Below are 70800 nucleotides of genomic sequence, written 5' to 3'. Positions count from 1 at the left end.
CATATAAAACACCAGAACACGGGTTGTGTATTATTAACACCCTAAATCAGGCAACAGTCATCTAGTCCAACCCCCTGCTCAAAGCAGGACCAATCTCCAACTAAATCATCCCAGCCAGGGCTTTGTCAAGCCTGACCTTAAAAACTTCTAAGGAAGGGGATTCCACCACCTCCCTAGGTAACGCATTCCAGTGCTTCACCACCCTCTTAGTGAAAAAGTTTTTCCTAATATCCAATCTAAACCTCCCCCACTGCAACTTGAGACCATTACTCCTTGTTCTGTCATCTGCCACCACTGAGAACAGTTTAGATTCATCCTCTTTGGAACCCACTTTCAGGTAGTTGAAAGCAGCTATCAAATCCCCCCTCATTCTTCTCTTCCGCAGACTAAATAATCCCAGTTCCCTCAGCCTCACCTCATAAATCACGTGCTCCAGCCCCCTAATCATTTTTGTTGCCCTCTGTTGGACTCTTTCCAATTTTTCCACATCCTTCTTGTAGTGTGGGGCCCAAAACTGGACACAGTACTCCAGATGAAGCCTCCCCAATGCCGAATAGAGGGGAACGATTACATCCCTCGATCTGCTGGCAATGCTCCTACTTACACAGCCAAAATGCCATTAGCCTTCTTGGCAACAAGGGCACACTGTTGACTCATATCCATCTTCTCGTCCACTGTAACCCCTAGGTCCTTTTCTGCAGAACTGCTGCCTAGCCACTCGGTCCCTCGTCTGTAGCAGTGCATGGGATCTTCCGTCCTAAGTGCAGGACTCTGCTCTTGTCCTTGTTGAACCTCATCAGCTTTCTTTTGGCCCAATCCTCTAATTTGTCTAGGTCCCTCTGTATCCTATCCCTACCCTCCAGTGTATCTACAACTCCTCCCAGTTTAGTGTCATCTGCAAACGCCATCCTCCAGATCAATAATGAAGATATTGAACAAAACCGGCCCCAGGACCGACCCTTGGGGCACTCCGCTTGATACCGGCTGCCAATTAGACATGGAGCCATTGATCACTACCTGTTGAACCCGATTATCTAGCCAGCTTTCTATCCACCTTCTAGTCCATTCATCCAGCCCACACTTCTTTAACTTTCTGGCAAGAATACTGTGGGAGACTGTATCAAAAGCTTTGCTAAAGTAAAGGAATAACACATCCTTACACGGCTTATATCAGCTGTGTTCCAACCAACACTGACATTTTTCTCTGGGAGCGGATTCTCAGTTCTATTCCAGCTGCTTTATCTACTTATGACAGCTTCGCAGCAAGATTTCTGCTGCCAAACTGCTAACCTGGAATTTACCTAGCAGCTTTGGAGGGAGTGCAGATGCAGTAATGGTTCTGTGCCTCTCTCCTACCAATTTTGGCTCCTTGTGTAGAAGGTATGGCCAAGAGAGAAGAGTCTTTGGAACAGGCCTCATGGGTCTTTGGGATTTTTTTGCGGGTGGGAGGAGCTACTGACAAGGTTACATGGCGATGTCATTACTAGAAGAAATGTCTTCCAGAGTAAAACAGTAAAAGCCCTTAATTTTTTCAATGATCTAACACATGGTGGGACAGATCCTGATTTTGGTTATGCCCATGTAAATGAGATCAAGATCCAGCTCAGTTATTTGTTATCACAGATGCCTCCTCCTCTTCAAGGAGCAGGGAAGAAGTATAGGACTCTCAGGTACTGCTGCTTCCACGGACTCAGGGTGAGTTCACTGAGCTGTAGGAGTGGAGAGTATCTTTGGCCGGTTCTGGTGCAGTTAAAGTCTTCGTGAGCCCCAGGCTGCTCAAAGACTAAGCAGAGCCCAGCAGGTTTGTCAGGCTTCTCTAAAGACTCTGGGCCAAATCTAGACCCAAGTTCAAATTCTGCTGCCAGCCACAGATATCCAACGCCATTGACTGCAGAAGGGCAGCCTGGGTGTAAGGGAGCAGAATTTGGCTCTGAGGCGCTATTTCACTGATTCACACCTTGTCTGCATGAAAATGTTGTCCTGGCTTAATTTAGCCAGTGATTTTTAAACCCAAGTGGTGAAGTCAGTGCAGAAGGCTACGTAGACACGTGTAGTTTGTTTAAAGCAGGCCTCGTGCAGTTTAGCTTATGGCAATGGGCAAGGCCTTGGAGCAAACAGGCGCGCTCTGGGGAAGTCGGCGAGGTAGAGAGGGAGGGAATCCCTTCCCCGCTGACCTGCGGCTGTGGAACGGCATCATTGCTGCTCCGACTCCTGCCACTGCAACCAGCCACCCAGCCAGCAGAGTCCCTGTGCCCGGCCCTAGCAGCCATAGTCCAGCGTCTTCCAGACTCTTGAGAGCTGAGCCCCTCTTCTGACAAATGCAACCTGCTGATGCTCCTTTTAACCCTGTCACATGCTATTGAAGGACCATCTTAATGCATACACCTTCCAGGCCCCTCTATGTCAGGAAAGGCGGTACTAGTGGATCCCCCAGCCATTCCCCTGCTCTGCTGGGCCTCCAACCTTTCTGTGTGACCACCAACCCCATGCCCGGGCCCAGCTGAATAAGAACCATTCTGATCCAAGAGGACTCTCTGCACCTGCGGAGGCGGGCTAAGTTATACCCCAAACCTGGCAATGGAGTTGTAAATTGGAGTCTCTAGCTGTTTACTCTCACCGGGCTTTAGAATACAGCTGCTTCACCCAGGCCCAAGCATCTAGAAGTGAATAGTTCTAGTCATACATCCAATACAATGCTGCAAAATCATTTCTTTCTTCTTTGCCAGCTGTAAAGAAATACACAAGCACAATGAGCCATGCTTCATCTTTACCGACAGCCGGGTGGCAACGTATTCACATAGTGGCGTCTGTAACAAAGAAGCATGGGAAAGCTACATCGATTTACAGAGTTTATCACATTGCATAAATCTGTCCTTTTCAAACACAAACTATTCAGTAGATCAATAGGCCTGGCATTGTATTCTAAAAATCGATGGCATGTGGCAATTTACAGCACAGGTAAGCAAACAAACTGAATTGCCCTGGCTTTCCCATGTGATTTTGCACGGCATTGCAAGGGGTTCAGAAGAGACACTTTGCTCACAGCACTTCTCCAGAATTAGATCAAGCAGCGAGATAGTCCATTGATCATTTCCAATGTTGGCCTATGATGATTTACATGCGTATGTATTTAGCCAGTGACTATACACAGACAGCAGAAAAAGCAGACATGTCAGACAGTGCTTTATTATCAGCGAGTAGCAGTTTCCTAGGCATGTCTGTTGAGCCCAGGGAGCATTTCTGACCCTGGCAGAGCTGTGCAGTTTGTCCTGATAAGTCCACAGGCCGTTCCAGCTCACACATCTGATGAAGTGAGCTGTAGCTCACGAAAGCTCATGCTCAAATAAATTGGTTAGTCTCTAAGGTGCCACAAGTACTCCTTTTCTTTTTGCGAATACAGACTAACACGGCTGTTACTCTGAAACCTTCCACCTTAAAGAGCCATCTCAAAGGCATGCATGGAGAGGGTTTTGAACCAGCCTGGCTAATGCTGGCAGGGGGGGCGTGTGAAATTGCTCGCACTGACAGGGTAGGGGCTGAGCTGAGATCGGGTAGCGCTGGAGGAGCCAAGAAGTAAATAGCCACGAAGATCCTTTTAGCACTTAATATTTACCTGGAGATTTCCCCCTAGGTCCCCACCTCTAACTTGCCCTGATGTTACCCAGGCCTGGCTCAGACATCTAAGACAGGAAGAGGAGCTTCTGCAACCTGCGACAAGACTCTCTCCTTCCCAGGGGCACCCGTGTGTGTGTGTGTAGCTGTCCTGAGCCAGTCTAGTCTGAATACGAACATGGCAGCCAAGCCTGGTACGTAAATTAATGGGAAAGATTATGACTGACAGCACATCACTGAGTATTTCCATTGTCACGCTTTGTGCTGAAGTTGGTTCCTGGGGCTGCAGCCCGCCCCATCTCCTCTCTCTAATGGATTCTACCCTCTAATCTTATCATCCTGATTAGAGGCCACTGAAGTCAACAGAGTGAGCCTGCCTTGCACTTGCTAGGGATCTGACCCTACTTTCTTTAATTACATCTTCTTCCATAAACTCACTAAGCGTCAAGAAAACATATCCTTTGTCCATTAGCCCGCCTCCAAGACAGGCTGCGTACTGCATGGCTCCAGGCACAATTATGCTGACCAGGGTCAATGCTGGCACTTTTAAATTCGGGGGTAAAAGTGCAGTGTGCCTGGCACATAAATGTGGAGTGTTTGACGCTTACTTCCAATTAGCATATTCAGTTCTAATTTATTACAGCGTGATCTAATCTATCCTTGTCAGAGCAATAAAGGGATAATTGAGCAATTTCGTCTTAATGGCAGACTTTCTCAAAGGAAACCTGTTTCCAGCCACCTGTTCAAAAAACATTTTGATTTCGGCGCAGGGCTGTTTCTTCTTTGGGAGCAAGAGTGGGAGGGTTTAAAAATATAGTCTAACATGGGAGCCAGCGTGAGTGGGGGTAGGGAAGGTATTGCAAAATCAGAAGTCTAGAGCTGTTCCAATAAGGATACCCCCCTCCCCAAGGGAGAGGGGATGGTCCCAAGCATTCAGTGATGTAGGAGCAGGGCACTATGGCATCTCCCCATGTTTCTCCGTTAGCCAAACAGTAATTCCACGTGCTATATATGCTCTCTGGAGCAGGCACCGTATGTTTGTTCTGCATTTATACAGCAGTTAACACAGTGGGGACCTGGTCAGTGAATGGGTCTTATCGATGCTATGTAATACACATCATTTATAACAATCAATGGAGCAAGTCCAGCCTGTTCCAGCTGAGCACCTGGCCCCTGATTTTCAGTCATAAACTTCATTAGATTCAATCATCTTTTTAAAAAAAATTGATCTGCAGCCTCACAGAGTCCGATTCACCACTAGCTGCCATTGTGCAGCTGAGTAACTCGTCTAAAACGGGTGTAAATGTGCTCAGAATCAGGCTCAGGGAGCTTAGCAACAAAGAAAGGGGCTGGCTTTCAAATTCAAAGCTGGAAATGTGATTTTCTTTTACAGATGTTTAGGCTCTTCTGCTTCCCATTCCAACTGAGCTCTTCCACTGTAATTCTCAAATGTTCTTGATGTCTGAGAGGGAAGCTAGTTGCAGGCTAGGATAATAGATAAATGCCATAGAATATAGTGGAATATACCAGATCCTCAAAGGTATTTAGGCATCACTATATTCAGGTGTACGTGAATTCTTGCTATGGGTAAATCCAGAGGGGAAAACAGTTCAGGGACAAACAAACTAATCTTAGCACTATATAGTTGAGTGATCCATAAGTTACTTGGTCTGTTATACACTAGAATTATTGCTTTTTTCCTTCATGTCAAGTGAAGGTTTCTAGACTCCAATAAAAAGAATACAGCTTTTCATCTGGGAAAAAATGAGTCTGTACATTAGTGCCCCTAAATCATAAAACATCAGCTGAACAGATCCATTTAGAGAAAAACCTCTGAGGCTGAGAAAATGCAAGAATTAAGAGGGTCACTCCTGAAAACAGAAGTCCCCCACCCAGGGGACTGTCATGGTAATCGGGGCTTTGGCATCCTACCCCAGTTGTGAACCTAACTATGGGGAAATAGATAAAAGTTTTAGAGGCCACAATAATCTGAAACAATAAATATTGGTTGGAAAAGGAGACAGAAAAGCTGCATTCGACCAAACCAAAAGGCTGACTGATATGACTCAAGGTCTGTGTTAAGATCAGGCCTGGGAAACAAGAGAAGTGTAGGACTGGGAATCAGTGAACCAAAACTGGTGTCTCAGAAATTAGGCCTAATTGGTGGATAGAATAATGAGAGTTCGGGCAATTCTATCCAGCACTCCCTTTTGGGGTCCTTTGGGGAGATGCTGGCTGAGTGAAAGATGGGAGAAAGGAAGGGATAAGCTTCACCATCCTGGCTGCCACCCCTACTATCTTCTGGGACCCCCAGTATCCACTGGGACCCCATTGTCCTTCACTGTCCTGATCCTGAGAGATGTCCTGACCAGACCAAAAGAGGGACCCAGCTGACATTGTCACCAAACCCAGCCCCACCTAAGTCGCCCAAACCATCTGGGCTGTGAGACTTTGTCACTCCCACCCCTGTTGTGTGTCCTTTTCTTCCCCATTTCTCTCTTTTTGCCATCTGTTTAATAAGAGCCTGGCTTAGCCAGTCAAGACTGGATATTTTGCAACATACATATAGCCTGATGCGAATACAGGGCTCAAAGTGGCTGATTAGACCATTGGCTGTGCCGGTATTTCTCCAGCAGTGATCCTTCAAGGGAGAGTCAATACCAGAGACAGAAGCTGCATTTTCCATTTTGGCTGTTTCAGTTCTCCCTGCCCTCCCACCCCACACCTTTTGTGTGTGTGTTTTGTTTTGTCTTCAAGGAAGCCGGCTCAATCTTAGTAGCTATAACAACGGCTCCAGCCCATTTCAACTAAATTCTCTTCCCCCCCAAATTGGACAGTTGTTCCCATCTTTAATACTAGTGAAAAGACTGTCAAAGGCGGGGGGGGAGGGAGGGGAGAGGGGAGAGACAGAAGTCCTTCTAAAGACTCTCTCCAGCTAATGGGAAAAGGAACAAGGGATGTTGCAACACTGAATGCCACACGTAATACTTTATATTTCAAATGCTTTCACTGTTTTCCCTTCTCTTCTGTGTCTTTAATACAAGGTTCAAAAGGATGGTGTGTTTCCCAGGGTGCTAAGCAGGCTGAGGGCTCTGTATACACACCTTGAATGCTTCACATGATTGTAGACAGCGACAGGGTCATGTTAACATCTTTGACTCTTTGGGCCCATTTGTTCTGTTGAAATTCATCCCACAGGCCTTGGCTTCCAGTTGGTTCCAACAAGTGGAATGGGAACCCTTGCCAACCCCTGTTACTCACTGTCACCAGCGGGGCACCACGACAAGGGTTTGTTACATCACATGGGGCTGCACTAAGACTGACAGGTAGAGCCCTGTGGTATAGTAATGCTCCGAGCACACGCATGCCTGGCGGCATTAAGCCAAATTCCTCTCTGGTGTAACTCAGCTGGCTTGAATAGAACATACACTAGTGATGCAGTTGGCCCAGGGAGTCTGCATAGAGCGGGGGTCAGTATAACACCTGCTGGGACCCTGAGGACAGTGTGCTCACTGATGGCCCCGTTACACCTTTTAGCGAGGTGTAGAATGCACTCCCCTCCTCCGTAGCCACTCAGGCAGTCCCCCCAGCCCCGAAACACCCCCTCGGAGCTATTCTGTGCTGCCAGAAGTGCAAATACCCTCTGGCTTCCCCTCCCTTTTGCACGCAGGCCGCACATGCCGCCCAGTTACAGTCACCAGCTGTGTGGAAGGGCGATGAGGAGGTGGGACATGGCTCCTGTCACCTAACTGGAGCAGCCATAATACAACTGTGTGAATGAACATTAGAGTAATAAGGACCAGGTTCTCTATACCTTTGAGGAGCTGGGCCTAAGACACTATGGCTGGGTGTCTGTGGATATCTTTATAGTTTCCAGCATCCTCCAGTTTGGTGTTAGACAGCCACTAGGGTAGCATTTACTACAGTGAAGCTAGAAACCCCACCCCAGGATTGCACATAAGTGGCTGGACTCAGTGCCTCCTAGTGCCAGAGCTTCTCATTGCAAGGGCTAACATCCAAAGTTTCTCAACAACTCAGCCCATCCTCTGTGCTCTGTCCTCATTCCCCTTCATAGGTGCTGACTCCGTGGGTGCTCCAGCCCTGGAGCACCCATGGTAAAAAATTAGTGGGTGCTTAGCACCCACAGGCAGCCAGCTCCTTCCCTCTCCCCCAGCGCCTCCTGTCGGCTGGCAGCCCGGCCGATGAACTCCTCCCAGTGCCTTCCGCCCGCCGTGATCACCAGTTCAGCAGCGTGCAGGAGGCACGGGGGGAGGGGGAGAGGGATAGGGAGAAGGAGGAGCAGGGGCAGGGCACGTGCGGAGGAGGAGGTGGAACTGAGCGGGAGGAGGTGGGGTGGGGGCTTGAGGGAAGGGGTCAAATGAGGGCGGGCGTGGGGTGGAATGGGGGCTTGAGCACGCCAGGGGCCCGGAAGAAGCCAGTGCCTGTGTTTCCCTTTCTGGGCTACTCTCTCTGCCTTTTTTGAGGCCCAGCTTTCCAGTAAGTTATCACCCGACATCTGAGTCTCACCCCTGCTGGCTGAGAAGCAACTAATTTATTCCAGCACATCTGTGGTAACTGTGACGAATGTGCTTTTAACTCTTTTAGACCGGTTTCACCCCACCACACTGCATCCTGCCATTCTTCCTCCCTGTGGCATGACAGGCTGCGAACACACTCATGCTGGAGTCTGGAGACTCAGCTAATCCACACATCATACAACGCACAACAACCGACCATCTCTCCCCACTGCTCCGCAAAGAGTTCACCACAGAAGGCTGGCGCAAGCTCGCATCCAACGCTCACTAGCTACACAGCTGTGCATTTACTTGTAACTTGTGAAGCATTATAAATAATTCAAACTAAATGACAGTGGTGGAAATAAATGAGCCAAGTCCATTATGTGATGCACTAACCTGGCTTGTTAAAACTGGGTTTATTCATTTACAGTGAGATTCACCCCTGCACAGAAGAGTAGCACGTGGCCTGCGTATCACTTATATCCCACTAAAGGCTAGTTTCAAGGACATAAATGGTGGATAAGCCTTGAGCTGTCTGTCTGTACAGGGCTGAATTTCACCCTTAATGATCTGAAATAGTTCTCTCTGCTCAGCCAAATTATGTTCAAGTAATATTGGCACAAATAACCATATTAGCAACAGAATTCTCTTTGAGATGTTAGTTTTGTACCCCTGGAATGCTGTCTGGAGACAATCTGTGGTTATCTCCCCGCCTAAAGGGTTGTTTACACAGAAACTCAGGAAAACCAGTACAAATTAGCTCAAGGTGTGAATTTAAAGTGGATCAATTAAATTGCATTAAAACACTGTATGGATGCTCTCATTAAGTGGCTTTAGTTTTGTTTAATTTAATTCATTCCCAAAATGCAAATTGAATGCAGTTTTGCTAATCCACTTCAAAAATTAATTCCAATTAATTTTCCCGAGAGATTCCATGTGTAGACAAGACCTAATGGTCAAATCCATCATCCTTCTGGGCTACTATTAATAAAAGCAATTTGGATTTCAATTGTCAACACCTCTGTGCCATATTCATGTTGCACCAGACCCTGATTTTAATGTGGGTGCACCATTCCAAGGAAGATGGGTTGGGGTTGGTAACACAAGTTCTTTCTCTTGGCCTTGTCTTTTAATCTCGTTTGCTTTTATGGACTTTTTACCTCAAGATGTTCAAGGATAAAGGGACTATGCAAAAGCAGGTGATGAATGATTTAGTAACTGTTTCAGAGTCCTGTGCACTCAGTCCCCGGGGAGGGATCTGCTAGAACACTCACAGTTATTTGTATGTCACATCGTTCGTTGAAAGAGGTATTTGTAAGGGGTTCATTCACTAGAGGAGCACCTCCTCCTGGCCAGGTGTGGGGCAGTGGCTCTCTGCCCATAGGACACCCCCTGACAACAGTTGCTCCATCACTGTGGTGGTCTCTCTTTCTGCAACTGGGCCCTCCGGCCAGGTCATGCTTTAGTCCATCCCTTCTGAGGTAACATAGTCCAATGACTTTACAGCAGGTCTTCCATTGGTTTCTGGAGTCTGTGGTCCGTGCACCCTTTACCTCAGGGGTTTCATCCCACCTTCCTTGGTGGCTGATAGGGGAAGCCTGGGTCTCCCTCTACTCTGGGCTCCAGCTCAGAGACCCTGTAGGCAGTAGCCAAGGTCTAAACTCTCAGACTCCTTATGGTCTCTCTGTACTGTTTCCTATCTTTTTTGTTCCCCAGAGAATGACTACAGACTCTCTCCCTGCAGCCCCCTTTCTTCTTTTTCCTCTTCTTGGGTTTTGTGGCATAGCAGACTTGATTCCGGAGTCAGGAAAGACGCATTGACTCATGTATTTGCTATATTTGCCAAATAGGATTATCTGATTTCTGTGCATGTACCATTTTTTGAATCTGAAGTTATGAATATTGACTATGGATCTGTATTTGAAATGTGCTTACTCTGGGTTACACCCACAACCAGCCTTTCAGGAACAACAAGGAAGAAGCAAAGGCAATGGACCATGGAAGAGCTTAGCCTGCCTGTGAACATTTCAGCCAGCCTATGAGTAATGGCTGCTAGGGCTCAACAAGGGCATGTGACCAGACTACATGAAACTGAACTCCATTTTGGTACCTGTATTTTTCCACAAGCTGGGCTGGGGACTTAGCTGGAAACAAAGGGCTCCCACCCTGCTTATCTAAAGTGGGAAGTGACATCATGATTGGTCTTCACTCCCCCACAGCTCAACACCTGAAAGAAGCAGTGAAAGACAAAGGACTCGGGATGGGAGAGGTGAGCCCAAGCTGCAAAGCAAGTGCAGCTTGTGCCTTAAGAATCTGCAAGCCTGCTTGCAATATCAGTCAGGGTAAGAGATTACGGATTCAAATCCTATCTAGTACTTTAGGCTTAGTTTGCGGTTTTGTTTATTTATTAGGTAATCTGCGTTGATTTGTTTGCTATCACTTAAAAAAAAAATCTATCTTTCTGTAGATAGCAAACTTGTTTTATGCTTTCTCTTAACCAGTGTGTTTTGAGTGAAGTGTCTAGGGAAAAAAATCTCAGCTCTGTGAACAAAGGCTGTTGCATATCTTTCCCACCTTGAGAGGGAAGCAAATATATAAATGATCTGACATTATACAGATCCCTGTGCAGTGCAAGACAGTATCATTCTGGGTTTATACTCCAGCAAGGGGGCAAGGCTGGGGAGCTGGGAATTTGGCTGTTGTACCCTGTCTGTCCTTGAGAGGCTTAGGCAATGCACTCAGGTAACTCCGTTGATGTGGCACCACCTACTGTCATGTTGGGTGATAACAGGGTCTGGAGAGTGGCTGAATCTCCTGCAAAGCAGTGTGAGAGAGGCCTGCCCAGCTGGGTTAGAGGGCACAGCGGTTCCCCCGGCTCCCAGACCGCGCCCCGGCGGTGACAACCCGTCACAATTCCCTTGCCCACCTTGTGTCTCTAACATCCTGGGACCGAGACAGCTAAAACTCTGCCCTGAATTTGGCAGTCACGGTCATGAGCCACTCCAGACAGCGTGACAGTTTTACCTCTACATGCTGGGAGGGCAATTGGTCTGTACGCTTCAAGTCTTGAGCACGATTTACCCATTTTCCCCACTGGGACAATCATTGAATGTTTCCATTCCTTGGGCATTTCACCTTTTCTCCTATTATATGATTTCAGTATCGCCCTGTGATGGGGTCCCCTCACTTCATGGGAGTGCCCCTACCAACCAGGCGTACCTGCACCTGTGCTCCCTCTGCTTGCAGTGACCCCTGCTGGCCATTAAATGTCTCTGGTGGCTCTCCAGTGACTCAGCCCTCCAGCCAAGTCACACACAGTCCACGTGTGAAACGCACACGCAAAACAGACCCCTTCCAGGGTAAACAGTCCAACAAGGCCTGTCACAGTACCCTGGTTATTGCCCCTCCTGGCCTAGCTTTCAAAGTGTCTCAGCCCCTTCTGGTTCACTCAAGTATCATCCCCTGCTCTGATATGCAGCAGTGCCCAGTGATGTTGGAGTGATTTTTATATTGGGGGTGCTGAGAACCATTGAACCAAACTGCAAACCCTGTATATGACAGAAGCCACATCAAGTCAGGGGGTGCTGCGACACCCCCAGCACCCCTGGCAGTGCCCCCAGGGCTTCTTCCCTGGAGACTCTTCACCTGGCGTCCCCGCTCTCCAGCTGAGTCACTGTTTATAGTTCAGCCCCCTTCTGGTGAGGTGGGGAGGGGGTGGTAATTAAGTTCCATAATTACTCACCCTCTTTCGCTTCTTCAGCCCCCTCTCTGAGCTACTCCCCCCCTCAGAGTTTTAGCCACCCCAACTGTGGCTGGTGGGGGAAGACCCAGGCCTACCCACTACTCCATTTTGCTCCTTTATCACTTTGGGGAGTTCTCTCATACTAACTTTTTCATTTAAAATAGCCACATCCTCATCCCACCTCTTCATCATCTCAATTATCCTGAATGCATCTTCTTTTCCTCTCCCTAATTTCTATCCTCCGAGTTCATCATTACTGACTTTCACAAGTCTTGGTATTATATGGCTCTTATTCTTCATTCCATTCATTTCCCTAATTTGTTCATATACCTCTGCTGTATTGGTATCTTTATTTACTTTACCACAGTATGGTCTCCAGCTTTCTCTTCTTGTCCTTTGTCCAACTGCCTTTTCTTTTTTACATTATTTTTTCATATTTCCTCTATTTAATGAATTCTTTGCTGTCACATATGCCTTCTTCTTTCCCCTAATTGCCATTTCACATGCCTTGTTCCACCACGGTACACTGTTCCTATCTTTATGTAGCCTTGGTATCCTAGAAATAGCTAGGCTAGCCATCTTTAGGATTCCCCTAGTAACATTGCAAGAGAATTCCTCAATATCTTCATTTATACATTGCTCATTCACATGTTCCTGACTTTTGTTTAAACAAAGCAAATTGAAAACTCGTTAGAAATTTCAAGTGGGGATATTTTGACTTATGAGGAGAGGCTGAGGGAGCTGGGATTGTTTAGCCTGCAGAAGAGAAGAATGAGGGGGGATTTGATAGCTGCTTTCAACTACCTGAAAGGGGGTTCCAAAGAGGATGGCTCTAGACTGTTCTCAATGGTAGCAGATGACAGAACGAGGAGTAATGGTCTCAAGTTGCAGTGGGGGAGGTTTAGATTGGATATTAGCAAAAACTTTTTCACTAAGAGGGTGATGAAACACTGGAATGCGTTGCCTAGGGAGGTGGTGGAATCTCCTTCCTTGGAAGTTTTTAAGGTCAGGCTTGACAAAGCCCTGGCTGGGATGATTTAACTGGGAATTGGTCCTGCTTCGAGCAGGGGGTTGGACTAGATGACCTTCAGGGATCCCTTCCAACCCTGATATTCTATGATTCTATGATTTTCCTTGTCTTCAGTATTTCCTTTTCCTTGCTATGTAATTGAGGTTGGGAAATGGTCGCTACCCATTCCCTCCTCTCTCTACATTTCCCAGCTGTATTTCCTAGCGATGGTGCCAGAGGCTGTTCCCAGATCAAGTATGAGACGCTTCTGCCAGATGTATTGGCCCTGGCAGATGCACCATCATTTAATATTGCTAACTTATTCTCTTCAAAGAATTGTTCTTAACATTTCCCCTTTTTATCATTTTCCTCACTTCCCCACCTTACCTCAGATCACCACAGATAATGAACGGGCATGTGATCTCTGTAGTTCATTCTTTTAGGTCCATCACCTTTAGTTTCCTGCCTGTATTATAAACATTATAAAAATCAGAGAAGCAGAGTTGTTTTGTATCATATCTCAGTAGCATTATGTTTAGCTTTTTAACCTCTACTTCAAGTTGGTTCCGGTCCCCTTAATGAAGGTTCAGACACCCCCACCCTTTTCTATTTTGCAGTCATGTCTATATAAGCCATATCCCAGGAACGTATAGTCCAATTTTTCTTGTCATGCCAAGTCATAGAATCATAGACTATCAGGGTTGGAATGATAGTCCAGGAGGTCATCTAGTCCAAGTCTCTTGTATACATCTTATATCAGGCTGTGGTTTCATGTCATTGGGTATTTTTCTTTAATTCCTGCCCCTGGCTATAGGCATTCCAGGTGAAAATAGCCAGCAGTTTTCATTATAATTCTCAGATTCTGTTTTCTTTCCTCTTTGAAACGTACAATTTATTACTTCGGTCATGAACGTAATGAATCTCTGTTTTTATAAGTAGTCTCATCTCCTTTTACCCCGATGTCACCCATTACTTCCTTCCCATTCATTTGTTGCTGGTGGTTTCCTTTCCTCATATCAGGTGTCACTTAAAGCCCTTGTAATAAGGCTTAAGTGGGATGTAGGAGGGGCTAATGCTCTTCACACCCTAACACTGCAAAATACAAGCTGAGGGTAAAATTCAAAATGCAAACTATCCTCAAAAAGCAGACCCCATTCTTAGGATGGCCAGGTGTCCAGTTTTCAACTGGAACGCCTGGTCAAAAAGGGACCGGGCAGTGCGGGGCGAGGGTACTCTGAACCCCTTGGTCCAGCCCAGAGCACCTTCCTGCACTCCAAACCCCTCATCTTCAGCCCCACCCTGGAGCCCTCATCCCCTGTGCCCCAACCTCCTGCCCCAGGCCTGATCCCCCTCCTGCCCTCTAAACCCCTCAGTCCCAGCCCGGAGCACCCTCCTACACCCCAATCCTCCTATCTCCAGCCCCACCCCAGAGCCTGCACCCCCAGCTGGAGCCCTCACCCCCTCCTGCACCCCAACTCCCTGAGCCAGCCCAGTGAAAATGAGCAAGTGAGTGAGGGTGGGCAGAGCAAGCGGGGATGGTGTGAGCTGGGGTGGGGCCTCAGAGAATGGCTGGGGCAAGAGTGTTAGATTTTGTGCGAGTAGAAAGTTGGCAACCCTACCCATGCTTGATCACACAAATACTCCTTTCAAGAAATAAATTTAATCAAGTAGGATTGCAACATTTGTCAGAAATAGCTGGTTTTGGTGGTCACACATTAATCACCCATCCTGCATGATGAGTGAATAATGACATTCTTTATGTAACCCTTCTGCCTGTCAGAGTTGGCAGCAACAAGGGCCGGGTTCAGTATCTAGGGGTTCCATTCCAATAACACAATGCAAAACCGGCTCGAGCCCCCACCCAGTGACAAATATATACCACCCCCGCTGGGCGCCTCCAAGAGGCAATACTTCCCCTCTCGCAAGCACATAGTCTGAGTGTAGCAAAAAGCCTTTTAATAACAGAGAGAAACAATGTGGCATTATGTTGGGGAACCACCACCAAGAGGATTCATAACACAACCCATGAGCAAAAACCCACCCCAAGCAAATTGAGGCATGTCCTTTCCCTTTGGTTCTTGAGTCCAACAACCCAAAATTACCCAAAGTCCCAAAAGTCCAACGACCCAAAAGTCTCTGTCCCTGGTCAGGGCAGCCCCAGAGTTTGAAAGTTCATCTGCAGAGTTTTACCTCCCAACCTGGGTGGAGATTTTTTTTGGGGGGGGGGGTTAAGGGGCAACTTATGTGGTCCAAAGCTGATGGCCCCACCTCTCCATGGGGCTCCGCTCTGCCAGCCGCTCTAGGTATCCAACAAACTGCTCTGCTCCACCAGCCCCTCTGCTCCACAAGCTGCTCTGCTTGCTGCCCCGCAAACTGCAATGCTCTGCCAGCTGTCCCACAAATTGCTCCACCATATATCTTCAGGCTCCCCCACTACTTAACACAACACTCACTGATTTCAGCTCTTAGTCAGTTTTTAAGCTGTTTTGTGATTTCAGCTTGTAGTAGGGGAGCCTCAGTGCTGGTGCACCATTAGCCCAAAGTGAATTCAGCTCAGCAGCCTGTAACTAGACTCCTAATGGAATCAAAATTAGCTCTGATATTCCACAGTGGAGAGAGAGGGGAAGTGCAATTAGCATGGAAGACCCTCACCAGGGGGCCAATGCCAGCAAGTATTAATACCTGTCCCCAGCCTCTCTCAATTCACAGAGTTTTGGAACCCATGTCCCTTGCCTAGTGAGTGCTACTTAGTTGATGGCGAGTCCCTCCATTATAACAAAGGCCAAGTACAGTTCCACTGTCCCCAATTCCCCATAATCAGGGTAATAATTTATTCTTCCTGCCCCAATAACAGAGACATTGGGGATCCCACAGCAGCCAAAGTGACCATTTGGGCAGCTATGGCCTCATTCTAGGCGGGGTGGGTGTGCCCATGCAAATGAGATCAGCCCCTAAAGTTCTTTTCCACAACTTGCCACACCTCACCACCAGATGTCAGGGTGGAGCTCATCCTGACTCTGCTTACATTGAAACGAAATACTCACCTGGCTTTAAAAATAGGCACCTAACATTTCAAATAGATGTGACTAAGATATCTACTATATAGCAGGTACTGGCTTAATGAATTTTACAGCCATATGTAGGTAGTAAAATTTTGTCCACATAAACCTCATATAATTAGTGTGTAATTTCTATATCTAACGTGGTTTACAGCCACAGATCAGAGCTTCAAAACATCCATATATATTTTATATACTATAAAAAGAGGATTTTACAATATATTTTAAATGGTGAAAATATATTATTCACATATGTACATTTTTATCTATATAAAATAAAGACACTGGGCCAGATCCTCAGCTGGTATAAACTGGCATAATCCTTTAGCCACTTTCTGCTCAGGATGAGGATAGAGGGGGGCTGATGCAACAACACTGATGTACACCACCTGAGGATTTGGCCCTTATGTTTCCTCCACAGGGATGTAAAAGTTCAGTCCAGTGGCCAGTTTGCTCAGTCATTATTTCCATTCTGGTACCTTTCCTTTGGCTTTCACTCTGTGGGTTAGTGTGGGATACTTGTGGCCTGAGAAGTAACAAAACAATACCGCTCCCCAAATCTTGGGTCTTCCCCAGCTGGGAGCATTATTGCTTTTCTCTGTCATGCACGCTTACCTTGGCATTTCTAAAGGGTGACCGTTTAAAAGGGTTCTGTTCCGTGACTGTTTGTTTTCAGACTGGGCACCCTGGAAACGGGATGTTATCAGCTCCAGGGGCGATTACTCCGCTCCACGCCTTTCACTGGCTATAGCGGTCTCGGGATTTTATGCAAAGCACTTTTTTCAGCTTGTAGCAGCATTTCTGCTCTTCGTGAATCGGGGAAGTCAAAGCACATTGGGATTTATCACTTTGCATTAGTCAGAGAGGAGCGCTTAATTGTTTTCTGCTCCATCATCACCAAAGCCCCTCTTTAACTGAGGCACATGCTTGCTTTAAACAGAGGAGCAATCCCCTTCTGAAACAACGCGGGATCACCCCTGCGGCACCTACTGCTGGCTGTCTGGGAAGTAGCTCGTTTGCCAGCGCCGGAGCACCCTCTGCAGGCCAGTGGCATTGCCATCACCAGACCCTCGTGCCCCTTTGCCTGGGGGTTCTGCCCCAGCAGTATCCCCTCAGTCTCTGGGTCTCCCCGCCCCAGGGAGCCCACAACCCCTAATCCCACCTTGCTTCAGTGCCTACTGCCAGTCATCATTTAGCCACCGCTCACTGGGGCCGACTGCGGCCTGTAATGGCCACTCATCATTGGCAAGGGGGGTGGGGTAGGACCTGCTGCCTCTACCTAGCCCCAGGCTGCCCCTTTGCAGCCCCAGCACCTGGTTTAGGCCCCACAGAAGACCCTGCAGCCTGGGGGGTTGTCAGTCTGGCACTCCCCAGCCCCTCTTGCCCTTCCCCCAGCACTGACCTACCTCAGGTCCCTGCTCAGCTCCCAGGCAGCCAGGTCCTTCCCTCTTAAAAGCTAGAGAGAGAATCTTAAACTCCTGGGTCACTGGCCTTTTATAGAGCCAGCTGCAACCTGATTGGGGCATGGCCCCAGCTGTGGCTGCCTTCTCCATCAGCCTAGCTGCTTCCCGCAGCCCTCTCCCAGGGCTAGCTTTAACCCTTTCCAGGGCTGGAGTGGGTGACCCCCCCCACTACAGGAGAGAGAGGTCAGTGTGCTTGGGATACCCTGCTGGCTGGAGCTCCCTCCCTCCCTGGGTTGCTGCTGCTGGCTGGAGCTCTCTGCCTCCTGGAGGGCCGCTGCTGGCTCCTTCTGGGAGCCACTGCTGTGCTGCTCTGGAGGGAGGAGGAGCGAGGACCCCACCACCATTGTCACCCCTTCTGCCTGGGTCCTCACCTGGCTGGCCGCCGTCCGCTTGCTGCTGCTCCATCGAGGAGGAGGAAGGCCGCTGCGAGGAATTGTGGAGGGGGTCAGTTATTGGACTGAGTGACTTAAACAGCTGTGGTTCTGGGGTGGTGGTAGCCTTTTGCTGCTGTGGGGGGCCGGGGGAGAGGTGTGGAGCCCTCCCCCAGTCCTGCTGCCCCCCTGCCACATCCTCCTTCACCACCCCACCCCTTTTTGCCACCGCCTCCTCCACCGATCCGGCTGACCATCAACACCTGCTGCTCGCCCCTCGACAGGGCTGCTTGCTTCTTCGCCCACCACCATCTGGGACTGTTTCCAGCAGTGAGCAAGGACTGGAGTGAGCCCCACAAGCACTCGTGGGTGCACTCCCCCCCTCTTTTTTGGACTTGGCCCCCCTCCCTCAGTTGCATTTGGGTGGGGGCCCTCCCTGTTACCCCCCAGCCCAGTTTTTTCCTCCCTTCCCCCTGTAGCTCCCCGGAAGATTTTTCCCTGGTTGTTTGCCTGGCCCTATCCTAGGTTCCTGGGTCTGTTAGTGTGCTTGCCCCGCCCCAACCCTTCTAAGTTTACTTTGCCTGCCCCACCCTTCCCCAGGAGTTTGGTTCCCCCCCCCCACACACACACTTGTGCTCTACTTGCCCTGCCCTCAGTTGTTTGCTGTTCCCCGTGACTCCTGCTGACCCCTGCCCCGCCCAACCCACAGTCTGGTGTGCCCATGTCCCCTTTCAGAGCGCTTGTGCCCCCCCCCCTTTTAAGTTGTTTACCCTGATCACTGCACCTCCCCTGATGCAATCGTAGTCCTTCCCTGCCCGAGTGCAGCCGGAGGAGCCGGCGCCCCGCCCTGCGCCCGTGATTGTCCCCCTCTCCTTTATTGTCCCCATGTCCTCCTGCTGTTAGCACCCTCCTCCCCTGCCTGCAGCCTAGCGGGGAGGAGTGGTTGCTTCTTCCCTTCCCTCAGTGCCCCCCTACAGTTTCCCCCCCCCCCGCCCATGCTGGTACCCTCCTTCCTGCATACAGTCTAGCAGGGAGGAGTGGTTGGCCCTGTCCCACCTTCCCTAGTCCCAATACCCTGTTTGCTGGACCCTCCTCCCCTGCCTGCCGTCTAGTGGGGAGGAGCAGTTGCCCATTGTCCCACCGCTGATTTAGGGCCTCCTCCTGCCTCTTTCCACTATGGAGGAGGACCCTGCCTCTGCCCCTGGCCCCATCCCTGCCCCTGTCCCTACTGCTCCTGAAGTTCCTCCCTTGCCACCACCCTTGCCCACCACAGCGGCTACCCTCTCGGCCACCACGAGCCTCGACTCCGCCGCTGCCATGGCTGCCCCTTCCACCGCCAAAAAGGGCCACGGGAATAAGAAAGGCAAAGGCCCCGCCCAGAAAACAAACCCTCCCGTTGGCGGGGCTGCCCTCCCTGCCGCGGCCCCAACAACTGCCGCGGCCTCTTCCTCCCTAGCCATTCCCTCCACCAGCTCTGGGGGCGCTCCACCTTTTGTCCCCAGAGCATACGCCCAGGTGGCCGCCGCCCCCCGACTGCCGCCTCCGGTACCATTCCTGGTGGCCGGGGCCCCTTCCCCTTGCTGACCAGGAGGCACGGCGTCCACTGCCTCCTGGTGCCCACCTCACCCCACGTTGAAACGTACGTGCGGGCGTTGGCGAGGGTGGTAGGGCCCACAGCCATCATGGCGGCCTCCAAGATGTATGGCAAGGTTGTGTTCTTCCTAGCGTTGGAGGCCGCCGCTCGGGAGGCGGTAGAGAAGGGCATGGCGGTGGGGGGCGTGTTCGTCCCCCTAGAACCCCTGGAGGACTTGGGCGTACAGGTGGTATTGACCTCCGTCCTGCCCTTCCTGCCCAACGCTGCCCTGTTGCCTGCCCTCTCCACCCTGGGGAAACCCATCTCCAGAGGAGCGTCCGGGACCCCTGAGACCCGGGAAGGCGCCGGCCCTGTCACCGCGGGCGATCCTGGCAGCCCAGCTGCCACTGCCCCTCCTCCCGTGGAGGAGAGGGTGGCAAGACCTCTGCCGGCTGAGGGAGAGGGCCTGCCCCAGGGGGAGGTTTCCCTTCCTCCTGTTGTCCCACCCTTGCTGCCCCGAGCCCCAAAATGATCGCCCTTGCCCCCTGGCCCTACCCCTGCTGACTGGCCCTCCATCTCCACTTCGGAGGGCTGGGTGCCTGTCCGGGGGAAGCGCAGCGCCCGTAAATTGCGGGCTTGATCCCTCCCCACCGACAAAGAGGGAGAGGAGGCCCCCCAAAAGATGCTGCGGGGGGCTGATGCTGTTACATCTTCTGCCGCGCCCCCAGATGGAGCCCAGCAGGAGACACCGGCCATGGCAGCCATGGCAGCAGACGGAGACGTCACTGCCTCCCTTGTTCAGTCCCCTCCTGAGGAGGCCTCTGTAGGAGTTCCCCCGGCCCCTCTGCCATCTGTGCCCCCCGCCGCTGTTGATAGGGGGGCTACCAGTGCCCAGGTACTTGGCGGGGAGGACTCTGGGGCCGCGTGGACTGCATTTACTTCCATATTCAAGGAGATCGAGGCCCTGGGTCTGACCCCGGTCACCCAGGAGAAGGATGACGCCCTCCCACCAGCGGGCCTCGATCTGAGCGGCGGCTCAGTTCCACCACCCCTTCCTCCTTCTCCCTGCCCCTCGCTCCCAAATGTAGCCCCCACTCTGGTTCTGGGGGTGCCCCTGGCTCTCCCTATTTGCCCGGCCGCGGATGGCACCTCATCTGAGGCCGCTGAGCCCCCAGAGGCGATGGCCGACGCCGAGCGGTCAGGTCCCGAGCCTGTGGGTGTGCCCTCTACTACCCGGATGGAGTGGTTGGCTTCCCCTCCGGAGGGGAGCCCCACTGAAGTTTCCGTAGTGCCTGATGCCGTGGCTACGGGTGATGTGTTTCTCACAGCTCCCATGCCCGGCGTCAGTGAAGGCCCCTCTCTAACCCCTGTCCCGTTGTCCCTCAATCCCAGCCGAGAGGAGCCACACCCCAGTAGCCCGGCTTCCGGGGACCGTGAATCCATCAGAGTCCCCACTCCGGTTCCTGCCCCTGCTCCCAGCCCCTTTCCTGCCCTGGTCCCAATATTAGCCCTTGTCCCTGCTCCCGCCCCTTCTTCTGTCCTCGTCCCTGGCCCCGGCCCCGCCCCGCCCCGATCCTATTTCCATCCTCAATGAGTCGCTCGCCCCCTTCCCTGCCACCACCCATACTATTGCTGCCCCCGAGGTTGTCTCGTTTCCTCTGTCTATGGATGATTCTCATGGGGCGGTTTTCATGTCCCCTCTTCCCAACATCATGGGGGCTGCACTATTCCCTCCTATTCCTATTCCTCACTATTCCCTCCACCACCCCCTCCTGGGCTGCCCGGCGCAACTGCACCGGGGTTCCGCTCCATGCTTGCCCATCTCTGCAGGCTGCGAAGATCTTTTGGGGCCTCACCGGAGGACGGCTGCGGGTTGGCTGCCACGTCCCCCTTTGTGCTGAGGGAAGAGCTGTGCCGTTTCCTGCTGGACATCCGTGGCTCAAAGGGCAAGGTGCAGCTCGCCCTCCAGCACTGGGGGGACTGACACTGCGTCCTCCGGGCCGTGAAGGGCCTTTTGGGGGAGGGAACAGGAGGCAGGGCCTCATGGTCTACTGGCGGGCCTGCAAGTTCTGCGACTCCCTGATGACCTTTGGTGTTGAACATGGGTTGTTGCGGGCCCGTTGGAGGCCGTCGATCCCTCTGCCCGTGAGGATTCACCCCAGCTCTCCCTATGAAGGACACCATCTTTGCTACGCTGAACACCAGGGGCTGTAGCGTGGGTCTCTGCAGGAGCCAGGTGCTCTCCTTCCTTCGGGACGGTGCTCTGTGATCTTCCCGCAGGAGACCCAGCTGTTGAGGCTAGCTGGTGGCTGGAGTGGGGGGATGAGGTTTACTTTAGCCACCTCGGCGCCCGTTCGGCTGGGGTGGCCACCCTGTTCTCCCCTGAGCTACGGCTCAAGGTGCTGGGGGTAGCCGAGGTTGTGCTGGGCCGCCAGTTGCATGTCCGGGCCTGCGTGGAGGCACTGATATTAAACCTGGTCCACATTTATGCCCGAACACGGGCCCAGAATGAGGGTGTTTCTATCGGCAGGCGTCAGCCTTCCTCAGCACTCTGGATCCTCACGAGCCCCTGGTCCTGGGCAGGGACTTCAATACCACCCTCGAGGACCGGGACCGCTCATGCGTCGAGACATCCCAGGCAGCCATGGGTGTCCTCAGGGAGATTGTGGACCATCATTCCCTGGTGGACGTCTGGCATGACCACCGCCAGGACGACGATGTTACCTTTACTTATGTCTGGGTGGAGGAGGATTGGTCGTGCCACTCCCGGTTGGACCGCATTTATATTTCGCGTTCCCATCTGGATGAACCCACGCCTCTGGCGTCTGACCGGCCCCGTTCTCGGATCACCAGTTGGTGACCGTGACAGCCTCTCTCAGTTCGGAGAGGCCGGGGCCGGCCTATTGGCATATTAATAACAGCTTGCTAGAGGACATGGGCTTCATGGCGTCCTTCCGGGAGTTCTGGCTGGCCTGGTGGGGGCAACGGCGTGCCTTTCCCTCGGGGAGGCGGTGGTGGGATGTGGGGAAGGTGTGTGCATGGCTCTTCTGCTGCGACTACACCCAGGGCGCCACCTGGCAGAGGGACGCGGTGAGAGGGCAGTTGGAGGGGGATGTTTTAGAGCTAGAGAGGCGTCTCGCCTCCAGCCCCGAGGATCCACCCCTCTGCACAACGTACCGGGAGAAGCGGGAGGAGCTCTGGGCCCTGGAGGACCATTGAGCCCGGGGCGCTTTTGTTCGATCCCGCATCCACCTCCTTTGGGAGACGGATCACGGCTCCTGCTTCTTCTACGCCCTGGAAAAAAGGAAGGGGGCCAAAAAGCACGTCACCTGCCTCCTGGCGGAGGATGGGACCCCCCTCACGGATCCGGAGGAGATGTGTGGAAGTGCCAGGGCCTTCTACGCTAACCTTTTCTCCCCGGATCTGACCGACGCCGATGCCCGCAGGGTGCTCTGGACCGAACTCCCGACAGTCAGCGCGGGCAACCGAGACCGGCTGGAGCTGCCTCTCTCTCTGGCCGACCTCTCGGAAGCCCTCCGCCGCATGCCCACTAATAAATCTCCGGGCATGGACGGGCTGACCATGGAGTTCTACCGCATGTTCTGGGATGTCCTTGGCCTGGACCTTGTCATCGTCTGGGCCAAGTCCTTGCAAAGAGAGATCCTCCCTCTCTCATGCAGGCAAGCTGTGCTGGCCTTATTACCAAAGAAGGGGGACCTCTGCGACCTATGGAATTGGCGTCCCGTCTCGCTCCTTAGCATGGACTACAAGGTCGTAGCGAAGGCCATCTCGCTGCAGCTGGGGTCCGTGCTGGCGGACGTGGTCCATCCCGACCAGACCTACACCATCCCGGGCTGGACCATCTTTGACAACTTGTATTTGGTCCGGGACCTCTTGGAGCTGGGGCGTAGGGATGGTCTGTCATTTGCCTTCCTGTCCCTGGACCAGGAGAAGGCATTCGACAGGGTGGACCACGGGGTTGGTGCTTCGGGAGCCGGAGCTGCGGCTGGTCCTGTCGGCGTATGCCAACGACATGCTCCTCGTGGTCCAGGACCCGGATGACCTGGTGCGGGTGGAGGCCTGCCAGGCCGTTTACTTGGTGGCCTCCTCCACCTGGGTCAACTGGGTCAAGAGCTCTGGCCTTGTGGTCAGGGATGGGTGGCAGGCGAACTCCCTCCCACCCACACTTCAAGCCATCCGGTGGAGCCCGGGTCCACTGCTCTATCTTGGCATTTATCTATCCGCCACTCATCCTTCTCTGCTGGAGAACTGGCAGGATTTGGAGGCCAGGGTGGGTGAGCAGCTGCGGAGATGGACAGGACTGTTCTGGTGTCTCTCCCTGCGAGGGAGGGCACTGGTGCTGAACCAACTGGTCCTGTCCATGCTCTGGCACTGACTCAACACCCTGAGCCCGGCCCCGAGGATCTTGGCCAGGCTTCAGAGGATGGCTCTGGAGTTCTTCTGGCCAGGGCTGCACTGGGTCTCTGCGGGGGTTCTGAGTCTTCCCCTGGAGGAGGGAGGACAGGGCCTGGTTTGCTTGTGCAGCCAGGTGCATGTCTTCCACCTCCAGGCCCTGCAGAGGCTCCTTTACGGTGCAGGTAGTCCGGCGTGGAGCACGTTGGTGCACACCTTCCTCCGCCGCCTCTGAGGGCTCCGATATGACCGGCAGCTCGTTTTACTCCATCCGAGAGGAGCTTCTGGAGCCCCTGCTACACAACCTCAATCTCCATGTGCAGTGGCGGAGTCTCCCTCGGTGTGTCGGAAGTTGATCCTGGCAGAAACCACCAGAGTCGGAGACCTCCTGGACTACGACGGGGTGATTGGGTGGAGCCCCGCGCGCTCAGACAATGCATGGGGCTTTCCACCCTTCCGACCCCTAGGCACGTACTCCAGGAGGTGAAGGCTGCCTTGTCACCTGATTCTCTCAATTTCCTGCGGCGAGCCCTGCGAGAGGGCGTTCCCCGCCCACCCGTCACCCCTGGCCCGCCGGACATTTTTCTTGGGCCCCTGTTCCGTGAGCCCCCCTGGGCTCCCCGCTCCCACACTCCGAGCCAGCTGCATACCGCGCAGCCGGTCCAGTTTCGAACCGTGCCCAGAAACCATCTGTACACGCTCGTGCTCCATACATTGCATTTCCTCACCCTCATGTCCAGCCCCGACACCAAATGGCGGGACTATCTTCCACCTAAAGAGGGTGAGGAGCCCCGGTGGGCCAGCCTTTACTCCACCTTGGTCCCACGGCCTGCTGGGGACATTAATTGGTGGCTCCTTCATGGAGCCATGAGCACAGGCGTGTACCTGGCGTGGTTCACCCCTACACCTGAGGCCTGCCCTTTTTGTGGTGTGAAGGAGAACCTGGCGCACGCCTATCTCAAATGCACCAGGTTGCAGCCCCTATTCTGGCTCCTCCAGAACCTCTTCCAGAACCTCTGGCTGCACTTCTCCCCACATTTGTTCCTCTTCGCACACCCTATCCATGGCCCCACAAAGTCATGAGACCTCCTTGTCAACCTCCTCCTGGCTCTGGCCAAAGTCTCCATCTATAATACCAGAAGGAGGATGTTGGACGACGGGGTGCTCTGCGACTGTGGGGCCTCTTCAGGCCCCAACATGTACAGAACGCTGCTGCCTGCCTTCTGACATGTAGAACCAAGCACACACCACTCCCATCCTCAAATTATTTCATTGTTCACTCGTTGCTTCAGGAACCAATTTTGAATTGAGCAGCATGGGGCTGGATACTGATCTTGCCCTTTCTTGTAAAGCAAGAACCATGGGGCATGCACTATAATTGAAAGGCACCAACCTTAAAATTGGAAAAAGAAAATAAAAGTTCCACACAGTTGACCTGTGGAACTCCTTGCCACAAGATAGCAGTGAGGCCAAGTGTTAGCAGAAGCCATCAAAGGACTGGACATCTATCTGGATAACAAGAATGGCCAGAGTTATAATAGTAAAGATTTAAAGCAACAAATTGGAGTTTCGGGTATGATATAAACTCTCATGTCTCATGCCATGGAACAGCTGCTAACTATTTCAGCTAATTTCATAACTGCTTCCACTCCCGCAGGGTTTCCTGCACCTTTATCAGATGTAGCTGGTACTCGTCATTGTCTGAGGCTGGATACTGGATTAGGTGGACCTGGTCTGATCCAGTATGGAAAGTCCTACATTCTAAAAGTTACTCCAAATTTACACCAGTGCAACTGAGATCCAAATTTGCCCCTTCCTTCTCTCTCCAACCCCATTTCTCTTGGTCTCCTCTCTGGCCCTTCACACAAATGGTGGCTGCAGTTTACAGACCAAGGGTAGTCGAAATACCCAGTATGTTAGAATCATAACTGGCCCCTTAATGTATGCACCAGGTTGAATAGGGAGTGATCTTTTGACCCTACCCTCTGCTTTGTGCTCCAGCACAGGGCTGGGAACAATTCAGCTCTAGGTGTCACAAGAGGAACTGCTGGATACTGTGCATTTTTGAAAATGTAGTCTTTGTTTAGGTGCCTAAAGGTGAGCAGAGGTCTGAAAATCTGGCTCCATCTAAAGACCTTGGGAGACAGGCCAGTCCTCGCTTACAGACAGCCCCCCAACCTGAAGCAAATACTCACGAGCAACCACACACCACACAACAGAAACACTAATCCAGGAACCAATCCCTGCAACAAACCGCATTGCCAACTCTGTCTGCAAATCTTTTCAAGGGACACCATCATAGGGCCTAATCACATCAGCCACACCATCAGGGGCTCGTTCACCTGCACATCTACCAATGTGACATAGGCCATCATGTGCCAGCAATGCCCCTCTGCCATGTACATTGGCCAAACCGCACAGTCTCTACGAAAACAAATAAATGGACACAAATCAGACATCAAGAACTGTAACATTCAAAAACCAGTAGGTGAGCACTTCAATCTCCCTGGACACTCAATAACAGACAATAAATAACACTTAATAAAAGTGGCAATTCTTCAACAAAAAAACTTCAAAAACAGACTTCAGTGAGGAACTGCAGAACTGGAATTAATTTGCAAACTTGACACCATCAAATTAGGCCTGAATAAAGACTGGAAGTGGCTGGGTCACCACAAAAAATAATTTTCCCTCTGTTGATACTCACACCTTCTTGTCAACTGTTGAGAATGGACCACATCTAAATTGGCCTCGTTAGCACTACAAAAAGTAATTTTCCCTCTGTTGATATTCACCCCTTCTTGTCAATTGTTGGAAATGGGCCACATCCACCCTGATTGAATTTGCCTCATTAGCACTGACCCTCCCCCACTCGGTAAGGCAACTCCCGTCTTTTCATGTGCTGTGTATTTATACCTGCCTACTGTGTTTTCCACTCCATGCATCTGATGAAGTGGGTTATAGCCCACAAAAGCTTATGCCCAAATAAATTTGTTAGTCTCTAAAGTGCCACAAGGACTCCTTGTTGTTTTTGCTGATACAGACTAAGAGAGCTACCCCTCTGAAACCGGGCTCCATATAATTAATTCTCACAACATCCCTAGGAGGGAGGTAAACATCAGCACCATCTTATAACTGGGGAAATGGAGGCAGAGAAGCTCAGTAACATGCCAGAGCACAGAAGGACTTAGTGTCCCCCAAGAAAGAGATATTTAGCTATATGGCTAGATCAAGGAGTGTTTGAAAATTAAACCCAGGAGTGAACCAACTCGACACATTCAGGGCTTGACTATGCTACAAAATTTGGACGATTTAGTTTAGGCTGAAAAATCCCCACCCCTAAGCAACCTACCCATAGTTTAGACAGTGCTAGGTTGACTGGAGAATTCTCCTGTTGACATATTAATCACCTCTCCAGGAGGTGGAGTAGTGACACCACGGGAAAATCCCTCAGCTAGCAACTTCACTGAAGCAATACAGCTGGGCCACTGCCGCAGTTTAAGTGTAGATCTACCGTGAGGCTGCGATTCCACAAGGAGGTTTCCCTAGTTATACCAGTATAACCCCACTGGGGTTACTTATATACCAGGGTAAGAGTATCCACGTAGGAGCTATAAGTTATAACTGTATAACTATAATTGCCATAAGAGAGACAAGGTTGGGGAGGTAAGATCTTTTATTGGACCAACATCTTTTGGTGAGAGAGACAAGCTTTCGAGCTACACAGAGCTCTTCTTCGGGGTTGGGAAAGATGCTCAGAGTGTCACAGCTATATAAAAGGTAGAATACATAGGTAACACATATTCTAAGGGACCATTCAATGTGGAGTGGTCCGTTAACACCTCTGCAGTCCTAGGACAAAAAGTGGGGTTAGTGGGTTACAGATTGTTGTAATAAGCCATAAATCCAGTGTCTCTGTTCAGCCCGTGATTTTTAGTGTCTTGTAGAGTAATGAATGTAAGCTCCCAGGCTCGTCCTTTGAAGGTGCTGTGCAGCTTTCCTTTGAGGACGAGGACTGAGAGGTCCGATATGGAGTGAGAAATGTTCAGCCCAGGTGACAGGATGTTTTTGTCTTTTATCATTTTCCTGTGAGAGTTCATTCAAGAGCGCAGTGATTGTCTGTTTTCACCCACATCGTTGGTGTCGGGGCATTTAGTGGACTAGATGAGGTACACCACACATTATGATAGGCATGTGTAGGACTGTGATGGGGTGCTCCATTCACGGCTTGTCTGGTGCCTCCTCCTGGTGCTTTCTGGACCCCTTGTCCTTCTCCTGGCTTGGGTCCCTTTTCTCATCTCCCATCAGGATCCTGCCCTTCCTGCAGTTGCATGCCATTACTCCATCGCTCTCTCTGGTCTGCAACCCCTCTCTGACTCCAGGAACCGCAGCATCCTCTTCATGACGCAGCCCTCCAGCCAGGTCACTCAGCATTCCCCCCTTCTGGGGTATTTCAAAGTCTTTCCTTCAGCAGTACTAGTCAGTCTTCCCATTCGCTGCTTCGGGTGTCACTTCTTCAGTGGCTGGCAGGGGAACCCAGACCCACGCTCAACTCTGGCTTCCAGTCCAGACACTCAACCCAGCAGTTCTAGGCTTTCCTCTCCCAACCCTCACTACTACTTCCCAGAACTGCTTCCGACCACTCCTGGATGGTTCCTTTCCTTTCTCTGGGTGTACCAGCTCCAAACCCTCCTCCCAGGGAAAGACTGATGCCCCAGTCTGTTGCCAGCTTCCTGGCTTTATAGGCCCCAACTCTTCCTGCCCAGCTGAGCCTGCTTGCAATCAGTTCCCTGCTCCCTGGCTCTTCCTCCAGGTGCAGCCTGTTGAGTTAGTAGGCCTCCCTGGCCACCTTAACCCCTTCCAGTCCTGTGTGGGGTTATATCACAAGGACCCTTGGATCTGGAAATGTGGATTGGGGGTGGGGGTGTTGATCATTGTAGCAGTGGAGATGTGTCTGCAGGTTTTGCATCTGTTGTTCTGGCTTTGAGTTGGCGGCTTTTGGTCCTAGTGATCTTGCTTCTAATGATGAGTTTGGAGAGGTTCGGGGATTGTTTGAAGGCCAGAGGAGGGGTTTTGAGAAAGATTTCTTTTAAGATGTGAGCTAGAGTATGGGTTGTAATTCTTTAAAGATACTAAGCTACCATCATCTGCCCTTCTGTAGCCTACTGGACAATAATATTTTCAGACAATTTTATTTTCACCCTAAATTGTACATTTCTTTCACAGTGATAAAAGCTTCTCAACCTGTGACGTAGAGTTGGTGGGAAATCCCAACAGTGTATCAGGGCCAAAAGTCAATGTTTTTTATGGAATATTCTGAAATATTTTGCTCTGGAAAAATCTAAAGATTCTTATCAAAATGAATGTTTCAATAATGTCAGCATTTCCTTTTGATACAGGCAAAAGGTTGTGTTTCAATATCAAAATGTAACTAATTATATCCTATAGATATTATATAAAAATTCAAGATGAATGTCAAAACAAAACAAAAAGTATTCCATTTTGATTTTGTATCTTTTCTATCAAAATTGTTGTTGGAATTGACACTTTCCTGTGCAACACTTTGATTTCAACAAAACAATATTTTCTAACGGAAACCTATTCCACTGAAACATTTTCAACCAGCTCTACTGAGGAGCCCTACCAGAAAAAAATTTGCATGTGATAAAGTCTGGAAGAAACAGCAAAACAGTAAAGTGCAGTAAAATGCCTTGTATCTATGTATGTCACTGAAATCTGAAGCAGACAGATTCCGTGCTAAATTCATTAATTAACTGCACTGTTTCTCTACATTGGTGGGAGGCCAGCCTTTGAATCGGACAGCTTCTTAATTGTGTATTTCAATTCGGTGTAGTCTAGTTTTAGAACCATGAGAACAATAGATTCCATTGGCTTCTGATTATATAAATGTAACCAATTGACTGAATTTTAAGAGATGACAAATAGTGCTCTAATTCAGAAGTGTTTCTTCTTTCTCTTGGAAAACCCATGCCTGGCAGCCTGAGATGGCCCTGCATCATTTCAGGATGTGAAACAAAGACAACGAAGAAAAACGTTTATAGCATTTTGGAGTTAATATATTTTATAGGGTAATTTTGACAAATCCTGAAATTTGCAATGAGATTTGCATTTCGAACCTTAAACAGAATGAAGTTTGATGAATGTGAAAGGATATTGTCAGGTATTTATTGGGTTAATTGTTGTTCCTTTCAGCTGTTATGACTTAAGTCCCCTAGAAATGTGGAACCAAAAGCTTTTCCGCCTTTGTATATTGTCAGTACCATCTTTGTAGATTGAAAATTCTTATTTCTTTTGGAGCTCCTGCCAATATGCTCACTTCATGTAAATTCCTGTCCCTATAGAGCCAGCCTCAATGGTTTTGGTGCAGTTCTGTTATCTCCAAGAAGACTAACAGTTCCCACCCAGTTATGGTGTATTCTTTTTGACCCCTGCACCTAGGGCAGCATGTGACACTCAGGGCCTGCTAAATTACCTTGAAATCTGGATGTATTTTGTTGTATTTAATATGTCTATATATAAACTCCCATTGAAATGAAAAGGATTTTTTCTGAGTATGGGTAAGATATGGCCCCATAAAATACCTATAAACATAACAGAAATATTAATGACCTATTCCTTCCCTAATCGTTCTGTGCTCGAATTGTGTGCTCAGCGAGATCACTTTACGGGGTGGGTCATTTGGCGGGAGAGGCAAACCCCTTCAGCTAAAATGGGAACTGGCCCCTCATCTAAACTCATGCTGAACTTTTCTGAGGAGCAAAAAGTTGTCCGACTTTTGAAAAGTCTCCCCCCCGCCCCGTCTCTGCACTTTCTAGTTTAAGCCAAGAGTGGAAGTGAAAGAACTGCAGTATTGCACAAAAGGCTGTTCTTGTTGTGTTCCTGGCTTGTTCTCGAAGTGTCTCTGGTCTGGGTTCAACCAGAACATATTGAAACTACTGGAATTAAAAGAATGCACGAGTAATACTCCAGCCAGAAAACGGGATTTGGACAAGCTACACGTAAGTATCCGAGGTTTTGGACATTCATCTGAACTGGGTCTTTGAACTTCTATAGGTTCACAAGTCAATAGGGATCTGTACCATCGAATGAAAGAACAAGCAACATTTAAGGAAAGTCACTGGGACCATTCAGGTGTTCAAAGGCGAGTCTCTACTTTAAGTGCTATGTTGGGTCATGGTCACAGTGCTCAGTGATTTGCAGGCTTGAGCCCAGAAACAGCTCACAAACTAGGGGTTAAAGAAGAGGCAATTCTCCTCTTCTCCATCAGATCCCTCCTCAGGACAGATCCCTGACAAATCTCCCAGTTATTGAGGGCAAATGGGACTAGCTGTCTCCACGCTGCCCTGAGGCCCTGCTCCCACGTGGCCTCTTCCCTCAAGTCCCCGCCTCCGCTTCACCTCTTCCTGCCCCTTCTCTGCCTCTTCCCCCAAGGCCCCACTCCAACCACCACCCACTCCTCTTCACCCCCACACCCACTCCTCTCTGCCTCCTCCCACAAGGATCCTCCCACCTGCCATGTGCTCCTCACCACCCCCAAGAGCCTCCCACTTGTTCCTCTCTGCCCAAGGCCCCCTCTGCCTGCTCCTCTATGCCCCCTCCCCCTGAGGCCCCCCACCATCTCCTTTCCGCCCCCTCCCTGAGCCCCCTGCCACCCACTTCTTTCTGCCCCCACCTGCCTTAAGGGCAAGCGACGGGGGAGAGGGGGTGGAGAGGAGCGAGAGGCAGAGCGGGGGTGGAGTCTCAGGCGAAAGAAGCGCAGCGTGGGCAGGGCCACGGGGTGGAGCACAGGCAGGGCCACAGTCCTGGTGCTGGTGGCCCCCCCCGCTTTGTGGGAGCTGCGGGCAGTGGCGGTCCAAAGGTGGTGGGCCTCCAAAGAGAGGTGCGCTGCATCCAGCACTTCTTGCCTCGTTCGGGGAGGCTTAGCCTCAGCACGTTTCTTACCCGCCCTATAGGCATGTCAAAACGCTATACATTTGATTGTATTCCTGCCCTCCCCCCATTGACTACTCGCTTGTCTGCTTAAGCCCTGATTCTGCGAATACTTACAGACATACCTACCTGTAAGCACATAACCAATCCTACCAAGGTCATGTGAGTAAAGTCGAGCGCGTGCAAAAATGTTTGCAGCGTAACGGCCCTGGATTGTAAGTGTAACAGGCTCAGGGAAAGCACTGAGCTAATGTCAAGAATATTATTTCTTTCCCCTTTCCTGTGACTCCGCTTACCCGTCTGCTAGGGTATAGACCTGAGTTTAATCTTTTCAGGACCTTGATATAGCAAGCTATCATCTATATTATATAGCATTAAAGGGCCCTTCTCCGGGAGGATTCACTCTTCTCAGTCTCTGTTGAATAGCGTCCAAACCCTCTGGAGGGTATGGCCAGCTCCTTAAAGAGGGACACAGACGATAGTTGCACAGACTCCTTCAAACTCCCCTTGAGTCTTTGCAAAGACAGCCTTCAATTCGTACAGCCTGCAGCAATTCTAGTTCTCTTCTCCTCCAGTAGGGTGAAGGAGCCTAAATCCAACTGGCAAAGTCCCTGCAACACAATTCTTACAGCAAACCCTTCGGCTCTTGGCCTGCTCCACTGGTAAGTTCTTCAGTGTGGCGCCCACTCCTCCTAGTTATAAACTTCTCCCCCTCCCCTGGAGTTCCCATTGGTTCCACTCTTGCAGTGCCCCTCCTGGCTTCTGTCCTGGAGCATCCCTGCTCAGCCGCTCTGTCCTTCCCAGACTTTGGGTAGGTTTTTGGTTGCTTCATTATGTGAGGGCCTGCTTGTTGTAGCCCTTGTGATTGGGTGCCTCAGCTGGACCACACTGAGAATGCTTCCCAAAGGGCAGACTGCGAGAAATAGGGCAGACAACCCCCCAGAACTGCTGGTTTGTTCTATAATTTAGATTCACCAAGCCAGTAACAAAAGGGCTTCTGCAGTGCCACACTGGTTAACCAGAAGCCAAACAGTCCCCTTTAGGCATTCCAGCCCTTGGCTGCCATCCAGACAACCAAGTCCAAGCCCTGGTCTACCTACAAGTTTAGGTTGAATTTAGCAGTGGTAGGTCGATTTAACCCTGCACCCGTCCACACGACCAAGCCTGTTTTGTCGACTTAAAGGGCTCTTAAAATCAATTTCTGTACTCCTTCCCGGCGAGGGGTTTAGCACTAAAATCAACCTCGCTGGGTCGAATTTGGGGTAGTGTGGAGCAATGCCATTGTTATGGGCAGACATGTATTAGTGGTCTGGTAGAGTCTGTGGGATACTAGTATTGTGCTTCGACTGGGGCCTTCATCCCTTAACTGTTCATGTAGTCATTGGGCGGTCCGCTTGAGGTCTGCTGTGCCAGCTGAGAACACAGAGCACACACACACACACACAGAGCCAAACATCTAACCACAGTTGTAAATCCACAATCCAGGGAATTGGAGTAGGAAAGAGACAAAATGGACGTGTCTCAGGGGCTTTTATATCCTTTACCATGTGCATGGAAATTCACTGTCCCAAACAAAGCCCACAGACCAGGATGGAAAGTTACTGGCCCAAGATGGCGTCCAAGGTCACATGTCCACACCACATGCCTTTACATGTTTTGCTGAATGACAGGGGTGGCCATTGGCCCCTTGCTGTCTCAGGCATCTGCAGGAAGAGTTATCTGGACCAGATGACTTTTTTCAATGGCCTTTGTGTGAGTGGAGTGTCCTTGATAGGCCATCAACACATAGCTATCTAGCCCTGATGTAAATCTATCTGGAGGGTGTCACCCAGGAACAAATCACATGTTGGAGATACAAATACATACCAATATTCATAACTTTAGATACAGTGATTTAATCAGGAAAATCATACTCAATAGATTGTAACTTTTCCATGGACACCTTACATGATACACTTTGTGCAAGATCTGTTGCAATTAGGTAACAGTGGCAATATCAATGATATAAATGGTCATCTTTAATCATACAACATCACAGCCCTCTTGTCTGGAGCTCCAGGCACACACTTCCTGTCACTCTCCCTCTCTCCACACCCCTGGAACAACCAGCACTTCCTCTTCCTGGAACAATCAGCACATCCTCTGCTGCAGGCAACGTTTTAAAGGGGCCATGTTCTCTAAACCCTGCATCAAGTGCCAGCCTCAGAGGGGGAGGTCACTGGACAGGTGGGCTGGAACCAAAGGTGGAGGAGAATGGGTACCACTGCATAGATTCCAAAACCATCCTGGGCAGTGACATGCCAGCAGGGTCACAGCAACACATCCAGGTCCAGGAAGAAGACTCAAATTTACCAGACTTGTAAATGTGTTGTAGCTGTAAAGTTTATTGCACTTTAGAGACTGTTGCATTGCCATTTCCTCACAGTGCTTCTGCTGTGAAGTGTTCTTTAATGTCCAAAGAAATGCTTTTGGTGTATGTAATCATCCCTCCCCTGTTCCTTCTGGATCCAATAAAATAACAGCAGTTCTGAAATGCTAAACTGAGGAACAGCTCAGAGAAGATCCTAAAAGAGAATGTGTCCCTTATCCTGTTTTCAGTAGGGGAAAGTCATCTCATGCAAAGAGCCAGAACAAAATAGGGATTAAGCAGTTCACAGGCTTTGTGCTGACTCCCTGTATAATTTCACCCATTGGGACTATATATATATTTTTTTTAAATGGACAGATTTATGAGAGTGGTACATGAGAAGCTGAGACATTGCCTCACCATGGGAAGCCAAAAAATACTACAGCACATCAGATCAGTGGTCCATCCTTTCTAGTAGCCTGCTTCCAGTAGTGGCCAGTATCAGATCTCTTCCTTCAAAGTTTCTGCAGGCGTTTAATAATTTCATCACCCATTTTTGAACACTTTTGTCTGCTATATCCTTTCTGAAGCAGAATGCCCAGGATTGAGCACAGAGTTCATAGGGAGGCTGTATTACTTTCAACCCCACTCCTCATGCATCTTAATATTTTGGTTGCTCCCCTCCACTGATGCCGAGGTCTCTCTCTGGAGCCGAAATGATTAACCTGGAACCCAGCAATGTGTATGAGTAGTTCAAATGATCCCTTCCATGGTGTGTTACCTTGTCTTTATCGATCTGGTTATAAGTAGATACCAAAATCGGGATTTTTCTTCTGGCTATTGGGTCATTGCTGGATTTTCCATTCGTCGCCCCTTGCAGCCTAGAACACAAACACTCCTTATCCTAATCTCTACCTGGGTTTCATTAGAGCAAACTCCCATTGTGTCCAGGAACCTGAAACAAGAAATGGAGGAAGGGTCACTTACTTTCTCAGTGCATAGACAGACTCCTGTCCTACCAGAGGCAGAGGTGACAGCCAGGCCAGTTCTTAGCACCGCAGCCTAAGAGCTTGTCTTCACTACTGCGCTACATCGGCGCAGCTGCATTGATCAGCTGCGCCAATGTAATGCGCCTGGTGAAGACATGCTATGCCAACGGGAGAGCGCTCTCCAGTCCACATAATCACTCCACCTCAATGAGAGGTGGAAGCTGTATCAGTGGGAGATCGTCTCCTGCTAGCAGCGTGGTGTGGACACCGCTTTAAGTCAATGTAACTTATGTCACTTGGGGGGTGACAAGCCCTAAGACATACCTGTCCCACCAAAAAACATTCTACTCTTATCGTAAAAGGATACACAAAAGGTACTTCAGGAGAAGTTTACTATGTCTAAAGCAGTTTTAGCACATTACCTGTGCCAGTCACTAACCGTAATTACTGAGGACCGTATGGTAGGCTGCCCATTTGTGAAACTTTTGGTGTTACTGGGTTTGTAGAAAGAGACTGAAGGCACCATATAGCCCAAGAGATTGTGGTTTATTGGGTATAAGATGGAACTAGAAGCTCAAGCTCTTAATATTTTATTCCTTTGCTAATTAAACTTCAGGATGTCCCAGAAGGAAATACTCAGTATCAAGTACCAGAAGGAGGAAATTAGCTAAGCTGCCTATTTTATGAAGTATCAAGCTAGACTTCACCAGTGACAGCAATGCACATAGGGGATTCTGGCAGAAATACTGGGCCACATCCCCAGCTGGTTTAAGTTGGCATAGCTCTATTGAAGCTAATGGGGCTTTGCTGATTTAAGCCAGCTGAGGATCTGGCCCATAAAAAGCCACACTCACAATAGTGACCCAGAGCAAACAGGGCTGCACCAGTGCAATGACTGCCTCCCCGTCCCCCCAGCATTGGAGGAATTGTTGCAACCTCACTCTTCACCTATGTCATACAAGAGAGCTACCCATATTCTGCTCATTTTCTTAAATTGTTTTTACCTTTGTTCAGTTTTTTGGAGCAGGGATTTTGCTGCTTCAGGGTCGCTCCTCAGAAAGGCTTGATACATGGAGAGGGACTGGAAGAACCCAGTTACTCCCGCAACAGACATGGGAATTTTGTCTAAGATCTGGGTAACTCTGCAAGAGTGGGAAGAAACCAGAGCATTGGAGAAGTAAGCCTGGAGGGTAATGGAGCTATGCTGATTTATACAAATGAGGATCTGGCTCACATAGATTATTAAGATGTGGGGCATGATCTGTTATCCCTTCCCCTTTTTGGACATTTGTTTATGGGGAAACCTCTCTCATTTGATGAGGAGGCCACACAGATGAACCAGACAGACCAGACACTGTAGATCTGTTTGAAGGACATTGGACCAAATGATCTCAGTGCTACCATCTAGCCTTAAACTCTATGAATCTTCTGCAACCTGCAGTCTCAAAGTGAAGACCAATGAATGCCGCCCAAGTGCCCAGTATTCCACGGCTCACACAGCCCACAATGCAAGAGATTACATAAAATTCAGTTTTGTCCTTGTCGTCTCACCTCTGCTTGTCCTGAAAAGGCACAGACTCAAACACCTCTTTATACTCTGCAAACACAAGTTTTACTTTTTCATCTGCATATGCAAAAAGCAGGTCCTTGGTCTCTAAAGTCAGAACAGAAACAGCAAAAATGTTATGTACGGCCTTGATCCTCCACTTCATCTGAGCTGCACTCTCTGATTCAGGGCTGCCCGGCTTGAGGGCCAGTTAGAGCTACACAGGAGAATAATGGAATAATACAGACCCTTCAGACTTCCCTGATACTTAAAACTCACAGAAGTTTTGTGAATGGACTACATCTGAACAATTTTATTTTGGGCTTAATGGTCATTCCCTATTTCCCCCCCACCCACCCCTCCGACCACCCTCCCATTATTGTTTGTGTGAATAATTTGAACAACTGTATTGTCAAGCTTGAACTAAACAAAAGTATTGTCAGTGTTAGGCCTCATTCTGGAAGCTCTAAAAAGCAAGCTTTGCAAAAGGAAGCTAAGATTTGTGGTCAAAACGCGCTGCCACTAGATAACAATCTATGCTGACTTCTATGTGGTAAAATAATCTATAAAACAATTGGCTACAAGGAGATAAGTAAGCATAAATTATACAGTCAAAGCGACAATGCTAACCACACTGAAAATTTGGCCTACCCTAATTGGTTGGTCTGTTTTAAAACACGGCCAACAAATCAGATAAAAAGTACTAAAGCATGGGGCTGTGTGTGTGCTTCGGTCATAAGGGAAACCTGACCCACGCTCCCTGAACCAAAGGGATGTGCACCTCTTGACTGTCTGTACCTGGCCACTGTAGAAAACAGCCAACTGAAGGGTAACATATTTTTGGACAAATGCAGGGTAAGTTTATGGAGTAAAGAAGTCTGGTTGCTCGAGCTAAATTGATCTCACGTTTGTATCGACATTATAGTGTTAAGAATAGTAGTAAGTAGCTGATAAATAATCACTTTACATGTACTTGTGCTGGTCTTCAGTATAACTTGCCATTTATATTAATCCTTATTCAGTGTTGGTCTTTATTCCTGCTTTTCTTATTTTGTCTGTGTTGCCTTTATAGTCAAAAGTCATTACAAACCTTTTTTGAGGAATAATCAGTAGTTTTAATTTTTCTTATACGGACACTACTCTACCTCATTACATCTTGCTGGGTGGTGGGAAGCTGCGATCACTCAGTGCCCAATTAGGGTCCTGACGCGTGCCTCCTTCTTCCTTTCTCTCCGCAGTTTGTACTAGACAGAATCTCTTTCTGCTGGCGTGGTATAGTAATGTTCTTTTACAGAGAATATCCACGAAAAACCGCCCTACTTCAAAATGGCAGATAAAACCTCTTCCATTGTTCTTACTGGGACTTAGGCAATAAGGCTGACCTCAGTTAAGACGCCATCTATCAAAATGATCACTATCCACCCAAAGAGAATGAAGCCACCTCAGGGAAGATGGTGGCCACCTGTGCCATCAGGAGGCAGACAGGAATATTGTGACGACCAAGTGAATGGAGAGAGCAGCCATTTTTGTTCAGGCTTCATGCAGCCTTGCTCTCATTGAGAGCAATGGGAGAAAGATACCCTTCTCAAAATGGCCTAACTGAGTGACACTATGGAGGTAGGGGAAAACAGAAAGCTAACATGTCTTTACAATCAGTTTAATCTAAAGAGACCATAGCATTATAATGCCTTAGTCAGAATTCTTTGGGTATTACATGGTATCAATAGAGGACAGAATTAATGTTTTTTGGGTACCTTACCTGAGTCATTTCCTTACCTTAAGGAAGGTAAGTCTAACAATAACTCTGAATGTCCTGGTTTGTAATACTTTATTGGGTGATAATTACAACAGCGACTAATGTATTTTATCCCAAGTTATTCATATGTACTCTGAGCCATACCTCAATGTGAAGGTAGTTTTTGTCTGGGAATGGGTTTTATGTGATGGAAGCTGCCTGAACACAAGCCAGCCTTCCCAAATGTACCACATCACCTGGCAGCGTTCCATAAGGGACAGATCCAAATCCCAGTGGAGTCAAATGACTCTTGCATACTTCCATGGACTTTGGCTCAGGCCCTACATACAACCCCAAGGCTACATTAAAAGAACATTATCCAAGATACAAAGTCAAGCACTCAAAGTTAAGAAATGCCAGAATTAAGGTTGTTTGTGTAACCTTAATTTGTCTCCATCGTACACCTTCTCTATGATATAGTCTTTAAGTTACATGACTGGATACTAGTTTTTCCACAGGCCCTCTGACAAACTCAGTGAACAAGTTGGACAATGCTCACATAATGAGTAGCTATTTAATATTTTGCTTTATCCTGATTGTCCAACGTGTGGCCTCATGCCTTATTTCCTGCATACTATTCAAACCCTGCCATGCACAGTTAGAAAACACTATAATGTTTGAGTGCTTCACAAACATTAAACATCCCAGCCTCCACCCCAAATCTCCTCATTCCACCTCAGACTTCTCGCACCTGCTCCCCCATCTCACTCTCAGGCACCTTGTCCCACTCCCCTTGCCCAACCAGTGCTAGCTGCTACCGTGTAGGCTGCTGTATGCCCCATTACCCTTTTCTCACTAGATCTCAGTCCCAGACTCCCAGCCCTCCCCAAGCTCCTTGTCCCAATCTACTTCCTCTACCTCCACAACCATGACTCATGTCCTCTCTGAATTGAGCCAGGTTGCTTCCTGCTCATGCTGCCTGGGCATAAGCAGGGCACCACTGAAGACAGTGTCCCTGCGGTGAGAACTGGTGCCCAGCACCACAGTGACCTGCAGCAGGGAACATCCAGCTCAGCCCGAACAGCTTCAGGATGGAGCATACTCAATTGCTGTGTGGGGATGGTGCATTCACAGTCTGTGGGCGAGCACCAGGAGCTGTGAGGAGCTGGAGCATGTTCATTGCAGGTGGAATCTTTGGAAAATTTAGCTGCCAAACCCTCTACTGACAATGTTCAAGCTGAAATTTTTCAAAGAGTTATAACTCAGCCACGTTTGGGTGGTTTTCCCATGGGGAAAAAAAATCGGAAGGCACATCCCTCGCACAACCGCTCTGCAAATTCCAAGCTCTGCTCCAGAGCGCTGAGGAGCTAGAACTTCTCAACACAATGGGTATAAGAATTTGTTTTGAAATGGGCAAAGGCACCTATTAGTCTCTATTTCTGTTTTTTGGAAATGGCTGACTGTTTTTGCTGTGGCAGACAGGCAGAAAGGAAAATTTCAGCCCAAACGCTTAAGGTCTGGCAAAATTGTAAACAGCTGAAAACAGGGTCTTATACTGGAAAGTGTCTGGCAACCTTAAAATATACTATACACTTCCTGCCATATGGAGTGTCTTTTTTTTCAGAAGAGGATTGTTTTCTTCTCCCACCTCAGTGAAGATTTCTGTAAGCCTTTCCGAGCAGTCTTTATAGTGCATACTGAAGTCTGTAGTGTAGGTGCTAAGGGCGACACAGCCATGTGGCCTGAGAACTCGATCCACTTCCTTCATGAACCTCGGCACATCAAACCAGTGGACAGCTGCAAAAGCAGTAATAAGGTCCACGGAACCATCCTCAAATGGCAGCTCCTCTGCAGGGCACACACTATAAAGGGAAACAGGGAAGATATTTAAATTGGGAAGAAGGAGTCGTCTCTACTGGGGCCTGATGTGCATGAAACTTGTCAGGTGTGGACGCTGCTGAGAGGAAATGTGGTGTTGTTGAAAATCTGACACTGAAAAGCCTCACTTTTTTGTTCCCTTGGAACTGAAGAGCGGTTTGGCCCAAGAATGTCAACCCAAGTTTTCAAAATCGGAGCTCCAAAATCCATATTTCGGCATTTAATTAGGAGCGGCCTGATTTTCAGAAGCCGAGGACCTGCAGCTCCTGCTGACTTTCAGATGGAGTCGTGAGTTCTGGGTACTTTGTGAAAAGCAGACCAAATATGTTTGAAATCAGGCACCTAGAAATGACTGACCTTGTTTGAAAATGCTGGCCTGTATCTGTCCTGTTCACGAAGTGCTTGCTTTGTGCAAAGGTCAGCACTCTGGATACACCCAAAGGGAAAGCATCCTTTTATGGAACACTTACTGGTAAGAAACATTTGGGAAGGAGGCAGCTTGTTTGGCTGCCTCGATTTGAGCTTCACTGATGTCTGTTCCAACCACCTTCTCAAAATGAGCTGCAAGTACGCGAGTGCTTTGTCCCGACCCGCAGGCAACATCCACTGCCAGCCGAATGGGGTTTACTTTCTGAGGAGAGAACAGACACGTCTCTGCAAGCGGAGCACAAATTCTTATGAAGGTCCAAATCTTAGTGTTCTTTATGCCCCTATATATGTACCCAGTCCTAGTCACAGAGTAAAGACTCTGATTCTCCAGGTAATTAGAGTAATTTCTGTAATATCCTATTGGTTTCACTCCTACTGTATTCTATAGGTCTTCTCCACAGTATTCTCAGCCTAGGGCCTGACAGGGTCACTTACCTTTTCTTCCAAGTAGGAGAAGATGAGACTTTGGAGATTTTCAGAGGGAGAGAATCTGTATTTTTGAGAGGAAACTGCATGATGTTGTGCCTCAAACAAATGCACAGCCATGTTCCAGCAAACTGGCACCTAAGGCGATTAGGCAAATTCACTTTGTTACATTAGCCATGTGATGGGTTGGATCACAAAAACCCCCTGGTGACTGCCACCTGATGTGCTTTGATTACCTCTGAGACTGTTTTCCCTGCCAGCTTATGACTTCAGTGCCCTGCTTGGTTTGAGCCAGACACGCTTGCCTGCTGCGCAAACAGCCCCAGGTCTGAAAGACATCCCCCAACTGCTGCAGGCTTAACTGAAAACAGCTTAAGAAGTGTTCCTGTCTCTAACACTCAAATGCCCAGCTCCCAATAGTGTCCTAACCCAAAATAAATCTGTTTTACTCTCTATAAAGCTTATACAGGATAAACTCAAATTCTTCACCCTCTATAACACTGATAGAGAGATATGCATAGCTGTCCCCCACCCCCAGGTATTAATACATACTCTGGGTTAATTAATTAGTAAAAAGTGATTTTATAAAATACCAAAAGTAGGATTTAAGTGGTTCCAAGTAATAACAGAGAACAAAGTAAATTACCAAACAAAATAAAATAAAACAAAACACGCAAGTCTAAACCTAATACAGTAAGACAATGATTACAGATGAAATCTCACCCTCAGATATGTTCCAGTAAGCTTCTTTTGCAGACCAGCCTCCTTCTAGTCTGGGTCCAGCAACCACTCACACCCCCATGGTTACTGTCCTTTGTTCCAGTTTCTTTCAGGTATCCTGTGGGGGTGGAGAGGCTATCTCTTGAGCCAGCTGAAGACCAAATAGAGGGGCCTCCCAGGGGCTTAACTAGACTATCTCTTGTGGGTGGAGACCCCCTCCTCTCTCCCATGCCAAATCCAGCTCCAAGATGGCATTTTGAAATCACATGGGCAAGTCACATGTCCATGCATGACTGAGTTCCTTACCATCCAGGCCACATTCCTGAGAAAACTCAGATGTGGATTGACGTCTCCAAGTTCATTGTTAGCTTAAGTGTTTCTTGACTGCGCACTTAACTTGCAAATTCCTTTCTAAAGAAGCTGACCAAATGCTTTACTAAGGCTACTTAAAATTAAACAAGTACGCAGCCAATATTCATAACTTCGAATACAAAAATGATACATGCATAGCAATAGGATGAATATACTGAGTGGATCAAAACCTTTGCAGAGATATGTTACACGCACATGTAACATAAAACATATTTCAGTTATGTCATATATACACTCATAAGCATATTTAGATAAAGCATTATGGGGTGCAACATCACAAGCCGTAAGATCAAACTCCACTGACTATGTAATTAACTCAATTAAATATTACTCAAGTTACGTACTGAAGTTCTAACCCTTGGAATCAGTGAAGGGCAAAGATACTTCTTGTTAAATATGGATCAGTGAACTTGCTTTTCAAGTGTCTTTGTCTTGGGTATAGGTGGTAAATGTAAAATGCAGAATACAGGGGTTTGTGGGAGGAAATACGATGTGGGCCAGATCATCTAGTGCTACAAATCAGAAGGGAATGGGCTATGCTGATTTGGACCAGTCGATTATCTGGGCCTATGTTTACAGCAGGGCTGGTCAAAATATGTCAAATTATTTTTTGTCAAAAATACCTATTTTTAACTGACAATTTGTCAAAAAACAGTCACTTAAACATTGCAAAATGTGGCATTTTCTTTTTTTGTTATTTTAAAATACGTTTTACTATTAATTTTTTGTTTTTTCTTATTTTCTTTTACCTTCTCTCCTCCCTTTTTCCCCTCCTCACTCATTTTTGAAAATTGTCTCCCTCCCGCCTCTGAAATAACTGTGGGGATGGGGGAATAAGGGAAAGAAATCCCCCCGCCCCCCCCCCCCCCAAAAAAATGAAAGTGACAAAAATACCTGGAAAAATATTTTAAAATTACAAAAACATTTTAGCAAAAACTAAAAAGGGGGCATTTCAGTAAAATGAGAACAACCTTTCAAATTTCATTCTGGCTTGTTGAAGCTGTTCCACTGTGTATAAGCAATTCAATATTCATTGGGCCACACAGAGAGAGCATAAGAACTACTACTGTATATAGCCTAGTGGTTTGGGCACTCACATGGGAGACCCTTGTTCAAATCTCTGCTCTGCCTGTTTTAAGGGATGGCAGCCTGGGTCCCTCAAATGCCGGGTGAGTGCCAATCAAGCAGGAATACTCTGTGGCAGCTGAGTTCCACAATTGGACGGGATAGCCAGGTCTGAACAGTTTATAGTCCCAAAGACATTCATATCTCATGAAATAACACTGCCTATATAATCAGTGGTATAACTGCATAATGCAAAGTCACTGGGCATATCACATTCTCTTTAGAAAAAAGATCTGCTGAATAAAAAAACCTGTACATTATGCAAAATGATAAAACTTTGTTCTATATCCAATCTCGATACCAGAAAGCAATATCATTTCATTTACTGATATTTACATCCGTCTCAGATAGAAACTAGGATAAGATACAGAAATAGATACTGTGTATCCTCCCCTGTTATCTTGGTTATTAGGCTTTTCCCCCTATATCTAACAGTGAAGAAATTTAGCAATAGCCAGATTTTCCTTCTGGGCTGCCAAAAATGTCTTCTTGTGGAAGAGGCATTGTGACGGGTTTAAGTCTGCTACTGCCAAAAGGCTGCTAGCAATAGCTGTCAACCAAAGTACCTTGCCATCTCTGTGTACATCCATACATTATAAGACAGCATTAATCTAAACATCTTTGCCTGTCTCTTCAGTGCATTCTGTCACATTTTTGCATAAGGGGACTTCTGGGTAGGTTATTTGTCTCCACATCAGATTTCTCTGGACAATATTTGACTTTGAAGTTAAACTTAGCTAATTCTGCAACCCACTGGTGTGCTATGGCATTCAGCCTTGCAGAGAGAAAAAGGGGTTGATATCATTATAAACCATGTCCACAAAGGATTGTGTGTAGTAGAGGTTGTTGGAAAACTTGTCAGTTACAGCCCTTTACAAAGTCTGAAACTCCAGCTTCCCGTATCTGAATCTGTCATGGGGACAGGGCGCAGATGAATACATCAAGGAAGATGAGAGTTTAAGATCTCTAGGCTCAGCTACGATGGGACTGGTATCAGTACCCTGAATATTGTAGAATAGATAGTACCATTCTGTCTCTAAAAGATTTCAATTTATTTCAGTTCTTCATGCTTTTATTGTCAAAACCACAGGGACACGGAAAGAAAAACAGCTCAGGAAGCAGAGTAAAGGACATAGAATTATAACAATTTATAGGAGGTAAAAGTTAGGGCTGAGCCACCATCATTTGCCCACTGGACAAAAACATTTTCAGTCAATTGTTTTGCAACCCCTAATTGTGCATTTCTTTCACAGAGATAAAAACTTCTCAACCTGACAAGCCCTGCCAGGCACAAGTTAGCATATGAGAAACACCAAAAGAAACTGTGAAGCAATCAAAGGAAACGTACCTTGTATCTGAATGTCACTGAAACAGATGGATTCCCTGCCCAAGAAGAAAGAACTCCTGCCGTAGTTGACGAATTAGCGGTAATCTTTCTGCAGCCTGGGGGAAGCCAACCTGTGAACCCAGAAGCTTTGATTTGTTAACGCCCAGGTCAGCTGAGCGCAATCCATTGTTTTAGAAACTTGAGAACAGAAGATTCCATTGGCTGCTGGTTTTCAGCTGAATAAATATAACCAATCAAATGCATTTTAAGAACTGGCCAGTAGAACTCTCATTTATGATGTTTCTTCTCTTTCTTGGAAACCCTGTGTCAGTTAGACCGAGACATCTCTTTATCGAGATGTGTTTCTCGATAGTTTAAAGTTTAACACTGCCGAGACAAAGTTTAACTCTGCCGAGAATTTTACAGTAAATATATTTTATAGTATGATTTTGACTACTTCTGAGTTTTACAATGAGATTTGCATTTGGAACCTTACATAGAATTAAGTTTGATGAATGCAAAAGGATACTGTGAGGTACTTGTAGGCTTTAATTGTTATTCCTTTCCTCACTCTTGGGTGTAACAGTCCCCTAGAGATGTGAAACTGAAAAGCTTTTCCAACCAGTTACCACACTTTCTCTACGGAAAAGTTCTTGTTTCTTTTGGAGCACCTGGTAATATGCCTCTGCTTCATGTCAATTGCTGTGCGTGTGGTGCCAGCCTCTGGGATTTCTGTGAAGTTCTGTTATCTCCAATAAGACGAACGCCCAGGAATGATGGATGGGGCATTATTTTATTCTGCTCTTTGGGAGATTAAACGTATCTAGGGAAGCATGGTACTTTCTGGGAGCTGATATGTTACCTTTGAAATCTGGATGTATTTTACTACATACAAAAAAGAAAGTCACTGAAATGAAAGGGAGATTTTCCTGACTATGGGAAAGATTTCGGAACATAAATTATCTATGCCACCTCCACACGTTCTAATCAGTGTACTCAAATTGCAGCTATTTTAAGGGAATTTCGATTTTCCACAAGCTTACTTCAGTGCATCGGATGAAGTGAGCTGTAGCTCACGAAAGCTTAGTCTCTAAGGTGCCACTAGTACTCCTTTTCTTTTTGCGAATACAGACTAACATGGCTGCTACTCTGAAACCTTACTTTAGTGAGATCACTTTACATTGTTGCAGCAAATACTGGAGTTTGGTTGGTCATTTTTTGGGTCAGGCAAACCACTTCAAACAAAATGGGAAAATCTTGGCCCAGAACTCATACTGAACTTTTAGGGGTAGAAAAAGTCTGGTTGACTTTAACACACCCCCTCCCCTGCCCCACATCTCTGCGCTTTCTGGTTTAAGCCAAGAGTGGAAGTGAAAAGAAATATTGACAAAAGGCTGCTCTTGAATTCCTGGTCTGGGCATAACCAGGACCTGCTGGAACTCTGGCAATTAAAAGGCTGCATTAGTGACAAACAGCTAACAAATGAGTGGTTAAAAACCTAACAGGCCGTCAGCCTCTTCTTCTCCTTCACACCCCTCCTTAGGATCTACCCCTGCCAAATCTGCCAGTGATTGCTGGCTGGAGGGCAGGTGACACTTCCTTTAGCTTTTTTGTTTTCAAATCACATCTGCTTAATTTTAAGCACCTAAATAATCCCACTGAAGTCATGTTAGTGAAGTTAATTATGTCGGTAAGTCTTTGCAGGATCAGAGCCCTAGACTGTCAGGTGTTTGGGGCAGGACCAGGCCTTCGTATGCGTGTGTTCAATGCCTGGCACAACAAGATGCTACCGGAATATTAAATACAATCATAATAAACTGCCTGAGAATGTCGTGACTGTTGTTCTGCATTTGTACAGAACCTGGCACGATGAAATTCTGGTCTATGAGCAGGACTCCCAGGCACTATGATAATACAAATAATTAATCATACTAATAACCACCAGCTTTAAGGATGATCTTCACTGTAAGGGGGTGAGTTCCATCCTTAGGTAATGTCTAAATCTGAGCTGGAGGGCTAATGCCCAGCTTGGAGACATACCCCCTCTAGCTCTGATCGAGGTAGTGCACTAATAATAAAGTGACAGCAGCGGCATGAGGAGTGGGAGGGACTAGCTGCCCTAAGATCCCACCTGAGACCCTAGGGATGTACTAAGGGCAGCTAGCTCCTCCCGCTGCTTGTGCTGCCACGGCTGCACTATTTTCAGTGGGCTAGCTCAGTCAGAGCTAGCGTGGGTATGTCTCCTCAAGCTGGGAGTCACCTCCCACTAACACGGCTGCTACTCTTTAACCACAGAATTAATGGGAGTGACTTACAATTGCTATCTTAGACACTTAGGGCTGGATTTTCAAGTGCTCAGCACCCACAAATGGAGTCAGATTTTCAAGAACGCTCATTCATGGCCAGATTTTCACACGGAGCTAGGCACCCAAGGTGCTGAGATTTCTAGAAAATCCCGTCAGTTATTTTGGTGCCTAAATGGAAGGCAAGTTCTTCTGAAACTCTGGCCTGTAATAAGAAGTTCTGTAATTGGCATGTTTGGGGCTGGTCTCTTCTTCACTTCATGTGGAGCGCAGACAGTAATACTGATCGACCTGGAACAACTCTTGGAGGGCTTTGGTTGAAAGATGCCTGTAACGTATTATTCCGAGAACTCTACAACATTATTGCTGTTCCTATTTGCTTACCCCATTGACAGGGAATTACATATAGCACTTGATCTTGCTGCAAGCTATTTTTACTCAGTAGGACAATAAAGCCCTCCAAAAATCTCTCAGCTGTTAGGGGACATGATGTTTATTGCATATTCCAGATATGAGTCAATCTCTGCAGCCTTCTATGTGGCAAAGGGTCCTTGATTGCTTCCAATGCCTGTTGAAGGGACGCTGGACAGAACACCGTGCTTTTCCTCTTTAAATAGGAAGCAACCACCCCGTGAAAGCCCTTCTAATATTGGTACTATTTGATATCGTGCTTCCTTTCTCTCCCATTGAAGAGGATGGGAGTTTTGCCATGGACTTTATTGAACGGTGATAACATCAGTTACAAGTAGATACCAAAAAATCGAGATTTTTCTTCTGGCTATAGGATCATCGCTGGATTTTCCATTCATGGCCCCTTGCAGCCTAGAACAGAAACACTCCTTGTCCCAATCTCTACCTGGGTTTCATTAGAGCAAACTCCCATGGTGTCCAGGAACCTGAAACAAGAAATGGAGGAAAGGTCACTTACTTTCTCACTGTATACATTGACTCCTGTTCTACCAGAGGCAGAGGTGACAGCCAGTTCTTAGCACCACAGCCTAAGACATACCTGTCCCACCAAAAAACGTTCTACTCTTATCGTAAAAGGATACACAAAAGGTACTTCAAGAGAAGTTTACTATGTCTAAAGCAGTTTTAGCACATTACCTGTGCCAGTCACTAACCGTAATTACTGAGGACCGTAGGGTAGGCTGCCCATTTGTGAAACTTTTGGTGTTACTGGGTTTGTAGAAAGAGACTGAAGGCACCATATAGCCCAAGAGATTGTGGTTTATTGGATATAAGATGGAACTAGAAGCTCAAGCTCTTAATAGTTTATTCCTTTGCTAATTAAACTTCAGGATGTCCCAGAAGGAAATACTCAGTATCAAGTACCAGAAGGAGGAAATTAGCTAAGCTGCCTATTTTATCAAGTATCAAGCTAGACTTCACCAGTGACAGCAATGCACATAGGGGATTCTGGCAGAAATATTGGGTCATATCCCCAGCTGGTTTAAGTTGGCATAGCACTATTGAAGCTAATGGGGCTTTGCTGATTTCAGCCAGCTGAGGATCTGGCCCATAAAAAGCCACACTCACAATAGTGACCCAGAGCAAACAGGGCTGCACCAGTGCAATGACTGCCTCCCCTTCCCCCAACGTTGGAGGAATTGTTGCAACCTCACTCTTCACCTATGTCATACAAGAGAGCTGCCCATATTCTGCTCATTTTCTTAAATTGTTTTTACCTTTGTTCAGTTTTTTGGAGGAGGGATTTTGCTGCTTCAGGGTCGCTCCTCAGAAAGGCTTGATACATGGAGAAGGACTGGAATAACCCGATCACCCCAGAAACAGACATGGGAATTTTGTCTAAGATCTGGGTTACTCTGCAAGAGTGGAAAGAAACCAGAGCATTGGAGAAGTAAGCCTGGAGGGTAATGGAGCTACACTGATTTATACAAACTGAGGATCTGGTTCATGCAGATTATTAAGATGTGGGGCATGATCTGTTATCCCTTCCCCTTTTTGGACATTTGTTTATGGGGAAACCTCTCTCATTTGATGAGGAGGCCACACAGATGAACCAGACAGACCAGACACTGTAGATCTGTTTGAGGGACATTGGACCAAATGATCTCAGTGCTATCGTCTAGTCTTAAACTCTACGAATCTTCTGCAACCTGCAGTCTCAAAGTGAAGACCAATGAATACCGCCCAAGTGCCCAGTATTCCAAGGTTCACACAGCCCACAATGCAAGAGATTACATAAAATTCAGTTTTGTCCTTGTCGTCTCACCTCCGCTTGTCCTGAAAAGGCACAGACTCAAACACCTCTTTATACCCTGCAAAGACAAGTTTTATTTTTTCATCTGCATATTCAAGAAGCAGGTCCTTGGTCTGTAAAGCCAGAACAGAAACAGCAAATATGTTATGTAAGGCCTTGATCCTCCACTTCATCTGAACTGCACTCCCTGATTCAGGGCTGCCTGGCGTGAGGGCCAGTTAGAGCTACACAGGAGAATAATGGAATAATACAGACCCTTCAGACTTCCCCACACATAATACTCGCAGAAGTTATGTGAATGGGCTACATCTGAACAATTGTATTTTGGGTTTAATGGTCATTTCCCTCCCCCCGACCACCCACCCATTATTGTTTGTACTAGACCGAATCTCTTTCTGTTGGTGTGGTATAGTAACGTTCTTTTACAGAGAATATCCATGAAAAACTGCCCTACTTCAAAATGGCGGACATAACCTCTTCCATTGTTCTTACATGGGGCTTAGGCCATAAGGCTGACCTCAGCTAAGATGGCCTCTATCAAAATGATCACTGCCCATGCAATGAGAATGAAGCCACCTCAGGGAAGATGGTAGCCACCTGTGCCATCAGGAGGCAGATAGGAATACAATGACGACCAAGTGCATGGAGACAGCAGCCATCTTTGTTAAGGCATACTGTAGCCTTACTCTCATAGATACCCTTCTCAAAATGGCCCCCTAACTGAGTGACATTATGGAGGTGGGAGAAGACAGAAAGCTAATATGTCTTTACAATCAGTTCAATCTAAAAAGACCATAGCATTATAATGCCTTAGTCAGAATTCTATGGGCATTACATGGTATTAATAGAGCACAGAATTAATGTTTTTTGGGTACCTGGCCTGAGTCATCTCCTTACCTTAGGGAAGGTAAGTCTAACAATAACTCTGAATGTCCTGGTTTGTAATACTTCATTAGGGGATAATTACAACAGCGACTAATGTATTTTATCCCAAGTTATTCGTATGTTCTCTGACCCATACCTCAATGTGAAGGTAGTTTTTGTCTGGGAATGGGTTTTATGTGATGGAAGCTGCCTGCACACAAACCAGCCTTCCCAAATGTACCACATCACCTGGCAGCGTTCCATAAGGGCCAGATCCAAATCCCAGTGGAGTCAAATGACTCTTGCATACTTCCATGGACTTTGGCTCAGACCCTACATACAACCCCAAGGCTACATTAAAAGAACATTATCCAGGATACAAAGTCAAGCACTCAAAGTTAAGAAATGCCAGAATTAAGGTTGTTTGTGTAACCTTAATTTGCCTCCACCGTACACCTTCTCTATGATACAGTCTTTAAGTTACATGACTGGATACTAGTTTTTCCACAGGCCCCCTGCCTAACTCAGTGAACAAGATGGACAATGCACACATAATGTGTAGCTATTTAATATTTTGCTTTATCCTGATTGTCCAACGTGTGACTTCATGCCTTATTTCCTGCATACTATTCAAACCCTGCCATGCACAGTTATTAATTTCTGTGTGGGATTGTCTGTGTTACTCACCACTATAGTGTTTGAGAGTTTCACAAACATTAAAAATCTCAGCCTCCATCCCCAAGGTCCTCATGCCACCTCACAGTACCCCCTCATCTCACTCTTGGGCATCTTGTCCTTCTCTCCTTGATAACCAGTTCTAGCCACCAGCCTGTAGCCTGCTTTATGCCCAATTATCCTGTTCTCATTGGCTCCAAGTCCTAGACTCCCCGTCCTCCTCAAGCTCCTTGTCTTAATCTACTCCCTCTACCACCACAACTCATGTCCTCTCTGAATTGAGCCAGGTTCCTTCCTGCTCATGCTGCCTGGGCATAAGCAGGGCACCACTGAAGACAGTGTCCCTGCGGTGAGAACTGGTGCCCAGCACCACAGTGACCTGCAGCAGGGAACATCCAGCTCAGCCCAAACAGCTTCAGGATGGAGCATACTCAATTGCTGTGTGGGCGAGCACCAAGAGCTGTGAGGAGCTGGAGCATGTTCATTGCAGATGGAATCTTTGGAAAATTTAGCTGCCAAACCCTCTACTGACAATGTTCAAGCTGAAATTTTTCAAAGAGTTATAACTCAGCCACGTTTGGGTGGTTTTCCCATGGGGAAAAAATTGGAAGGCACATCCCTCGCACAACCGCTCCGCAAATTCCAAGCTCTGCTCCAGAGCGCTGAGGAGCTAGAACTTCTCAACACAATGGGTATAAGAATTTGTTTTGAAATGGGCAAAGGCACCTATTAGTCTCTATTTCTGTTTTTTGGAAATGGCTGACTGTTTTTGCTGTGGCAGACAGGCAGAAAGGAAAATTTCAGCCCAAACGCTTAAGGTCTGGCAAAATTATAAACAGCTGAAAACAGGGTCTTATACTGGAAAGTGTCTGGCAACCTTAAAATATACTATACACTTCCTGCCATATGGAGTATCTTTTTTTTTCAGAAGAGGATTGTTTTCTTCTCCCACCTCAGTGAAGATTTCTGTAAGCCTTTCCGAGCAGTCTTTATAGTGCATACTGAAGTCTGTAGTGTAGGTGCTAAGGGCCACACAGCCATGTGGCCTGAGAACTCGATCCACTTCCTTCATGAACCTCGGCACATCAAACCAGTGGGCAGCTGCAAAAGCAGTAATGAAGTCCACGGAACCATCCTCAAATGGCAGCTCCTCTGCAGGGCACACACTATAAAGGGAAACAGGGAAGATATTTAAATTGGGAAGAAGGAGTCGTCTCTACTGGGGCCTGACGTGCATGAAACTTGTCAGGTGTGGACACTGCTGAGAGGAAATGTGGTGTTGTTGAAAATCTGACATTGAAAAGCCTCACTTTTTTGTTCCCTTGGAACTGAAGAGTGGTTTGGCCTAAGAATGTCAGCCCAAGCTCCAAAATCCATATTTCAGCATTTAATGAGGAGCGGCCTGATTTTCAGAAGCCGAGCACCTGCAGCTTCTGCTGACTTTCAGATGGAGTCGTGAGTTCTGGGTACTTTGTGAAAAGCAGACCAAATATGTTTGAAATCAGGCACCTAGAAATGACTGACCTCGTTTGAAAATGCTGGCTTGTATCTGTCCTGTTCACGAAGTGCTTGCTTTGTGCAAAGGTCAGCACTCTGGATACACCAAAGGGAAAGCATCCTTTTATGGAACACTTACTGGTAAGAAACATTTGGGAAGGAGGCAGCTTGTTTGGCTGCCTCGATTTGAGCTTCACTGATGTCTGTTCCAACCACCTTCTCAAAATGAGCTGCAAGTACGCGAGTGCTTTGTCCCGACCCGCAGCCAACATCCACTGCCAGCCGAATGGGGTTTCCTTTCTGAGGAGAGAACAGACAAGTCTCTGCAAGCGGAGCACAAAGTCTGATGAAGAGCCAAATCTTAGTCCTCTTTACACCCCTGTACACATACCCAATCCTAGTCACAGAGTAAAGGCTCTGATTCTCCAGGTAATTAGAGTAACGTTTGTAGTATCCTATTGGTTTCACTCCTACTGTATTCTATAGGTCTTCTCCACAGTATTCTCAGCCTAGGGCCTGACAGGGTCACTTACCTTTTCTTCCAAGTAGGAGAAGATGAGACTTTGGAGATTTTCAGAGGGAGAGAATCTGTATTTCTGATACAAAACTGCATGATGTCGTGCCTCAAACAAACGCACAGCCATGTTCCAGCAAACTGGCACCTAAGGCGATTAGGCAAATTCACTTTGTTACATTAGCCATGTGATGGGTGGATGAAGTGAGCTGTAGCTCACGAAAGCTTATGCTCAAATAAATTGGTTAGTCTCTAAGGTGCCACAAGTACTCCTTTTCTTTTTGCGAATACAGACTAACACGGCTATTACTCTGAAACTTGTCAAAAAACCCCTTGTGACTGCCACCTGATTTGCTTTGATTACCTCTGAGTCTGTTTTCCCTGCCCGCTTATGACTTCAGTGCCCTGCTTGGTTTGAGCCAGACACGCTTGCCTGCTGCGCAAACAGCCCCAGGTCTGAACCACATCCCCCAACAGCTGCAGGCTTATATGATAGATGCAAAATGATACATGCATAGAAATAGGATGAATATATTGAGTGGATCAAAACCTTTGCAGAGATATGTTACACAGCATATGTAGCATAAAACATATTTCAGTTATGTCATATATACATTCATAAGCATATTTCCATAAAGCATTATGGGGTGCAATATCACAAGCGGTAAGGTCAAACTCCACTGACTATGTAATTAACTCAATTAAATATTACTCAAGTTACGAACTGAAGTTCTAACCCTTGGAATCAGTGAAGGGCAAAGATACTTCTTGTTAAATATGGATCAGTGAACTTTGCTTTTCAAGTGTCTTGGTCTTGGGTATAGGTGGTAAATGTAAAAAGCAGAATACCGGGGTTTGTGGGAGGAAATATGATGTGGGCCAGATCATCTAGTGCTGCAAATCAGAAGGGAATGGGCTATGCTGATTTGGACCAGTCGATTATCTGGGCCTATGTTTACAGTAGGGCTGGTCAAAATGTGTCAAATTATTTTTTGTCAAAAATACTTATTTTTAACTGACAATTTGTTAAAAAACAGTCACTTAAACATTGCAAAATGTGGCATTTTCTTTTTTTGTTATTTTAAAATACGTTTTACTATTAATTTTTTGGTTTTTCTTATTTTCTTTTACCTTCTCTCCTCCCTTTTTTCCCTCCTCACTCATTTTTGAAAATTGTCTCCCTCCCGCCTCTGAAATAACTGTGGGGATGGGGGATTAAGGGAAAGAAATTCCCCCCCCCCAAATGAAAGTGACAAAAATACCTGGAAAAATATTTTAAAACTACAAAAACATTTTAGCAAAAACTAAAAAGGGGGCATTTCAGTAAAATGAGAACAACCTTTCAAATTTCATTCTGGCTTGTTGAAGCTGTTCCACTGTGTATAAGCAATTCAATATTCATTGGGCCACACAGAGAGAGCATAAGAACTACTACTGTATATAGCCTAGTGGTTTGGGCACTCACATGGGAGACCCTTGTTCAAATCTCTGCTCTGCCTGTTTTAAGGGATGGCAGCCTGGGTCCCTCAAATGCCGGGTGAGTGCCAATCAAGCAGGAATACTCTGTGGCAGCTGAGTTCCACAATTGGACGGGATAGCCAGGTCTGAACAGTTTATAGTCCCAAAGACATTCATATCTCATGAAATAACACTGCCTATATAATCAGTGGTATAACTGCATAATGCAAAGTCACTGGGCATATCACATTCTCTTTAGAAGAAAGATCTGCTGAATAAAAAAACCTGTACATTATGCAAAATGATAAAACTTTGGATATAGAACAATCTCGATACCAGAAAGCAATATCATTTCATTTACTGATATTTACATCCGTCTCGGATAGAATCTAGGATAAGATACAGAAATAGATACTGTGTATCCTCCCCTGTTATCTTGGTTATTAGGCTTTTCCCCCTATATCTAACAGTGAAGAAATTTAGCAATAGCCAGATTTTCCTTCTGGGCTGCCAAAAATGTCTTCTTGTGGAAGAGGCATTGTGATGGGTTTAAGTCTCCTACTGCCAAAAGGCTGCTAGCAATAGCTGTCAACCAAAGTACCTTGCCATCTCTGTGTACATCCATACGTTATAAGACAGCATTAATCTAAACATCTTTGCCTGTCTCTTCAGTGCATTCTGTCACATTTTTGCATAAGGGGACTTCTGGGTAGGTTATTTGTCTCCACATCAGATTTCTCTGGACAATATTTGACTTTGAAGTTAAACTTAGCTAATTCTGCAACCCACTGGTGTGCTATGGCATTCAGCCTTGCAGAGAGAAAAAGGGGTTGATATCATTATAAACCATGTCCACAAAGGATTGTGTGTAGTAGAGGTTGTTGGAAAACTTGTCAGTTACAGCCCTTTACAAAGTCTGAAACTCCAGCTTCCCGTATCTGAATCTGTCATGGGGACAGGGCGCAGATGAATACATCAAGGAAGATGAGAGTTTAAGATCTCTAGGCTCAGCTACGATGGGACTGGTATCAGTACCCTGAATATTGTAGAATAGATAGTACCATTCTGTCTCTAAAAGATTTCAATTTATTTCAGTTCTTCATGCTTTTATTGTCAAAACCACAGGGACACGGAAAGAAAAACAGCTCAGGAAGCAGAGTAAAGGACATAGAATTATAACAATTTATAGGAGGTAAAAGTTAGGGCTGAGCCACCATCATTTGCCCACTGGACAAAAACATTTTCAGTCAATTGTTTTGCAACCCCTAATTGTGCATTTCTTTCACAGAGATAAAAACTTCTCAACCTGACAAGCCCTGCCAGGCACAAGTTAGCATATGAGAAACACCAAAAGAAACTGTGAAGCAATCAAAGGAAACGTACCTTGTATCTGTATGTCACTGAAACAGATTGATTCCCTGCCCAAGAAGAAAGAACTCCTGCCGTAGTTGACGAATTAGCGGTAATCTTTCTGCAGCCTGGGGGAAGCCAACCTGTGAACCCAGAAGCTTTGATTTGTTAACGCCCAGGTCAGCTGAGCGCAATCCATTGTTTTAGAAACTTGAGAACAGAAGATTCCATTGGCTGCTGGTTTTCAGCTGAATAAATATAACCAATCAAATGCATTTTAAGAACTGGCGAGTAGAACTCTCATTTATGATGTTTCTTCTCTTTCTTGGAAACCCTGTGTCAGTTAGACCGAGACATCTCTTTATCGAGATGTGTTTCTGGGAAACAAAATTTAACTCTGCCGAGAATTTTAGAGTAAACATATTTTATGGCGTGATTTTGACTACTTCTGAGTTTTACAATGAGATTTGCATTTGGAACCTTACATAGAATTAAGTTTGATGAATGCAAAAGGATACTGTGAGGTACTTGTAGGCTTTAATTGTTATTCCTTTCCTCACTCTTGGGTGTAACAGTCCCCTAGAGATGTGAAACTGAAAAGCTTTTCCAACCAGTTACCACACTTTCTCTACGGAAAAGTTCTTGTTTCTTTTGGAGCACCTGGTAATATGCCTCTGCTTCATGTCAATTGCTGTGCGTGTGGTGCCAGCCTCTGGGATTTCTGTGAAGTTCTGTTATCTCCAATAAGACGAACGCCCAGGAATGATGGATGGGGCATTATTTTATTCTGCTCTTTGGGAGATTAAACGTATCTAGGGAAGCATGGTACTTTCTGGGAGCTGATATGTTACCTTTGAAATCTGGATGTATTTTACTACATACAAAAAAGAAAGTCACTGAAATGAAAGGGAGATTTTCCTGACTATGGGAAAGATTTCGGAACATAAATTATCTATGCCACCTCCACACGTTCTAATCAGTGTACTCAAATTGCAGCTATTTTAAGGGAATTTCGATTTTCCACAAGCTTACTTCAGTGCATCGGATGAAGTGAGCTGTAGCTCACGAAAGCTTAGTCTCTAAGGTGCCACTAGTACTCCTTTTCTTTTTGCGAATACAGACTAACATGGCTGCTACTCTGAAACCTTACTTTAGTGAGATCACTTTACATTGTTGCAGCAAATACTGGAGTTTGGTTGGTCATTTTTTGGGTCAGGCAAACCACTTCAAACAAAATGGGAAAATCTTGGCCCAGAACTCATACTGAACTTTTAGGGGTAGAAAAAGTCTGGTTGACTTTAACACACCCCCTCCCCTGCCCCACATCTCTGCGCTTTCTGGTTTAAGCCAAGAGTGGAAGTGAAAAGAAATATTGACAAAAGGCTGCTCTTGAATTCCTGGTCTGGGCATAACCAGGACCTGCTGGAACTCTGGCAATTAAAAGGCTGCATTAGTGACAAACAGCTAACAAATGAGTGGTTAAAAACCTAAAAGGCCGTCAGCCTCTTCTTCTCCTTCACACCCCTCCTTAGGATCTACCCCTGCCAAATCTGCCAGTGATTGCTGGCTGGAGGGCAGGTGACACTTCCTTTAGCTTTTTTGTTTTCAAATCACATCTGCTTAATTTTAAGCACCTAAATAATCCCACTGAAGTCATGTTAGTGAAGTTAATTATGTCGGTAAGTCTTTGCAGGATCAGAGCCCTAGACTGTCAGGTGTTTGGGGCAGGACCAGGCCTTCGTATGCGTGTGTTCAATGCCTGGCACAACAAGATGCTACCGGAATATTAAATACAATCATAATAAACTGCCTGAGAATGTCGTGACTGTTGTTCTGCATTTGTACAGAACCTGGCACGATGAAATTCTGGTCTATGAGCAGGACTCCCAGGCACTATGATAATACAAATAATTAATCATACTAATAACCACCAGCTTTAAGGATGATCTTCACTGTAAGGGGGTGAGTTCCATCCTTAGGTAATGTCTAAATCTGAGCTGGAGGGCTAATGCCCAGCTTGGAGACATACCCCCTCTAGCTCTGATCGAGGTAGTGCACTAATAATAAAGTGACAGCAGCGGCATGAGGAGTGGGAGGGACTAGCTGCCCTCAGATCCCACCTGAGACCCTAGGGATGTACTAGGGGCAGCTAGCTCCTCCCGCTGCTTGTGCTGCCACGGCTGCACTATTTTCAGTGGGCTAGCTCAGTCAGAGCTAGCGTGGGTATGTCTCCTCAAGCTGGGAGTCACCTCCCACTAACACGGCTGCTACTCTTTAACCACAGAATTAATGGGAGTGACTTACAATTGCTATCTTAGACACTTAGGGCTGGATTTTCAAGTGCTCAGCACCCACAAATGGAGTCAGATTTTCAAGAACGCTCATTCATGGCCAGATTTTCACACGGAGCTAGGCACCCAAGGTGCTGAGATTTCTAGAAAATCCCGTCAGTTATTTTGGTGCCTAAATGGAAGGCAAGTTCTTCTGAAACTCTGGCCTGTAATAAGAAGTTCTGTAATTGGCATGTTTGGGGCTGGTCTCTTCTTCACTTCATTTGGAGCGCAGACAGTAATACTGATCGACCTGGAACAACTCTTGGAGGGCTTTGGTTGAAAGATGCCTGTGACGTATTATTCTGAGAACTCTACAACATTATTGCTGTTCCTATTTGCTTACCCCATTGACAGGGAATTACATATAGCAGTTGATCTTGCTGCAAGCTATTTTTATTCAGTAGGACAATAAAGCCCTCCAAAAATCTCTCAGCTGTTAGGGGACATGATATTTATTGCATATTCCAGATATGAGTCAATCTCTGCAGCCTTCTATGTGGCAAAGGGTCCTTGATTTCTTCCAATGTCTGTTGAAGGGACGCTGGACAGAACACCGTGCTTTTCCTCTTTAAATAGGAAGCAACCACCCCGTGAAAGCCCTTCTAATATTGGCACTATTTGATATCGTGCTTCCTTTCTCTCCCATTGAAGAGGATGGGAGTTTTGCCATGGACTTTATTGAACGGTGATAACATCAGTTACAAGTAGATACCAAAAAATCGAGATTTTTCTTCTGGCTATAGGATCATCGCTGGATTTTCCATTCATGGCCCCTTGCAGCCTAGAACAGAAACACTCCTTATCCCAATCTCTACCTGGGTTTCATTAGAGCAAACTCCCATGGTATCCAGGAACCTGAAACAAGAAATGGAGGAAAGGTCACTTACTTTCTCACTGTATACATTGACTCCTGTTCTACCAGAGGCAGAGGTGACAGCCAGTTCTTAGCACCACAGCCTAAGACATACCTGTCCCACCAAAAAACATTCTACTCTTATTGTAAAAGGATACATAAAAGGTACTTCAAGAGAAGTTTACTATGTCTAAAGCAGTTTTAGCACATTACCTGTGCCAGTCACTAACCGTAATTACTGAGGACCGTAGGGTAGGCTGCCCATTTGTGAAACTTTTGGTGTTACTGGGTTTGTAGAAAGAGACTGAAGGCACCATATAGCCCAAGAGATTGTGGTTTATTGGATATAAGATGGAACTAGAAGCTCAAGCTCTTAATAGTTTATTCCTTTGCTAATTAAACTTCAGGATGTCCCAGAAGGAAATACTCAGTATCAAGTACCAGAAGGAGGAAATTAGCTAAGCTGCCTATTTTATCAAGTATCAAGCTAGACTTCACCAGTGACAGCAATGCACATAGGGGATTCTGGCAGAAATATTGGGCCATATCCCCAGCTGGTTTAAGTTGGCATAGCACTATTGAAGCTAATGGGGCTTTGCTGATTTAAGCCAGCTGAGGATCTGGCCCATAAAAAGCCACACTCACAATAGTGACCCAGAGCAAAGAGGGCTGCACCAGCGCAATGACTGCCTCCCCTTCCCTCAGCGTTGGAGGAATTGTTGCAACCTCACTCTTCACCTATGTCATACAAGAGAGCTGCCCATATTCTGCTCATTTTCTTAAATTGTTTTTACCTTTGTTCAGTTTTTTGGAGGAGGGATTTTGCTGCTTCAGGGTCACTCCTCAGAAAGGCTTGATACATGGAGAAGGACTGGAATAACCCGATCACCCCAGAAACAGACATGGGAATTGTGTCTAAGATCTGGGTAACTCTGCAAGAGTGGAAAGAAACCAGAGCATTGGAGAAGTAAGCCTGGAGGATAATGGAGCTACACTGATTTATACAAACTGAGGATCTGGCTCATGCAGATTATTAAGATGTGGGGCATGATCTGTTATCCCTTCCCCTTTTTGGACATTTGTTTATGGGGAAACCTCTCTCATTTGATGAGGAGGCCACACAGATGAACCAGACAGACCAGACATTGTAGATCTGTTTGAAGGACATTGGACCAAATGATCTCAGTGCTATTGTCTAGCCTTAAACTCTATGAATCTTCTGCAACCTGCAGTCTCAAAGTGAAGACCAATGAATACCGCCCAAGTGCCCAGTATTCCAGGGTTCACACAGCCCACAATGCAAGAGATTACATAAAATTCAGTTTTGTCCTTGTCGTCTCACCTCCGCTTATCCTGAAAAGGCACAGACTCAAACACCTCTTTATACTCTGCAAAGACAAGTTTTATTTTTTCATCTGCATATTCAAGAAGCAGGTCCTTGGTCTGTAAAGCCAGAACAGAAACAGCAAATATGTTATGTAAGGCCTTGATCCTCCACTTCATCTGAGCTGCACTCCCTGATTCAGGGCTGCCTGGCCTGAGGGCAAGTTAGAGCTACATAGGAGAATAATGGAATAATACAGACCCTTCAGACTTCCCCACACACAATACTCGCAGAAGTTATGTGAATGGGCTACATCTGAACAATTGTATTTTGGGTTTAATGGTCATTTCCCTCCCCCCGACCACCCACCCATTATTGTTTGTACTAGACCGAATCTCTTTCTGTTGGTGTGGTATAGTAACGTTCTTTTACAGAGAATATCCATGAAAAACTGCCCTACTTCAAAATGGCGGACATAACCTCTTCCATTGTTCTTACATGGGGCTTAGGCCATAAGGCTGACCTCAGCTAAGATGGCCTCTATCAAAATGATCACTGCCCATGCAATGAGAATGAAGCCACCTCAGGGAAGATGGTGGCCACCTGCGCCATCAGGAGGCAGACAGGAATACTATGACGACCAAGTGCATGGAGACAGCAGCCATCTTTGTTGAGGCATACTGTAGCCTTACTCTCATAGATACCCTTCTCAAAATGGCCCCCTAACTGAGTGACATTATGGAGGTGGGAGAAGACAGAAAGCTAACATGTCTTTACAATCAGTTCAATCTAAAGACACCATAGCGTTATAATGCCTTAGTCAGAATTCTAGGGCATTACATGGTATCAATAGAGCACAGAATTAATGTTTTTTGGGTACCTGGCCTGAGTCATCTGCTTACCTTAGGGAAGGTAAGTCTAACAATAACTCTGAATGTCCTGGTTTGTAATACTTCATTAGGTGATAATTACAACAGCGACTAATGTATTTTATCCCAAGTTATTCGTATGTTCTCTGACCCATACCTCAATGTGAAGGTAGTTTTTGTCTGGGAATGGGTTTTATGTGATGGAAGCTGCCTGAACACAAACCAGCCTTCCCAAATGTACCACATCACCTGGCAGCGTTCCATAAGGGCCAGATCCAAATCCCAGTGGAGTCAAATGACTCTTGCATACTTCCATGGACTTTGGCTCAGGCCCTACATACAACCCCAAGGCTACATTAAAAGAACATTATCCAGGATACAAAGTCAAGCACTCAAAGTTAAGAAATGCCAGAATTAAGGTTGTTTGTGTAACCTTAATTTGACTCCATCGTACACCTTCTCTATGCCCTGGTCTACACTAGGACTTTAGGTCGAATTTAGCAGCGTTAAATCGACGTAAACCTGCACCCGTCCACACAATGAAGCCCTTTATTTCGACTTAAAGGGCTCTTAAAATCGATTTCCTTACTCTACCCCTGACAAGTGGATTAGCGCTTAAATCGACGTTGGCGGCTCGAATTTGGGGTACTGTGGACACAATTCGATGGTATTGGCCTCCGGGAGCTATCCCAGAGTGCTGCATTTGACCGCTCTGGTCAGCACTCTCAACTCAGATGCACTGGCCAGGTAGACAGGAAAAGAACCGCGAACTTTTGAACTTTTGAATCTTATTTCCTGTTTGGCCAGCGTGGCAAGCTGCAGGTGACCATGCAGAGCTCATCAGCACAGGTGACCATGATGGAGTCCCAGAATCGCAAAAGTGCTCCAGCATGGACCGAACGGGAGGTACGGGATCTGATCGCTGTTTGGGGAGAGGAATCCGTGCTATCAGAACTCCGTTCCAGTTTTCGAAATGCCAAAACCTTTGTCAAAATCTCCCAGGTTGTAGATAGCTCACAGCAAGCAAGCTGAGAAACCGGTTTTCCCGACAGCCAGGAACTGTTTCTCACCCTGAACCTGGAGCCAGTACCCCCCGAACCCACCCAAGGCTGCCTCCTGGACCCAGCAGGCAGAGAAGGGACCTCTGGTGAGTGTACCTTTTAAAATACTATACATGGTTTAAAAGCAAGCATGTGAAAGGATTACTTTGCCCTGGCATTCGCGGTTCTCCTAGATGTAGTCCTAAAGCCTTTGCAAAAGGTTTCTGGAGAGGGCAGCCTTATTGCGTCCTTCATGGTAGGACACTTTACCACTTCAGGCCAGTAACACGTACTCGGGAATCATTGTAGAACAAAGCATTGCAGTGTATGTTTGCTGGCATTCAGACAACATCCGTTCTTTATCTCTCTGTGTTATCCTCAGGAGAGTGAGATATAATTCATGGTCACCTGGTTGAAATAGAGTGCTTTTCTTCAGGGGACACTCAGAGGAGCCCATTCCAGCTGGGCTGTTTGCCTGTGGCTAAACAGAAATGTTCCCCGCTGTTAGCCACAGGGAGGGGGGAAGGTTGAGGGGGTAGTCACACGGTGGGGGGAGGCAAAATGCGACCTTGTAACGAAAGCACATGTGCTATGTATGTAATGTTAACAGCAAGGTTTACCCTGAAAGAGTGTAGCCACTGTTTTATAAAATGTGTCTTTTTAAATACCGCTGTCCCTTTTTTTTTCTCCACCAGCTGCATGTGTTTCAATGATCACAGGATCTTCTCCTTCCCAGAGGCTAGTGAAGCTTAGAAAGAAAAAAAAACGCACTCGCGATGAAATGTTCTCCGAGCTCATGCTGTCCTCCCACACAGAGAGCACAGACAAATGCGTGGAGGCAAATAATGTCAGAGTGCAGGAAAGCACAAAATGACCAGGAGGAGAGGTGGCGGGCTGAAGAGAGTAAATGGCGGGCTGAAGAGAGTAAGTGGCGGGCTGAAGACAGGGCTGAAGCTCAAATGTGGCGGCAGTGTGATGAGAGGAGGCAGGATTCAATACTGAGGCTGCTGCAGGACCAAACCAGTATGCTCCAGTGTATGGTTGAGCTGCAGTAAAGGCAGCTGGAGCACAGACTGCCACTGCAGCCCCTCTGTAACCAACCGCCCTCCTCCCCAAGTTCCATAGCCTCCACACCCAGACGCCCAAGAACGCGGTGGGGGGGGGCCTCCGGCCAACCAGCCACTCCACCACAGAGGATTGCCCAAAAAAAAGAAGGCTGTCATTCAATAAATTTTAAAGTTGTAAACTTTTAAAGTGCTGTGCTTAAAGTGCTGTGTGGCATTTTCCTTCCCTCCTCCACCACCCCTCCTGGGCTACCTTGGTAGTCATCCCCCTATTTGTGTGATGAATGAATAAAGAATGCATGAATGTGAAGCAACAATGACTTTATTGCCTCTGCAAGCGGTGATTGAAGGGAGGAGGGGCGGGTGGTTAGCTTACAGGGAAGTAGAGTGAACCAAGGGGCGGGGGGTTTCATCAAGGAGAAACAAACAGAACTTTCACACCGTAGCCTGGCCAGTCATGAAACTGGTTTTCAAAGCTTCTCTGATGCGTACCACGCCATCCTGTGCTCTTCTAACCGCCCTAGTGTCTGGCTGCGCGTAACCAGCAGCCAGGCGATTTGCCTCAACCTCCCACCCCGCCATAAACGTCTCCCCCTTACTCTCACAGATATTGTGGAGCACACAGCAAGCAGTAATAACAGTGGGAATATTGGTTTCGCTGAGGTCTAAGCGAGTCAGTAAACTGCGCCAGCGCGCCTTTAAACGTCCAAATGCACATTCTACCACCATTCTGCACTTGCTCAGCCTGTAGTTGAACAGCTCCTGACTACTGTCCAGGCTGCCTGTGTACGGCTTCATGAGCCATGGCATTAAGGGGTAGGCTGGGTCCCCAAGGATACATATAGGCATTTCAACATCCCCAACAGTTATTTTCTGGTCTGGGAATAAAGTCCCTTCCTGCAGCTTTTGAAACAGACCAGAGTTCCTGAAGATGCGAGCATCATGCACCTTTCCCGGCCATCCCACGTTGATGTTGGTGAAACGTCCCTTGTGATCCACCAGGGCTTGCAGCACTATCGAAAAGTACCCCTTGCGGTTTATGTACTCGGCGGCTTCGTGCTCCGGTGCCAAGATAGGGATATGGGTTCCGTCTATGGCCCCACCACAGTTAGGGAATCCCACTGCAGCAAAGCCATCCACTATGACCTGCACATTTCCCAGGGTCACTACCCTTGATATCAGCAGATCTTTGATTGCGTGGGCTACTTGCATCACAGCAGCCCCCACAGTAGATTTGCCCACTCCAAATTGATTCCCAACTGACCGGTAGCTGTCTGGCGTTGCAAGCTTCCATAGGGCTATCGCCACTCGCTTCTCAACTGTGAGGGCTGCTCTCATCTTGGTATTCATGCGCCTCAGGGCAGGGGAAAGCAAGTCACAAAGTTCCATGAAAGTGCCCTTACGCATGCGAAAGTTTCGCAGTTACTGGGAATCGTCCCAGACCTGCAACACTATGCGGTCCCACCAGTCTGTGCTTGTTTGCCGAGCCCAGAATCAGCGTTCCACAGCATGAACCTGCCCCATTAGCACCATAATGCATGCATTGGCAGGGCCCATGCTTTCAGAGAAATCTGTGTCCATGTCCTCATCACTCACGTGACCGCGCTGACGTCGCCTCCTCGCCCGGTATCGCTTTGCCAGGTTCTGGTGCTGCATATACTGCTGGATAATGCGTGTGCTGTTTAATGTGCTCCTAATTGCCAAAGTGAGCTGAGCGGCCTCCATGCTTGCCTTGGTATGGCGTCCGCACAGAAAAAAGGCGCGGAACGATTGTCTGCCGTTGCTCTGACGGAGGGAGGGGCGACTGACGACACGGCTTACAGGGTTGGCTTCAGGGAGCTAAAATCAACAAAGGGGGTGTCTTTACATCAAGGAGTATTTCAGGCAGGACTTCACGGAGGGTTCCAATAAGAAATGGTGCACCTAAGTTATCGTTCTTATTGGAACAAGGAGGTTAGCCTGGCCTCTGATTGATACATGGCTAGATTTACCTCGCTGCACCTTCTCTGTGAGTGACTGCAGTGTGACCTAGAGGAATGAGTCCCCTAGACAGGGGAGGAGACAAATGAGTACAAAACAAATCTGGTCTATTTCTTGTTTTGACCCACTCCATCTATCTTTTACATCTTTGGCTGGCAGCAGACGGTGCAGAAGGACTGCATGCCATCCACATCTCATGGCTGCTCGGCAGAAGATGGTACAGTACGACTGCTAGCCATCCTCATCTCTTGCCTGCCTGGCAGAAGATGGTACAATACGACTACTAGCAATCCTCATCTCTTGCCTGCCTGGCAGAAGATGGTACAGTACGACTGCTAGCAGTCCGTATCGCCTGCCCACTCACCATAAGACGGTTCAATAGGACTGACTGCAGGACTAAAGAGAATGACCTGGTCAAGTCACTCCAAATTTAGTCCCTGCGCCCATGTCTGTCCAGGCGCTCCCAGCCGACGTGGCCAGGAGCACCTCGGACATGACGATGACGGCTACCAGTCGTACTGTACCGTCTGCTGCCACAAGGCAAGGGGTTGCTGCTACTGTGTAGCAATGCCGTACCGCGTCTGCCAGCACCCAGGAGTCATAGGGTGACGGTTACCTGAGCGGGCTCCATGCTTGCCGTGGTATGGCGTCTGCACAGGTAACTCAGGAAAAAAGGTGCGAAACGATTGTCTGCCCTTGCTTTCACGGAGGGAGGGAGGGAACGGGGGCCTGACGATATGTACCCAGAACCACCCGTGACAATGTTTTAGCCCCATCAGGCATTGGGATCTCAACCCAGAATTCCAATGGGCAGCGGAGACTGCGAGAACTGTGGGATAGCTACCCACAGTGCAACGCTCCAGAAGTCGACTCTAGCCTCGGTACTGTGGAAGCACTCCGCCGAGTTAATGCACTTAGAGCATTTTCTGTGGGGACACACACACTCGAATATATAAAACCGATTTCTAAAAAACCGACTTCTATAAATTCGACCTTATTCCGTAGTGTAGACATACCCTTGGATACAGTATTTAAGTTACATGACTGGATAATAGTTTTTCCACAGGCCCCCTGCCTAACTCAGTGAACAAGATGGACAATGCACACATAATGTGTAGCTATTTAATATTTTGCTTTATCCTGATTGTCCAATGTGTGACCTCATGCCTTATTTCCTGCATACTATTCAAACCCTGCCATGCACAGTTATTAATTTCTGTGTGGGATTGTCTGTGTTGCTCACCACTATAGTGTTTGAGAGTTTCACAAACATTAAAAATCTCAGCCTCCATCCCCAAGGTCCTCATGCCACCTCACAGTACCCCCTCATCTCACTCTTGGGCATCTTGTCCTTCTCTCCTTGACAACAAGTTCTAGCCACCAGCCTGTAGCCTGCTTTATGCCCAATTATCCTGTTCTCATTGGCTCCAAGTCCTAGACTCCCCGTCCTCCTCAAGCTCCTTGTCTTAATCTACTCCCTCTACCACCACAACTCATGTCCTCTCTGAATTGAGCCAGGTTCCTTCCTGCTCATGCTGCCTGGGCATAAGCAGGGCACCACTGAAGACAGTGTCCCTGCGGTGAGAACTGGTGCCCAGCACCACAGTGACCTGCAGCAGGGAACATCCAGCTCAGCCCAAACAGCTTCAGGATGGAGCATACTCAATTGCTGTGTGGGGATGGTGCATTTACAGTCTGTGGGCGAGCACCAGGAGCTGTGAGGAGCTGGAGCATGTTCATTGCAGGTGGAATCTTTGGAAAATTTAGCTGCCAAACCCTCTGCTGACAATGTTCAAGCTGAAATTTTTCAAAGAGTTATAACTCAGCCACGTTTGGGTGGTTTTCCCAAGGGGAAAAAAAATCGGAAGGCACATCCCTCGCACAACCGCTCCGCAAATTCCAAGCTCTGCTCCAGAGCGCTGAGGAGCTAGAACTTCTCAACACAATGGGTATAAGAATTTGTTTTGAAATGGGCAAAGGCACCTATTAGTCTCTATTTCTGTTTTTTGGAAATGGCTGACTGTTTTTGCTGTGGCAGACAGGCAGAAAGGAAAATTTCAGCCCAAACGCTTAAGGTCTGGCAAAATTATAAACAGCTGAAAACAGGGTCTTATACTGGAAAGTGTCTGGCAACCTTAAAATATACTATACACTTCCTGCCATATGGAGTGTCTTTTTTTTCAAAAAAGGATTGTTTTCTTCTCCCACCTCAGTGAAGATTTCTGTAAGCCTTTCCGAGCAGTCTTTATAGTGCATACTGAAGTCTGTAGTGTAGGTGCTAAGGGCGACACAGCCATGTGGCCTGAGAACTCGATCCACTTCCTTCATGAACCTCGGCACATCAAACCAGTGGACAGCTGTAAAAGCAGTAATAAGGTCCACGGAACCATCCTCAAATGGCAGCTCCTCTGCAGGGCACACACTATAAAGGGAAACAGGGAAGATATTTAAATTGGGAAGAAGGAGTCGTCTCTACTGGGGCCTGACGTGCATGAAACTTGTCAGGTGTGGACACTGCTGAGAGGAAATGTGGTGTTGTTGAAAATCTGACATTGAAAAGCCTCACTTTTTTGTTCCCTTGGAACTGAAGAGTGGTTTGGCCTAAGAATGTCAGCCCAAGCTTCAAAATCCATATTTCAGCATTTAATTAGGAGCGGCCTGATTTTCAGAAGCTGAGGACCTGCAGCTCCTGCCAACTTTCAGATGGAGTCGTGAGTTCTGGGTACTTTGTGAAAAAGCAGACCAAATATGTTTGAAATCAGGCACCTAGAAATGACTTTTATGATGAGATTACTGGTTCTGTGGATGAAGGGAAAGCAGTGGATGTATTGTTTCTTGACTTTAGCAAAGCTTTTGACACGGTCTCCCACAGTATTCTTGTCAGCAAGTTAAGGAAGTATGGGCTGGATGAATGCACTATAGGGTGGGTAGAAAGCTGGCTAGATTGTCGGGCTCAACGGGTAGTGATCAATGGCTCCATGTCTAGTTGGCAGCCGGTGTCAAGTGGAGTGCCCCAGGGGTCGGTCCTTTGGCCGGTTTTGTTCAATATCGTCATAAATGATCTGGAGGATGGTGTGGATTGCACTCTCAGCAAATTTGCGGACGATACTAAACTGGGAGGAGTGGTAGATACGCTGGAGGGGAGGGATAGGATACAGAAGGACCTAGACAAATTGGAGGATTGGGCCAAAAGAAATCTGATGAGGTTCAATAAGGATAAGTGCAGGGTCCTGCACTTAGGACGGAAGAATCCAATGCACCGCTACAGACTAGGGACCGAATGGCTAGGCAGCAGTTCTGCGGAAAAGGACCTAGGGGTGACAGTGGACGAGAAGCTGGATATGAGTCAGCAGTGTGCCCTTGTTGCCAAGAAGGCCAATGGCATTTTGGGATGTATACGTAGGGGCATAGCGAGCAGATCGAGGGACGTGATCGTCCCCCTCTATTCGACATTGGTGAGGCCTCATCTGGAGTACTGTGTCCAGTTTTGGGCCCCACACTACAAGAAGGATGTGGATAAATTGGAGAGAGTCCAGCGAAGGGCAACAAAAATGATTAGGGGTCTAGAACACATGACTTATGAGGAGAGGCTGAGGGAGCTGGGATTGTTTAGCCTGCAGAAGAGAAGAATGAGGGGGGATTTGATAGCTGCTTTCAACTACCTGAAAGGGGGTTCCAAAGAGGATGGCTCTAGACTGTTCTCAATGGTAGCAGATGACAGAACGAGGAGTAATGGTCTCAAGTTGCAGTGGGGGAGGTTTAGATTGGATATTAGGAAAAACTTTTTCACTAAGAGGGTGGTGAAACACTGGAATGCGTTGCCTAGGGAGGTGGTGGAATCTCCTTCCTTGGAAGTTTTTAAGGTCAGGCTTGACAAAGCCCTGGCTGGGATGATTTAACTGGGAATTGGTCCTGCTTCAAGCAGGGGGTTGGACTAGATGACCTTCAGGGGTCCCTTCCAACCCTGATATTCTATGATTCTATGACTGACCTCGTTTGAAAATGCTGGCCTGTATCTGTCCTGTTCACGAAGTGCTTGCTTTGTGCAAAGGTCAGCACTCTGGATACACCCAAAGGGAAAGCATCCTTTTATGGAACACTTACTGGTAAGAAACATTTGGGAAGGAGGCAGCTTGTTTGGCTGCCTCGATTTGAGCTTCACTGATGTCTGTTCCAACCACCTTCTCAAAATGAGCTGCAAGTACGCGAGTGCTTTGTCCCGACCCGCAGCCAACATCCACTGCCAGCCGAATGGGGTTTACTTTCTGAGGAGAGAACAGACACGTCTCAGCAAGCGGAGCACAAATTCTTATGAAGAGCCAAATCTTAGTCCTCTTTACACCCCTGTACACATACCCAGTCCTAGTCAGAGAGAAAAGGCTCTGATTCTCCAGGTAATTAGAGTAATTTCTGTAGTATCCTATTGGTTTCACTCCTACTGTATTCTAGAGCAGTGCTACTCAAAGTAGTGGTCCGTGGACCGGTGCCGGTCCGTGAGCCGTCGGCTGCCGGTCTGCGTGCACATTGGAAAAAAGTAATTGCCGGTCCCCCACATCAGATAGCTTGAGAAGCACTGGTCTGTAGGTCTTTTCCACAGTGGAACTAACAACATGTATTCTCAGCCTAGGGCCTGACAGGGTCACTTACCTTTTCTTCCAGGTAGGAGAAGATGACACTTTGGAGATTTTCAGAGGGAGAGAATCTGTATTTCTGATAGGAATCTGCATTATACTGTGTATCTAACAAATGCACAGCCATGTTCCAGCAAACTGGTACCTACGGGGATTAAGCAAATTCATTTTGTTACATTAGCCATAACTCCACTGACTATATAATTATAATGCTTCTTATATGATCAATGGTATAACCAATTAAATATTACTCACATTAGGTACTGAAGTTCTAACTTCTGAAATCAGCTAAGTGCAAAGATATTTCATGTTTAGCATTGGGTCAGTGAACTTTGTTTTTTCAAGTGTCTTGGTCTTGGGTAAATGTGGTAAATGTAAAAAGCAGAGTAACAGTGGTTTGTGGGAGGAAATACAACATGGGCCAGATCATCTAGTGCTGCAAATCAGAAGGGAACAGACCTATGCTGATTTGCACCAGCTGATTATTTGGGCCTATGTTTATAGCCGGTCAAGATTTTTTATTTTTTTTTAAAAAGGTAAAAAAATTACTTTTTAAAATTGACCGTTTGTCCAAAAACAGTCACTTAAACATTGCAAAATGTGGCACTTTGGTTTTTTTGCTATTTTACAATACCTTTTACCATTTGTTTATTCTTTTTTTTTTCTCCTCACTCATTTTTGAAAATTGTCTCTCTCCCCTCTGAAATAAATGCGGGGGTGGGGAAGAGAGAGGAAAAAAAGGGGAAAACCACCTCCGCTCCCCAAGTGGAAGTGACAAAAATACCAGGAAAAATATTTTAAAAACTTCAAAAACTAAAAAGGGGGCACTGAAGACCCTCTAAAATGAGAGCCGCCTTTCAAATTTCATTCTGTCTTGTTGAAGCTGTTCTACTGTGTATAAGCAATTCAACGTTCATTGGGCCACACAGAGAGAACGTAAGAACTACTACTGTACATAGCCTGGTGGTTTGGGCACAAATGTGGGAGATCCCAGTTCAAGTCTCTGCTGTGCCTGGTTTAAGACCAGGGATGGGAACCTGGGTCCACCAAATAACAGGTGAGTGCCAATCAAGCAGGAATACTCTGTGGCAGCTGAGTTCCACAGTCTGACAGGATAGCCAGGTCTGAACAGTTCATAGTCCAAAAGACATTCATATCTGATGAAATAACACTGCCTATATGATTAGTGGTATAACCACATAATGCAAAGTCACTGGG

At 47.2% G+C, this 70800-nt stretch overlaps 3 protein-coding genes across 3 annotated transcripts; all 3 read right to left on the bottom strand.

Moving 5' to 3' along the window:
- Window positions 1-34893: 34893 nt before the first annotated feature.
- On the bottom strand, window positions 34894-41179 carry LOC144272497 (putative methyltransferase DDB_G0268948). Its single transcript, XM_077830587.1, has 6 exons — window positions 41069-41179; window positions 40675-40835; window positions 39975-40188; window positions 36597-36697; window positions 36050-36187; window positions 34894-35011 (listed from the first exon to the last, which is right to left on the bottom strand). Exons 1-6 carry the CDS (start codon window positions 41177-41179, stop codon window positions 34894-34896), a joined length of 843 nt encoding a protein of 280 aa, XP_077686713.1.
- A 6532-nt stretch (window positions 41180-47711) lies between these two features.
- LOC144272473 (putative methyltransferase DDB_G0268948) lies at window positions 47712-52810 on the bottom strand. The gene is made up of 6 exons (XM_077830549.1): window positions 52700-52810; window positions 52306-52487; window positions 51622-51835; window positions 49143-49243; window positions 48595-48732; window positions 47712-47802 (listed from the first exon to the last, which is right to left on the bottom strand). The coding sequence occupies exons 1-6, from the start codon at window positions 52808-52810 to the stop codon at window positions 47712-47714; spliced, it is 837 nt and encodes a 278-aa protein (XP_077686675.1).
- Window positions 52811-58572: 5762 nt separating this feature from the next.
- LOC144272440 (putative methyltransferase DDB_G0268948) lies at window positions 58573-69715 on the bottom strand. The gene is made up of 6 exons (XM_077830490.1): window positions 69599-69715; window positions 69056-69216; window positions 67160-67373; window positions 60017-60117; window positions 59469-59606; window positions 58573-58676 (listed from the first exon to the last, which is right to left on the bottom strand). The coding sequence occupies exons 1-6, from the start codon at window positions 69707-69709 to the stop codon at window positions 58586-58588; spliced, it is 816 nt and encodes a 271-aa protein (XP_077686616.1). The 5' UTR covers window positions 69710-69715; the 3' UTR covers window positions 58573-58585.
- Window positions 69716-70800: the final 1085 nt, after the last annotated feature.

The sequence above is a fragment of the Eretmochelys imbricata genome, chromosome 11 (genome assembly GCF_965152235.1).
Source record: "Eretmochelys imbricata isolate rEreImb1 chromosome 11, rEreImb1.hap1, whole genome shotgun sequence".
Taxonomy (NCBI): domain Eukaryota; kingdom Metazoa; phylum Chordata; order Testudines; family Cheloniidae; genus Eretmochelys; species Eretmochelys imbricata.
Note: the sequence above shows the minus strand (reverse complement) of the source record. Positions and strands in the feature narration are given on the sequence as shown.

Excerpts from the sequence above, each read along its gene's own strand:
- LOC144272473 (XM_077830549.1), bottom strand. The coding sequence starts at position 52,810 with ATGGCTGTGCGTTTGTTTGAGGCACGACATCATGCAGTTTTGTATCAG. Across the intron at positions 49,244-51,621 it reads TTACAGAAATCTTCACTGAG|ACCAAGGACCTGCTTCTTGA; the intron begins GTGGGAGAAGAA and ends CTGGCTTTACAG. Across the intron at positions 47,803-48,594 it reads CTCCAAAAAACTGAACAAAG|GTTCCTGGACACCATGGGAG; the intron begins GTAAAAACAATT and ends TTCTTGTTTCAG.
- LOC144272440 (XM_077830490.1), bottom strand. The coding sequence starts at position 69,709 with ATGGCTGTGCATTTGTTAGATACACAGTATAATGCAGATTCCTATCAG. Across the intron at positions 69,217-69,598 it reads TCTCCTACCTGGAAGAAAAG|AAAGTAAACCCCATTCGGCT; the intron begins GTAAGTGACCCT and ends TTCTCTCCTCAG. Across the intron at positions 59,607-60,016 it reads CCTTTTCAGGATAAGCGGAG|AGTTACCCAGATCTTAGACA; the intron begins GTGAGACGACAA and ends CCACTCTTGCAG.
- LOC144272497 (XM_077830587.1), bottom strand. The coding sequence starts at position 41,179 with ATGGCTGTGCATTTGTTTGAGGCACAACATCATGCAGTTTCCTCTCAA. Across the intron at positions 36,698-39,974 it reads TTACAGAAATCTTCACTGAG|ACCAAGGACCTGCTTTTTGC; the intron begins GTGGGAGAAGAA and ends CTGACTTTAGAG. Across the intron at positions 36,188-36,596 it reads CCTTTTCAGGACAAGCAGAG|AGTTACCCAGATCTTAGACA; the intron begins GTGAGACGACAA and ends CCACTCTTGCAG.